This window comes from Aythya marila (genome assembly GCF_965140915.1).
Source record: "Aythya marila genome assembly, chromosome: 1".
Taxonomy (NCBI): Eukaryota; Metazoa; Chordata; class Aves; order Anseriformes; family Anatidae; genus Aythya; species Aythya marila.
The window spans coordinates 71,534,759-71,595,706 of NC_139042.1; the positions used below are offsets into that span (position 1 = coordinate 71,534,759).

Sequence of the window (60,948 nt, forward strand, 5' to 3'; positions counted from 1 at the left end):
TACTCACTCATGTCTCTCTGGGAATGTGGTTTGGAACAGATATGCCTCTTCTTCATGTTAAGAAGTTTATTAACTGAACATCTGAAATAGTTCAGGTTTTGGTGCAAAGGTTTGAAATGAGCCTAAGGTGTCAAAAATGAATTATTTGCTGCCATTTGCTGCATTTTTTTTTTTTTTTAAACTAAAAACCTTAAAAAAAAAAAAAAAAAGGACTTCTTAAAAGTCTCATTTCACAACTGCTGAACAGATCAAAGTATATATCTTCTTTCATTTACTAGCTGTTGTGCTCCCCTCCAGACCATAGAAACTGGCTCTTCTGCTTTGCTTTTCTCCTTTTTTAGCTTCCAGACACACAGTGGATAAATGCTGATGGAGGAAGGATCCTATGCCTTCCCTCACTTTGACAGGTTGTTAGGTGAAATGGTAGAGACCTAAAGATTTTCAACTCAGTTGAAGAGGTTGGTTGAAGAAGAGTTGAAAAGGCACAAATTTTAAGGGGTAAGAATAGAAACCTTTTTTGTACTTTGTTATCCATGTTAAAAACACAAAAGTTAACATTAAAATAAACAAACAAAACCAGATGTCATACAAAAGCTCAATACTGTGTTCCAAATTCTTATTATTAAAGCCTCAAAACCTGGTGCTTTGCACCATGTATCTCTTTCTTCTAATAATGTTTTTTTTTTTGCTATGATTACTGGGACTGTTTTGTATCTATATTTTTCTTACACATAGATTTAGTAAGCTAATCTTGGCTTTAGATTAGTAAATAATGTGTTTAGGTCCACATGTTATTTTACTTTTTAAATGAGTTAATGTAATTATACACCATTTCTACAATTATTTTTGTTTTTGTAATATAAATAAATTTAATACAAATAAATAAATTAGTAAAAATAATATGCAATTAAATAATATACATTTAAATAATAAAAATAATATACAATTATTGTATAATTGCTGTAATGTAATTATACTATGTAATTAAAGAACAGCTTTTATTTCTTACTGCTCCTTTGTTTTGGTATGTATCAGACCCAAGCTTAAGACACGTGTATGCAGAAAAAAAACCTCTCATCTATAGAAATGTACTACATAAAGTAAGGTAAATGATTCTTGACATCTTCAACTAAATTTAGAGGCACGTTGCATTTAAGTGAGAAGAGTGTGACTTAGAATCTCAAATCCAATTATAACAGTAGCAAACCTGGCCACAGGCTTAGTACTTTATTTTTAAAATATAAAAAACTTATTTTCCCGTTGTGTCTTCTGCATATTAGTAAAATGTAAGTTTTATCTGGTTTAAAAGCAGTTTATTCACTGAGTTGATGTCTGCACATTAGTAATTGCAGCACATTGCTTACACCAATAAAATGCTCCCATTGCTGACTTCAGAGAAAACATTCATTACCTAGTAGTAGTATGTTTTCTGGAGTTTTCTCATAATTTAAAGTAATTAAAGATGAAAAGGAAGAAAGCTACGCCTCAGGGATTTTTTTTTTTATTTATTTTTAATAATCATACAGTTTTAACTGTACTCAGAAAAGTAAGAATGATGAGAATTCATCACATTTTCCATTTTAGCACACTCTTACACTGAACTCAGTAATAGATTATAAATGTGTTTCATTGAAACCACATATGTATTTGGGCTGATCAAAATGGCATGTCATATAACTAAAAAAATCCATAAAGCCAATTCACTGAACAGTACATCACCCAGCATTTAGCTGCCTGTTAAAAGGAATGACTGCTAACTCTGTAAAACCAGCGATCTATGCATCTATGTATGTACATATGATCTATGTATGTATTCAGTAGTTAGCAATCATTTGTTTTGTGGTCATCTAAGCACTGTGCTGAGACAGTTCCAGTGAAGATTCATGTGGCTACAGGATATGGGTTTTCCTTTCTCACATTCCCTTAAGTGTTTTATGTTGTATTAGAGCAACTAATGCTTGTAATCATGCTAGGGGCATTTGAGATACTCTTTAATTCCAGCTCTGTTTACACCAATAGAGGAAGAGGGGAAAATCTCATATTTTTCTTTGCACTGCAGGGAAAATTACATTTCTAAGATTTGTGCCACTGAAAAGGAAACGTTAAACTACAAAGGAATAGTGAGACAAGCTGAAAGGATATCACTAAGATAAAGGGAGTGTCCTGAATGCATATGTTCTTGTTAGCAGAAGGGAATGTTGGCATCACAGGTTTCTACTGCAGTGACTAAAATACAAACCTTTGGGTTTTTAATGCTGTTTTGCAGCTAATTTTATGTTTCTGTTTCACATAATAGAGACGGCAACTGTACATAAGGCCTTCTACACTGAATCTGTGATCTTAAAATGTAATGTTTCTTTTGTTGTCAAATATTTTTGTAATGCTTTTCAAAATAGATAGATGAACATGTATATACAATAATACGTTAACCAGAGAAAGTGATTTCTTGGAGAAGATATCTCTTTGCTTTCCAAAAATTGTCAGCTACAGCTAATAGCCATCTGTTGACCATAAAAGCAAACTTGATACATTTTTTTTCTCTGTTTTTTTCTACATCTGTGCAGGTTAATATCTATTACAGTCAAGTCCTACATGTAGAGATTTATCAGAGACCAAAGTATGGGTTTGGGATGTGCTCTACGATAAACTGACTTTGCATTGATGTGGGAATGAGCCTTTTAAAAAAGCATAGCATTATATAGACATGCTTGTTCTCAGCTAATTAGAAAGAAGCAGTGAAAGATTTCAATTAAAAGGCAGTACTGATAGTATTGCCAGTATCTCCATGGCAGATGCTTAGACTAAATTAGATCAATTTAACACTTACTATAGAATATGCACTACTTTTAATATGGGAGAGAAAAAGGAGGGAAATATGGGGAAAAATAATAATAATAATAAAAACAGACCTAATCTTTTCTGAGTGAGGAACTGAGGTATAGAGAGATTATACACATTTTCCAAATCATACCAGAAATAGCTGAAATATCTAGGAATTTATACTGTTCTGAGATTTTCCTTTTAAAGCTTTTGGACTGCGTGGAAAAATTCAAAATACTGATCAGGAGCTGATATTTCATTACACATATGACATAACTTCTTTCTGGGGTAATGGTCAGGTCAGTGATGAATCACAGTAATTGTGATGAATAACAGCTGTGAGACCAAGGTTTGAAACAGATGATTTATCTTTTAGTGTGAAAACAATGTATATGTATCCTGAATATTTCTAGGAAGAAATCTTGCTGTATTATAAAAGATAAGCTATATTTCTTAACCATTATAATTCTTTCAAGAAAACTGGCAAAGCATAACACAGAAAAAATAAAATAAAGTTGTAGATGCTTAAGAGCTTATTACTTATTTCCTTATGTATTGTCATCTGATTGCTAATTTGTCTAAATATTCCTGATCAGATATTGAAGCATTGACAACAGAAATTGTACTATATATACTTGAGGAGTCAAATTAGATAGAGACTCATCGCACCTTAAGGTAAACCCATAGTGTCAATCAGATAAATCACACTTTAAACCAAATTGACTAGATCTTCACTAATTACAATTGAAATTCAGACCCTACAGTTATTAAACATGTAATCCCTGCTCTTCCTGTTTAGATTAAACTTTTAAAAATGGACAGATTTTAAAAAGCAATGTTTTAATGAAGTACTGTTATTTTTTCTCCAGGCTTCCTCTACACAATTCATTTAAGAATGTCCTTCAGAATCTTCAGAATAGAATGTCCTTCTATTTTCCTTCACAGTCAGTGTACAGAAATTGCATCAGGTGCTCAGAAATAGTCCTGCTTTTATAATATCTTTAGACTTCAAGTCTTAAGACTAAGGACTGACTCTGGCAAAGCTTCTATTGTTTTGCAGATGGCTATTAAAATACTGCTTCCTATTTGGATTCCTGAGGATTTTGTAAAGTGCTGTCTCCTGTATCCTTCACCTGATTCTTTCAAACTCACAAAACAGGGTTTGATAAGGAGCCATCTATTGCTACCTTGTGATGCTCTTTGCCCAGCCAAGAAGGACAACATATATGTGCAGATGACATTCTCACTGAAGACAAGCATATTGGTGTCCTTTACACTGCCAAAGCTAGAAGGGGAAAAAATCTATTCACTTGCTATAACTATCATTTTTGGAAAGACTTTTTCACTCTCTCACTGTCATGGCACTCCTCCCCTACCAAACCCTAGCTACCCAAAACCACAATAGTGAAGAGCAGCATTTACCACTCAGTTGAAAGAAAATTGACTTGTTGCCAAGCACGCTGATGATATAAAATCCACCAGAAACAATCAGAGGGAAAAAATCTTATTTGTCCACCAATCGCAAGCAGATTTTTTTTTTTTTTTTTTTTTTTGGTGAAATAACTTCTGCTAATCCCAGTTTAAAAACACTCAAATTCATTGCAACTCCAACAGAATCATTGGCATTTATTTCACCTAGGCAGATTTTGAAAAAAATCATTCTGCATTAGAGAACGATAAGTTTCTATATCACCTGTACAGAACTTTTATATACTGGTCAACATTGATATTGTGCCTGCTCACATTCTTAGCTCCTTATTACTAATCTAGAACTCACTCTTTTACATTCTTATGGTCTTTCAGTCTACTATCAGTGAGAATGCACTGAGCAAGAATCTTAGAATCATTAAGGTTGGAAAAGACCTCCAAGATCATCTGGTCCAACCATCACCCTACCACCAATGTCACCCACTAAACCATGTCCCTAAGTGCCACATCCAACATTTCCTTGAACACCACCAGGGATGGTGATGCCACCACTTCCCTGGGCAACCTGTTCCAATGCTTGACTGTTCTTTCTGAGAAGAAATGTCTCCTGATTTCCTACCTGAACCTCCCCTGGTGCAACTTGAGACCATTCCATCTAGTCCTATCACTAGTTATCTGTGAGAAGAGGCTGACCCCCAGCTCCCCACACCTTCCTTTCAGGCAGTTGTAGAGAGCAATAAGGTCTCCCCTGAGCCTCCTCTTCTCCAGACTAAACAACCCCCATTCCCTCAGCCACTCCTGACAGGACTTGTGTTCCAGACCCTTCACTAGCTTCGTAGTCCTTCTCTGAATGTTCCAGGATGGCCTTGATGTCCTTCTTGTAGTGAGGGGCCCAAAACTGAACACATTACTCGAGATGTGGCCTCACCAGAGCCGACTACAGTGAAACGATCACCTCCCTGGTCCTGCTGGCTGCCCTATTCCTGATACAAGCCAGGATGCTGTTGATCCTCTTGGCCACCTGGGCACACTGCCAGAAATCACACTGAAAGCTGCACTTGCTGGTAATGAAAATTCAGAAGCATTTCAGCAACCAGGCATAGACTTTGAGCAGCTGTCCTATGTGTTCTTTGAAACAATTCCATTATCACCCAAAATACTGAGCTATCTGTGGGCACATAGAAAAAAACAAAAAAAAAAGAAAAAAGAAAAAGAAAAAGGAAAAAAAAAAAAAAAAGGTATTACTTGTGATGAAACCAGATGATGCTAAACATTCAACAGATCAGATTTATTCTAAATTTTAGAAAGTTTTGTAAGAAGAGCCTTCTGAAATTAACACATTTGCCTTGAAAATAATTCAAGATTAGGTGGAGTTTTTCTGTCATTTTGTTTGTTTATTTGTTTGTTTTCAGCTTCCCAATAGAGGATACTTTACTTTCCAGACTAAACATTGATGTTTTGCTTAAGAGTTGCTGGGAAAAAAAAAAAAAAAAAGAGGGTGAGATGGAAGTTGGGTTAAAATCTGTCAGTTGGCAGAAGGCTGTTCTAGCAGAGTTCTGACTTCATCAACAAAGAGGATGTGACTTCCCGGGGGAAAAAAGAAAAAAAAAAAAAAAAAAAAAAGAAAGCAAAAAGAAAAGACAGAGAGAAAGAAAGAGAGAGAGAGAGAGAGAGAAAGAGAAAGAAAGAAAGAAAGAAAGAAAGAAAGAAAGAAAGAAAGAAAGAAAGAAAGAAAGAAAGAAAGAAAGAAAGAAAGAAAGAAAGAAAGAAAGAAAGAAAGAAAGAAAGAAAGAAAGAAAGAAAGGAAGGAAGGAAGGAAGGAAGGAAGGAAGGAAGGAAGGAAGGAAGGAAGGAAGGAAGGAAGGAAGGAAGGAAGGAAGGAAGGAAGGAAGGAAGGAAGGAAGGAAGGAAGGAAGGAAGGAAGGAAGGAAGGAAGGAAGGAAGGAAGAGGATGAAAGTATTTTTTAAAAGGAATAATTTTAACACCTACCTTTGTCAGAGGTTCACACCTGTGGCAATCCATGTACAATTCACTCCTTCAGTCTTGCAAGTAAGGTACACTCAACTCTAATGAAGAGGATCTAATATATGTCTCTCTACTGTGTTATTTCCAACTGTGAAGCTTTGGTAATTTCCATTTAGCATGTGGGAGAGTCCCAGTAAGACATGTTTCTCATTCTGAAGCTTTCCTATTCCATAGCTTCTGTAGATTTGTCAAGGCTGTAACTTCCACTTTGGACTAATTATTTCCAAATTTTTTCCTGCACTCAGTCCAGTGTTACTATGTAACCTCCTTATGTGTTACCAGATCAGCTAACTCTTAAGTTAGAGTTGCTCCTAGGCACTACCTCAGTTTTTAATCCTTTCTAGTACACTTCTTCATGCAAGCAGTACCAACTCTCTTGACGCAAGAGAACTAAGTATTTTCCCAGATGAGTCAGGGTTGTCATCGCTCTATTAAACTGCTCCTGCTTTCAGCTGAGTCATATTCATTTCGCCACTTCCATTTTGCTTTATCTGACAAGTATAAGTGGCTAAACATTTTCTTCCTTTTATGCACCTGTTGCTTAGTTTAACAAAATTTTATTTCTGAAGAATCACCTCAAGTGTTCCAGTGCTGGGAAAAAAAATAATAAGAGGAAGATGGAATAAACATTGTTCAAACAAAATAGAGTTAGCTAGTATTTGTAGCAGGTAACCACCCCACTGAAACTACCAGTACTAGTATCAGATGAAAAGACATTTGTGGCACTGTGCAAAGATCTATCTCCACATCAGGAGTTTAAGATTCACCTCCATTTCTTAGGTATCTAAGATCCCTAAGTCTGTGGTCATTATCTTGGGTTCCCCTCATAGAGAAAACAGAAACAAACTTGTTGTGATTTATGTATGTGTAATAGGGTTAATCTCATCCCATCAAGCAGAGCAAATGAATTATCATCTGGGGATGCTCCTTTAAAGCCCTTTTTGGTGAGACTCTGGATCATAATAATGATAATTTTCAGAGGGTTAACATTAGAGATAAACCTCAACCTATGCATTTGGAATTACTTTTCTATTAAAAACTGGCCAATTTATACCTATTAGGAACTTAGCTTTGGAAAAATAGCCCCATAGTTGAACCAAAGCATCTTTTGCGTGCATCATATGAAGACTATTCATATCTCCATCTTCTCCTGAAATTGCTAGGAACTTATCTTTACTGGGTCATTAATTCTGGTAAGTTCATAATCTTACTGTTTAAGTTAAGGAGAAGAAAATGTTCCTGCATACTCTGACCTGTAACTATTTTTCTGGTGAGAAAGACTACACAGTTACACACCTGAGAATGTGCTGTTGCAGAAGAGGAATTCTTCTCAGAGTATGTGGTGTACAGAGATACTCTTGTTCAACTTTATTTCATTCTTCTGATTGTTTTAGAAAGAAAAGGGGAAAAACAGAGTTGCTGAGAGACTACCCACATTTAGGTGGAAAGGGTACTAATAAATATTTGATACTTAGTGTTTTAAAAAGACTTGAAAGAAGAAAAGGCAAGCAGGATTGGCTTGGGTAATATATCATGAACTTTAGCAACAAAACAATGAATGAATGAGAACAAATCTACATTAAGGAAAAACCTCACTAGAAATTAATGATCAGAATATGATAAACCCAAGCTTACAAAGAACTCCATAAGGCAAAGGAAGAACGTCATTAGTTAACTTCCTCAATATTTTTTTTTTTTTTTTTTCAAAAAAAATCAAGAGTAGCCCAGACTGGAAACCTGAGCACAATGCTCTGTGAGTCAGACTATAGTAGTGAGCAAACAGAAAAGAAACTGAGAAAAAAGAAACTGAGAAACAGAAAAGATACTGAGCTGGAGGATTGTTACCATGGTAATAAACTCCCAGCCAACCCCAAAGTGCTGCTCTGTCTGGATGCATATAAGTCTATGAGGCACAGGGTGATTCATCCCAGGGAACTCAAAGAGCCAGCTGATGCCTTCACAAGATCTCTCTCAATTATCTTTCAATAGTCTTGGGAATCTGGAGAAGTCTCAGCCAAGTAGAAGATGGCAAAGATCATTCCAATTTCAAGGAGGACAAGAAAGAAGACCCTAGTAATAACCAGCCTGTCAGTGTCACTTCCATGCCTGGTAAAATTATGCAGAAGATTATTCTGGAGGTTATTGAGAAACACCCGAATCAATGCAGTCATTGATCACAACTAATGGTTTCACAAGGGGAAAGTCCTGCTTAATGAACTTAATTTCTTTTTATGACAAGGTTACCCATCTAGCTGATTGATTGAAGCCATCTGATGTCATCTTTTTGGATTTCAATAAAGCCTTTGATAATTTTTCTTGGAGTATCCTTCCAGCAGAGAGCATAGAGTCTAGCATAGAGCCTGGTAAACAGGTAATATGATGAGAGAACAAATAGTTGATGGCTTGGGCTCACTGCACCTTCAAAGACAAATTAATTTTGAATTCAATACATGTTTTGTTTTGTTTTTACATTGGAGATATTTAGATGTGCACAAATCAGGTCCATCTGTTGTTATTGTCAATGAAAAACTACACTTTGACAAGAAAACATTTCATTCACCCCATTTGATTCACCCAGAACTCATCCATTGTTCATGAAGTGAGCAGACAGCACCAAAACTAAGGTGTAGATTGCAATAATATGGAGTTTTAGTCTATAGTCCAGAAATGAATCCCATCCTTGATGTCTCATTTAACCTTCACTGTATGAATGAACTTTAAAAAATGACTGTAAGCAAAAGCATTATTTACTCTGGTCCATAAGCCTACCTGCAAATGCAAATCAATGCAAATGCAGCACTGATCTGCTTTTCATCAGTATATAAAATCTGTTAGCAGAACTTCTATTTGGGTATATTTTGATTTAAAACATTAATTCTGGTAAAATAAAATAAAATAAAATAAAATAAAATAAAATAAAATAAAATAAAATAAAATAAAATAAAATAAAATAAAATAAAATAAAATAAAATAAAATAAAATAAAATAAAATAAAATAAAATAAAGTAAAATAAAGTAAAATAAAATAAAAAATAAAGTTAAAGACTGGAATTTATCAATGTCTGTTACTAAAAATCCTCGTCTAAAGTATGTTAAGTTTTCTGCTTTTTAAGCAATTTGGTGTACATTGGAAAAAAGATAAGATAAATTGACACCATATCAAATATTCAGTTTGGCTTTCCTGATGAAACAATCCAACAAAGAATCCTAGTCAGTTCTGCAATGAATATAATAAGGATGTAATTTATTTTTAAATATTAATTGGATTGTACATGAATAAACATGAGTCCCATAAAAGAACCTTTAATTGGTACAAGGTTCTGGTCTACAGTATAGGCTTCCGTTCCACCTGGAGATCTCTTATCTTACCATCATGCCTGCAAAGCTACAACTTTAGATATTTCCATATTTGATTGCTTTGGTATACAGTCTGAAGTAATAGCTCAGAAGCATAAGCTTTGGAGCATGTTGGCTAGATTTCAGCCATACAATCACATTTTACATAAGTATGGTTGAAGCTCTGAGAATGGTGTGCATGAACAGAAATACACAACATAAATAAACCTATGTCTTAGAATTTAATGCCTGGAGTATCCCAAAGAAGCTACTTACAGAAAAACTTGCACCTTTTCCTTTCTGAAATGAAGGTACATTTTGTCCATTTTTAGGGGTTTGTTTGTTTGAGGGGGAATGGGGATGGGGAGGGGGGAGCAGAAAAAAACATACACGAATCAAAGGGAAGTATGCCTAAGAAATAACTGAGTGCAATTAAGAAGCAAAATTAAGCCCTCTAAAAGCCATATGTGGATTTGATGGTGTACGTAGTGGTGTTTTCCAGGCTGAGAAGTAATCAGCCTTCAAGATCCTGTTACTTGGGAAGATTCTCAAAGTGGCCACATGATGGTAGCCTATGATCAGATACAAGCAAGCATCAACTGCTAAATCACATAAGGAAAGGAAATAGAGTGAAAAACTACTTCTTGTAAACAGAAATCAAAGTAAACCTCTGAACCCGTTGGTACCGTAGAGGGAGGAGGTAAACTATATTTTGGTTTCCAAGCAGTGTAATATCCACAAAAAGGCTTTCAAGTGTACCTATTGACTTGCATCTAGATATGGTCTGTGTCTGGAGCTTTGTGACATCATAAACAAATTTACAGCTAGTAAGCTTGTCCTTACACTTCTCTTACATGTGAGGTCATCATATCATATCATATCATATCATATCATATCATATCATATCATATCATATATCATATCATATCATATCATATCATATCCAGCTACAATTTCAATTTTTATTTTAAAGTGCAAAACAGGAGTCAAAAGTTTAAACAAATCTCCTTGCTACAGTCTCAGAATCTCTTGCGCATTATACAAAAAAAAAAAAAAAATAGTTTTGGCTGTATGCCGTAAATAAAGGAAAAGAGGGATTTTTTATTTTTTTTGTATTGGACAGTATTACCCAAATTTATAGGCTGGGGATACCTGTATTTGCTGTTTTGAACTGATTACAGGTAATAGTTTCTCATTTTTGGAAGGATATGAAAATTGCTTTTAAGCTTATCTACTTTGTGTAAAAAAAAAAAAAAAAAAAAAACAGTTTGTGTTCAACAAAAAAAATTCACTGTCCCTGAAGCCATCTTGGGGCCTGGGTAATTATACATGTATAGCACAAATGTGTCCATTTGTAAAATTAAATAATAAAAATAATAAGAAAAATAAATAAAGTTCTAATCCATACCCAAGTTACTAAGCTCATTTTCTTTCTAGGTCTGGTACCTCCAATGAAAGGTGATAAATTTAAAATACATTAAGGCAGAGAAATAAAAATAAAGATTACTGAAAGATTGTCCGATTATCAACTTCTTCCTGATCAGCAATGCTCTTTCTTATGCATGCAGTTCTTTAAATTGTTATGTTTCAAATTTAAGGTTAGAAAGCTAATCATATAAAGCCTCTACAATGATTCTGGTTTTGAAAAGACCACAGATCAGCCCTAAAAGTCTGTGGTATAATGTGCTGGTCTAATCAGGGATGCTTTTACACTACTCCGACATGCAACTCCCCTCCATCTCATAAGCAAACCAAATCAATCTTTAGACTGACACAGCATCTAAGGAGAAATTCACTTTCAAACTGACTGTTTTGGTAAAAACACCCACATCTAGGTCAAACACTGATAATAAACTGCAAATTAAAAACAAACAAGGCCTGGCCTTGAACACTTCCAGAGACAGGACATCCACAGCTTCACTGGGCAACCTGTTCCAGGGCCTCACCTCCCTCAGAGTAAAGAATTTCCTTCTTATATGTTATCTAAACCTACCCTCTTATGGTTTAAAGTCATTACCCTTTGACCTATCACTAAATTCTCTGACAAAAAAATCCCTACCCCGGCTTTCCCTTAGGCCCCCTTAAGGTATTGGAAGACCACTGTAAGGCCTCCCCAGAGCCTTTTCTTCTCCTGGATGAACAACCCCAACTCCCTCAGCCTGTCTTCATAGGAGAGGTGCTACAACTGCTTGATCAGCCTCATGGACTTCCTCTGGACTTCCACGTCCTTCTTGTGCTGGGGTCCCCAGACTTAAATGCAGCACTCCAGGGGTAGTCTCATGAGAGAAGAGTAGAGGGGAAGAATCACCTCCCTCTCCCTGCTGCTGGCCACACTTCTTTTGATGCAGCACACACTGCTGGCTCATGTAGAGCTTCTCATTAACCAACACACCCAGGTCCATCTCCTCAGAGCTCCTCTCAATCCATTCTCCACACAGCCTGTATTTGTGCTTGGCATGCAGGTGCAGGATCTTGCACTTGGTCTTGTTGAATGAACCTCATGAGGTTCACAAAGGCCTAGCTCTCAAGACTGTCAAGGTCTCTCTGGATGGCAACCTTTCCCTCCAGCACGTCAACAACAAAACACAGCTTGGTGTCATCTGCAAACTTGCTGAGGGTACACTCAATCTCACTGTCCATGTCACCAGTGAAGACGTTCAACAGCGCCAGCCCCAGTACTGATCTCTAAGGAACACCACTTGTTACTGATCTCCACATGGACATTGAGCCATTGACAGCAACTTTTTGAGTGCAACCATCCAGCCAACTCCTTACCCACACAGAGGTCTGTCTGTCAAATCCACGTCTCTCCAGTTTAGAGACAAGGATATCATGGGGGACAGTGTCAAGTGCTTTGCACAACTCCAATAGATGATGTCAGTTGCTCTTCCCCTATCCATCAGTGCTGTAACCCCATTGTAGAAGGCCACCAAATTTGCAGGCATGATCTGCCCTTAGTGAAGCCACGTTGGCTGTCACCAGTCACCTCCTTATTTTTCATGTGTCTCAGCATAGTTTCCAGGAGGATCTGCTCCATGATCTTACCTAGCACAGAAGTGAGATTGACACATCTTCAGTTGACCAGGTCTTCCTTTTATTCTTTTTAAAAATAGGAGTTATATTTCCCATCTTCCAGTGAGTGGGAACTTTACCCAGCTGCCAGGACTTCTCAAATATGATGGACAGTGGCTTAGGAACTACATCCACCAGTTCCTTCAGGACCTGTGTATGCATCTCATCAGGTCCCATGGACTGTGAACCTTCAGGTTCCTTAGATGGTCTTAGTTCATTGACTACATCCTACATTGGTTCATCATTCTTCCAGTCCCTGCCTTTGTCTTCTGGGGCCTGGGCTATGTTGCTTGAGCACTTGTCAGTAAAGACTGAGGCAAAAAAAGTCATTGAGTACCTCAGCATTCTCCATATCCCAGGTCTCCTGTTTCCTTCTGGAGAGGGCCCACAATTTTCCTAGTCTTCTTTTTATCAATGATGTATTTATAGAAGCCTTTCTTGTTCCCCTTGGTGTTCCTGTCCAAATTTAATTCTAAGAGGGCTTTGGCTTCCCTAACCTGATCTCTGGATGCTCAAAGTCTCTGTATCTCTTCCAGGCTGTCTCCCAGGCTATGCTTCTGCTCCCTGTAGGCCTTCTTTTTCTGTTTAACTTTGGCTGGAAGCTCCTTGTTCATCCATGCAGGTCTCCTGGTGGTTTTGCATGACTTCCTCTTGTCTGGGATGCACCCCTCCTGAGCTTGAGGGAGGTGATGTTTGAATATTAACCAGCTTTCTTGAGCCCTTCTTCCCTCCAGGGCTTTCTCGCATGATACCCTACCAAGCAGATCCCTAAAGAGGGCAAAGTCTGCTCTCTCAAAGTCCAGAGTAGCAATCTTACTCTGCTCCCTCCTCACTGCCCTCTGAATCCCAAACTGCACCATATCATAGTCCCTGCAGCCAAGGCTGCCCTTGAATTTCCCATTCCCTACCAGCCCCTCCTTGTTGGTGAGAATGAGGTCCAGCACAGCACCTCCCCTCATTGACTCTTTGAAGAAGCAAGTTATCATCACTGTATTCCAGAAACCTCCTGGATTGCCTATGCCCTGCTGTATTGTCCCTCCAACGGATATGGGGGTGGTTGAAGCGCCCCAGGAGGACCAGCACTTGTGCACAGGAGGTTGCTTCTGTCTATCAGCACACTCCCACTATAATGTCCCTTGTCCCTGCCCTCCCTGTAATCCTGACATTTAAACTGTCTGTCAACTCCTCACCCATCTTGAGGAAGAGTTCCATGTATTCTAGCTTCATATTGACACAGAAGGTGATGCCTCCTCCTGCTGTTTCCTGATGGGAAATCATACGTTCCCAGAAGTTAGTTAAAATACGTACACTGAAATTGATAGCACATAGTTTATTCTGTATAGATAATGAGGGTTTAAACTGTTCTAATTCTTCTTTTTTTTTTCATTACTAAGGAAGTTCACATGGCAATAAACTAATTTTTATATCGCCTAGTTTCCTGTATCCTAATTCACTGTAACAGTTACATCATGACCCAACTTCCCCAGTGCAGGAACTTGCCGTTCCAAGTATAATCCTGTTACGAGAGTCTGCAGGATCCAATTTCAAGAATTACAGAAGCTGAGTAGCCACATGAGTCACAGGAATATCTTCAACCTGTAGTAGGACCCTTTCAGTTCCTTTACCAAGTATTAACCAGAACAACTCAGTTCTGAGCAGCTCGGTTATAGTTAGTCTTTTTGTTCTCTCGTTTCCTGTTTCATGAATACAGTAACTGTACTGAGTAAATACATTGTCCCATAATTCACAATATCACCCAGTTTCACATACATTAGCATAATGAAATTTGTCATGATAAACTTTTAGGATAATTGTGGACTTCTATCTGGCACATGTTTATGGGTGTGCTTGACGCAAGTATTTGTGTGAGTACTATAAAAAGCTACACAACTTAGCTTGTCTCAATTCAGTACTGCTATCATTGCACACACTCTGGCATGCATGTGCTTCAGTGCTTCACTGCTTCAGGAAGGTGTTTCTCTTGCTGAAAGGACCTTGGGAATAAGCATCATTAAGTTGGGAAGAAAAAGCAAATTCTGTGTCTTCTTACTGAGACCTGTTGGCTTCCTCATCACGACCTGTCCAGTTTGCTCACTCTACCAGGTTCAAAGAGGTTCTCTTGATTCCTCTGTGAAATGACAACATTAACCATTCCCTATGTGTTTACCATGTGAAACGTTTCATGAAATCAGCTTCAGATCTAGCTCAGGGCAACTGATGAAGGAGAAACAAAATCTAAACCATAACATAAATCCCCACCCCCTCCTTATGACAACATCACCACTGGCAATAAAGCTTTTTTTTTTTTTTTTTTTTTTTTTTTTTTTTTTTTTTTTTTTTTTTTTTTCCCAGAGAAACCATTTTATGTAAGGCAAATGCATCAAATTAAGTGCCCATTTTCTTTGGGGAGTTCACATTGAAATTGATCTGCAGAATGCTCTGTACTTCATGCCTCTAAAGGTAAGGTAGAGCATTTGTTTACCTTTTTCTTTGGATTCTGTTTCCATATTTTCACGGTAATTCTGCATATCTTCTTTTATTTGATCCCACAAGCCTCCAATTAAAAGCCCCTTGACATTTATGCAAACTATTGCTCTTTAGAAGAAAGGGAATAAATAAGTCACATGCTTTCTCTTAACTAAGAAAAAAATAATGACTTCCCTCAGCACTACTTCGTCTGCTGTTAACCACAGTACCTGTATAAACACCATTTATCTAACTGTATTTTATGGTTAATGTACAAGAAGCTAATCAGAAAAAAAAAAAAAAAAAAAAAAAAAAAAAAGAGAGAAAAATAATTAAAAAAAGAAGTATTACAATACAAGTCAACTACCTCATTCCTTGTGGCCACATTATAGTAACTACTGATTATACAATTAGCTCTGTTTCCTTTATTTCTCTGTTTCTATTCTAAATCTTGTGATCTGGTTAGCTGACCAAGCAACTTCTCTAAAGTGCAGCTTTACAATGAATTTTCAACTTTTTACCACATTCATTATCACAGTGAAAGTATTCCAGCAAGGGCAACTTTACAGACAAGCAGACAACGGGGAAACATATTTTAAACTACTTTCTCTCCTTGAGAATGTGCAGATGAGAGAATTGTTCATCTAATGAGAGAAATGTTCACTATTGCATTGGAAATGAATTGGAAACCTAGATGGAACTTGAAAACTGGTTCTTTCCTGAGGTAGGCAGATAGCCCGGCATTCAAAGAAGGTCTCTGAATAACAGGCAGGCCTAACCAATTCTGCCTACTCAGCACAAAGTGGAAATTATAGGTAAGGGTTTTCTAAGCCTTTCCTTGGCTTGTGGGAGAAACACTAGCAACATGGAACATTCCTGTGGTAGATGTATCCATCAAGAAAGTGTTGTGTGGACCCTTGCAGAGGTTTTGAGGGAAGCCATTCCAAGCACTCCCTTCACATACATGCACTCAACATGCAGAAATGTTAATACAAAGGAGAAAGGTGGCAAAATTGGTGCTTTCCCTTGCAGCAGGAGTAGACTACCACTTGATACTTGTATTTTTCTTCCTTACATCATCAGTAAAAAGAGTATGAGTAACTTCCATGCTGGACTGTCATGAGACCACTTGTCTTACAAAGCTGTTACATCTCGTCTGGTACCAACTTGGCATACTGCCACAGGTGCTACATGGGCAGAGATGGTTTGACTGAATTTTCTCTAGTAATGAGATTTTCTCAGTGGCCAAGGGGAGAACACACACTAGTCCCAAGAACCCCAAATAGCTTTTGCTTTACCTGAGCATAATAACATAAAAGCGCATTTCATACTTAATGGTTACTATTCTGTACATTATAGAACAGTGAAATAGAAACAGAAACATATTTCCAATAAGACTTGCCATGTGGACTGAAAGATGTGCCTTTATGTTGGTGATTCCACCTATCTTCTGATATTAGGTCTTTGTTTTTTGTTGTTGTTGTTGTTTGTTTGTTTAGTTTTGTTTTGTTTTTCCATTTTTTGTTGCAAACAATTTATATTTTTTTTTCAAGGAAGATGGAGTGATTTCATGAAAGTTCACCAGATGCCACATCTTGGGGCTAAATTAAATACTAAGGTCCGAACGCTTCGTTGGGTTAGAAACTGGCTGGATAGCTGGGCCCAAAGAGTCGTGGTGAATGGAGCCAAGTCCAGTTGGAGGCCAGTCACTAGTGGCGTCCCCCAGGGCTCAGTGCTGGGGCCGGTCCTCTTTAATATCTTCATCGATGATCTGGACGAGGGCATTGAGTGCACCCTCAGTAAGTTTGCAGATGACACCAAGTTAGGTGCGTGTGTCGATCTGCTTGAGGGTAGGAAAGCTCTGCAGGAGGATCTGGATAGGCTGCACTGATGGGCTGAGGTCAACTGCATGAAGTTTAACAAGGCCAAGTGCCGGGTCCTGCACCTGGGGCGCAATAACCCCAAGCAGAGCTACAGGCTGGGAGAGGAATGGTTGGAGAGCTGCCAGGCAGAGAAGGACCTGGGAGTGATGGTGGATAGTCGGCTGAATATGAGCCAGCAGTGTGCTCAGGTGGCCAAGAAGGCCAACGGCATCCTGGCTTGTATCAGGAACAGTGTGACCAGCAGGGCTAGGGAGGTGATCGTCCCCCTGTACTCAGCTCTGGTGAGGCCGCACCTCGAGTACTGTGTTCAGTTTTGGGCCCCTCGCTACAAGAAGGACATGGAGGTGCTTGAGCAGGTCCAGAGAAGGGCGACGAAGCTGGTGAGGGGCCTGGAGAACAAGTCCTACGAGGAGCGGCTGAGGGAGCTGGGCTTGTTCAGCCTGGAGAAGAGGAGGCTCAGAGGCGACCTTATCACTCTCTATAGGTACCTCAAGGGAGGCTGTAGCGAGGTGGGGGTTGGTTTGTTCTCCCACGTGCCTGGTGACAGGACGAGGGGGAATGGGCTAAAGTTGAGCCAGGGGAGTTTTAGGTTAGATGTTAGGAAGAACTTCTTCATTGAAAGGGTTGTGAGGCATTGGAACAGGCTGCCCAGGGAAGTGGTGGAGTCACCATCCCTGGAAGTCTTCAAAAGACGTTTAGATGTAGAGCTTAGGGATATGGTTTAGTGGGGACTGCTAGCGTTAGGTCAGAGGTTGGACTCGATGATCTTGAGGTCTCTTACAACCTAGAAATTCTGTGATTCTGTGAACCAAATGGAAGGTAAAGCTCTCCCTCTGTCACCAATGACAAAGAAAACATTCCTAGTTTTCTTCTGCATGATCCCACATTGCAGTGTTCAAGAGTGGCTTCACCTGAAGCCTTACATGTTCCATGATAGATTATGTAGGAATTTGTCTACAGCACTGATGGGTTTTAAACTCTTTTCTGCTCTGGCCTTCCTAAATCTTTACATTGCTTTAACTTCTAAGTTTCCCTATACAATTTGACCTTACCAGGCACTAGGGCAGGGTGGCAAAGTCCTTACTTTGTCAGTGATTAATTAAAAGGTAGTACAGAATTAACTGACACCTTAAAAAGCACTGTCCATTACACAACAACTAGAATTTCCTTTCTTGCCATCCTGGAAAGTTTTGATGTCAGTATGAGATTACAAGAGGACAGGCAGTCCCTGAGGGAGCCTTGGTTGACATTCCCTGACTAAGCTTTTCCAAACACACAAGCAGTGCCACCAAGTTGAAGGGCAGGAGAAATTGAGTTTCTCCTTCCTGCTTTCTATTGCTCTTATACTCATGTGTTTGCCCCTTATATACTCCTTACCTTCCTTTAAAAAGGAAGTGTTAATAGGCCAAGATATATTCTATACTTGTATCTAGAAGAAGAAGAATTATATGAAGAAGCAGGCATATTTTGCAGGGATTCAATACACAAATAAAAAGCAAAGACTTTTTTTGTCAGTGCAGGACCAACGATGTATGGATGTAGACAATAATAGACAGAGCATCACACAGGAAAAGGGATATTCTTTACATCTTGGGGAAGATAAATGGACAGAGGGGTCTTTTTGCCATATAGATGAGTTGAGGAGGGTTTGATAGCTGGAGAGAGAGACCAAAGGCTTTTTGAGAGACCTATGAATGTCTCAGCCATGTTGTCAGAACTGATTCTATGCCTCTCTCCTGCTCACAGCTGATTTTATGTTTTACATCCTTTCCTGTGATAGTTTAGTAGCAGTCTATTTTGCTTTCTATAGGGCTTAAGGTATCTCTCTCCTACATCTCATCTTCATATCTACTTCTGAATTTCATCTCCAAGTATAACCTCTCCTCTCCCCACTTTATCAGTTCTTTACCAATAATCCCTTTTATGGATTCTGAACTAAATAGTTCAAGGAAAAATTAAAGGAGCAAGAGTTATTTGTACAGCTGAACTGCACTATATCTCTTCTTCCTACGCTGTTTCATTTTCCATGCCATTGCCTTCTCTTGATGGTGTAAGCTGGTGGCTTCTTGTTTTGATGCTGTGATGGAGAAAGTTCAATCACTTGTTATTGACATAAGTGTTTAATCATGCAAGCAGTACTGTCTCATGATGGCTTGCTAAATATCCATTGTAGCAGACTCTGGATTTGGTGCCTAGATTATTCCCCTTATTGATTATTCAATACAAACTCCAGTCACACACTGCAGTCTTCAGAGATAGAAACATTGCTGATGAATCAAAGAAACCATGGGCCTCTTTTACTCTTTTTTTTTTTAAAAAAAATATCCTTCCCACTGCTGGCTAGTAGAGCTTTTACTGTGAAAATATGCTATTTGTTTTTTTCTGAAAATACAATGAGTAATTATGTTTAAAAGCATAACTGATAAAGAGAATAACCTAAGGGCTTTGGATCCAGAGAGCATTACAGTAGATAAGTAACTAATTTAACGCTTTTTGTGCTAGAAAGCTTCATATATCCAGCATACATAAGTTACAGTAGTTAACAGCAATGGTTTGCTAAGATTTCCAATACTGTAATTGTTTATTTTTATGTAAGTTTCAAAAGTAAAAACAAAATTGCTCTTAAAAATATTAGCCAAGAAAAATCAACATTATTCTACCTTTTATGAATTTGTTTCATTAATATAGCACAAAAGAAATGGAGAAATGGTGAAATCTAATCTGATGTAATTTCAGTCCAAAGAAGAAATAAAATACAAATAAGGAAAACCTTTTTCTGGGTTGAATTCATATAGTTCTTACTCAGCTATATGACCTTTAAAATTGAGTTGTTTTAAAATTTTCATGCAAATATTTTTTTCAGCATAAAATGCTGTTTTGGACTATAACTCAGCAGACCATCATTCTAAATAAACCCATCAATTCTGGTCAAATTTGAAAAATTGCTTGCATTTTGAGAGAGAAAGAGAAAAAGAGAGAGAATTTAAAAATAAAAATATTTTATTATTTTGCACATGTCGCACATTGTTTAACTGACTGATATTTTAATTTCAGTGTTTTCTACCCTGATAAATAAATGAATAAATAAATAAATAGTAATTTTCATATAGGACCAAAAAAAAAAAAAAAGTTGCATCTGCTGCCATCCCTAGGGGACAACCCATTACTCCCAGGCCTCCAGAATTCCCCTGCCCCTGTGGGAATTATATGGAACCTTACAAGTTTACAGGGCTTCTGTTGTATTTTTGCTTCACCCCTACACCTGTCATGTAGTGTGCATTACAATTACAGGAGCAAAATTAGGGTTTCACATCAGGCACATTTTCATGCTGACAAACTGATCAAGTTATCAAGCACTTGAGGTAGAACAAGAGGTTCTCATTTGCTTGTTTTTTTGTTTCTCTTACCCATGAAATCAGCGAATCCTGGAAAAACAGCTCTTATGTTCAAGCAGATGTAAAATCATAGCAGGAGCAATTTTAGGTGTATGTAACTAATGCAGTTTCATCAGATCCCACTGCTCAGATGAGTTCCAAATCCTTTTCACAGGATCCCAAATGCCATAAGTAATTTGGTCAGATGCCCAGCTGTGGTTCTTTCTTACCTCTACCTGGAAACACACCTGAGTCACTACAACGAGGTTAAATGTGAGTAAACTCCGTATAATTATGGCAATGGAGGGTAAAAAAAAATATTTCTTCCTATCTAATCAGTATTGTCTTAACAAAGAAAATCTAAATGTTCCTATGTGATTCCAAATGATTGCATGCAGTGAAACACCAAGTACATGAGAAGTCATGTCTATATCTCAACAATTTCACAGGTCTTCCCTTAAAAAAAGTCACACATACAGTTAACTAAGAGTCACAGTAGTTTCCCATATCACAAAAGAAATTGTCCATGTACCATATGATTATTTAATAGAATTGTCAAAACTTTAGAAAGTGCAATTTAAATTAAGAGTAAATCTGTGGAAGTATAGCAAGATTATCCATCCTCATTTATATTTGCTTATACAGCCCTATTTCTTTTGGGATGTGTGCATATTAATTGTGACACAGTCTTTAATTACATAATTATATCCTTTCCACAGAAGACCTGATTCAGTCTGTGCCTTACAGATGAATATGAAGGTCAATTGTTTAGCTTCCAATCTTCTCAGCACTATTGTCATCTAGCTGGACAGACTGTATATACCTTGATAAAATGACATTTCAGGCTTGCTGATAAAAATTTATCCCAAAACCACATTTATTCCAGTTTTTAAAAAAGTCTCTACCATAGAAAGTGAGAAAGAGAACAGAAGATCTTACTTCTACAGTTTCTCAAATTAAGTGTCATATCAGGGAACAGCCTAGTATCCTGCTGGCTAATCTATGAATAAAATTGAGGAATTGAGACCTGAAGAAGAGGAAACATCTTCTCAAGAAACTCCCAATTCCTCCTCTGCTCAGAAGAGCAAGAAAAACAAAGGGTTATAGGAAAGAAGCTGTACAAGACACAAGCAAACAGAAGCAGGACAGATCTCAACTGATTTACCACTCCTTCCGTGATATATAACAAATAAGTGTAGAAAGACAAGTACATGCAGTGAACGTTGTAAGTCATCAGATTTAAATGCTGTTGTTTAATAAACTTATTTTCCTGTTCAAGTAATTCACAGGTGAGAAAGGCAGAGGAATCAGTAATCACAGACATAAAATCATTTAATCATAGAATGCTTTGGGTTGGAAAGGACGTTAAGGATCATCTAATTCCAACCCCTCTGCCATGAGCAGGGACACCTCCCACCAGAGCCCCATCCAGCCTGGCCTTGAACACCTTCAGGGATGGGACATCCACTGCTTTGATGAGCAAGCTATGCCAGGGCATCATCACCCAATAATTTCTTCCTAATATCTAATCTAAATCTACCCTTTTTTAGCTTAAAACCTTTATCCCATATCACTCCCAGATAAAGAATAGCTTCCAGGCTTTCCTGTAGACCCCTTTAGGTCCTGAAGGTCACCGTAAAGTCTGCCCAGAGTCTTCTTTCTCTCCAGGATGAAAAACCCCAACTCTCTAAGCCTATCTTAATAGGAGAGGTGCTCCAAACCCTTGATCATCTTTGGGGCCCTCCTCTGGACTCATTTTAATAGGTCCATGTCCTTCCTGTGCTGGGGGCCCCAGAACTGAACACAGTACTCCACGTGGGGTCTTATGACAGCAGAGTTGAGGTAATCGCCTTCCTCGAACTGCTGACCATGCTTCTTTTGCTGCAGCTCAGGGTACATTTGGCTTTCTGGGCTGCAGCACACACTGCTGGCTCATGTTCAGCTTTTCAGTCATGAATTTGCACAAGTCCATCTCAATCCGTTCTCCACCCCACCTGAATTTGTGCTTGGCATGCAGGTGCAGGATCTTGCACTTGGCTTAGTTGACTGAACCTCATGTGGTTCACACAGGCCCAGCTCTCAAGACTGTCAAGGTCTCTCTGGATGGCAACCTTTCCTTCCATGTGTTTGTGCCCTGAACGGCTACAAGTTTGTCTTTGTGAGTTTTAGGGTCTCAGACTGTACTATGCAGCATAAGAAAAGGCAGGCACTATGTTTCTCAGTTCACAGAAAGATGCTTTCCTGGACAAATGTTTTTCAGTACCCAGGCACATGCTTCAGTCTCAAAAACAGTCAAAAAGCCTTGGGCTACTACAGAGCCTGTTAACCTGGGCAGTTGTGCATCTCCATAGCTGGGTAGTGTGATAGCTTAGGACTATGCTCACATCACTGAATGCATTTGGAAAGAGGACATTCAGACTCTGCAGCCAGAGAGCAAGAGGAACTGTACACCATCCTAGGACTAGGGCACTAGTACAGGCAGTTGCCATAGTGCTGTTTTGGTACACTCAGGGCATTTGCATGCCAGAACAAACTTTTCCTTGACCATACATTGAATTCATCCCCCCAAAAATATGTACGCATAGAGGACATTAACTTTGTCAAGTAGAAAAGTTGTGGAAGCTGGTGATATTGGTTTGCTGCTCATCCATGGGAGCTGTCTTTAAGTATGACTGAGGCAGAGCTGTGAACAGATGTTATGAAGTCCACAGCACCAGGCATAATCTCCCATGCAGGGCAGTGACCCTTGGCAATAAGCTGGAAACAGTGGTGTTGTTTGAAACAATGGTGCTGACCTGTACCTGAGCCAGAAATTCAACTTGTATCTTCACCTGCCTTTGAGGTTGTGCCCGGTATGGAAGCCTCTGTGAAACACAGGTGACAGCAACGAATTAAAATTATGTAAAGGAAGTGGTGAAGAGCGTGTCACTCTCCTCTTACTTATTTGCCTTCCTGTAACAATACAATGGATGTAGCTGTGCTTTTTCCCTGTTGCCTTACGGAAGTGTGAGGTAAGGGAAATGAGTAAGATGTAGGCGTTTGTTTTTTTTTCACACCCTCTTACGTGAGCAGTTTAAAACAGCTTAATAATGAAATAACACTGTCAAAGCACAGAAAAATATGCCTCTGAGATGAATTTATGACTTCCGTCCTTTCTGTGCCCCTTTACTATAACCGCCACAGGGAAACATCTTTGCAAGGAGGAGGTATGTTTATTTTTTATATTTCTTTGTTGTTAAATTTTATCTCAAAGAAGATAGGCAAAGAAATACTGTATTCTGTCATTGTGTTGTTGTGATATTCTTAGAATAACTCTGTGAGAGGTGGATAAACACTACTTACAAAATGCATGCTTTTGTCTCCAAAGACTGTCTTAGACAACATTTTGATGGCTTATTAGCACATTCTTTTCTGCAATCTGAAAATAGTTATTTAAAAATATTTAAAAATGAAAAGTGACCATATTAACAGCATTATTGGGTTCATCCAGGAAGCAGTATTTTGCTTGTTACAGCAAACCCTGCATTACAGTATTGAAGAGTGCCTATGTCACTTTCTGTATTCTCTTGCAGAAAGCACAGCTTGCCTGGAAATATTCAGATTTTTAAATTCATACAGAAAAATCTCTATACAGAGTAAATTCCTTTGAGTAGTACTGCATTTAAGTACCAACTGAATAGAAGTATTTATGTGTCTTTTCTCTTATTCCAATTTTAATACTGAGGTAGAATATTTCACAATATCCATAATTCTCTGAATATGTCAGAGGAATGTAAGCATAAATTTATCCTTATAGCACATAAAACATGTAAGCAATAATTACATCTCTAATATTCGCCTACAGGCAAAAATAATTCTCTAAATGTCTCAGAGGTAAAGCTGGGAAATAAACTCAGAGGTCTAGTCTTAAGTAAGATGCCCAGCATTAATAAGGTATTCTTTCCCTTCCCATCCCCCTCCCCAAAGGAGAAAAAAAAAAAAAAAAAAAAAAAAAAAAGAAAGAAAAAAAAGTGTTATTTTTGTTTGTTTGTTTATTTTCCAGTAAGAAACCTTCCTTTCCAATGGTTATAAAAGTCATAACATTATCAGACATGAAGACATGATAAGCTACACGGTCATATATTACTTATAACCAGCAGGTTATTGGGCAGATTTTTTCTTGTCTAATCATTCTCTTTTTTGTCTCTAATCAGTCTGAATGAGAATAGTCACTGCAGCAGGATTTCAACCTAGATAATATTTCCAAAATTCTAAAATAAACATTGTCTGGGGACATGTCTCAGGACTGAGCATTTTCAGAAAAAAAAAAAAAAAAGTAATTAAAATTGACTTGTTCTGCAGTATGAAGTCTAGCTGTAGCCTATTTTCATGGAAAATTCTACAATGCAAGAATAAAACAGCTTTGCATGGAAATACTTTGTTTCCTTAATATTTTGGTCAATAATCTGCACAGCAATTACTTGGGATGTAAAAGAAAGTTTTTCCCACCTTTGAGGGAAAAAAAGTACAGTTCTACTGCAACAGTTTTTCTAAAGAGAAGAAATATATGATAATACCACAGGTATAAGAAAGAGAAGGAAAAGATATTTTCAAAAATGATTTTGTGATTTTCATAGAAAAAGAAAAAAGGCAGTGTTTCTGTGTAGTAGTTACATGTGGATTCCAGATAATGTAAAATGCAGAATGAATTATTCCTTCTGGGTTAAAGGCAGAAAACTTTGTTATAGAGGGATGCCTCTAGGCTGGTCATCCTGACCTATCTTTCCAGTGACTGGTGGGAAACAAACAGAGTGAAGGCTTTATTCATCACATGCTAGCTTGAATAAACAGTCTTAAGTATTGTTTCTTTCCAGCCACTTTAAAGGCAGCATAGAATTACCGGCTCCTTTGTGGGCAGAGCTATACAGCACTTGTACAATGTTAAGTAAGATGAACTCCACCCTGCAGTCTGGTGGCATCTTCAGAGTTAGGTTAAAAGTTTAAAGCAAGTTAATTTCTTTTTGTTTGTTTCCAATAGTAAAGTATGATGTTTTAATTCCAAATACGTTATTTGTCCAATTGTGTCCAAGATCTGAGAGCAGTTTATGCATTTTCTATTCAGGAACTTTTGAATAAAAATTAAAAAAGGTCTTGGGCTCAAGACCCAGAAGTGAAATCCAGTCTTTCTTTGTTAGCAATCCTGATTGCCACAAAGAATCCAGAGTCAAATTTATTTTCTTTGACATGTTTCTGCAGATACAACTCCTACAGTTTGTAATATCCACAGAAGTGATGGAGCTAACCTAAGTTGACTCAAAGAAAGTGAAGAAAGAAAGAATGATACATAGAAGCAAATATATAAACAAAGAAAAGAAAACACTGTTTGCTTAAAAGTGTGTTGTAGTGTGTTGGGTGCAAACACAGTAATCACATCAGTTCCACTCAAAAATAAACAGCACCTTGAAGGAAGGTTAGCCATACTTTTGCACACCACAGACGGATGAATAAAGTAGAAATTAAAAATAAATCTCCACAAAACTATAACATAGTATTAGGTCTTCTAGATAGCAGCCTCATTGTATTAGGTGTCCTAGATAGCAGCCTTTGCCTCTGGAAACTTTGAGCCAGGCCATATTTATTATGTGCCTACATTCCGAGTATGTTCAAATGAAAAAAAAAAAATAAATCCCTTCTGTAGAGTAGTCCCAAAAACATTTATACAGCACAGTACCTGCCTGAATCTAGCCAAGAAAAAATATGAGGTACAAGGTATAAGAGTGTATTCTTGAGCACCTTTTCTGAAGAAACACTACTTTTTCTTACATCACTGCCGAGGAAATAAAAGGATCCAGAAGGAAAATACACCTTTTAAATTCCCCCCTTGCTCACCCAAGGGATGCAGTGGAGGCCAAATAAATCATAGAATCATTAGGGTTGGAAATGACCTCCAAGATCATCTGGTCTAACCATCACCCTACTACCAATGTCACCCATTAAACCATGACACTAAGCACCATATCCAACATTTCCAGGGATGGTGACTACACAACTAAAAAAAATAGATTTAGAAGGGATAGAAGAAATTAATGGGGGATCTGGCTTTCTCAGACTGCTAAGTAAAACAATCTAAAAAGTAGCTCTTAACTTTGAAACCCCTTAGGACACTTCTCACCAGCAGCTGAGAGATTCTATAAGTGGAGGCTTGCTCTGTGCTTTCTCTTTCCTTTTACTTTTCTCCCTAAGAATCCACTGATGTCAGTTTTGGTCTGCTCAAATACAGCATTTTGTTTGAAATCAGTGCTGTCAGCTATGTGATCAGTTGCTGTATGGGGAAATAAAGAGAAAGAGGCTTCCAGCTTGGACTGCAATGAAGCTTGGACAGGAGACAGCCAATTGTTCTCATAAGATGATGGCTTCTTAGCATTGTTTGGGAACAAGTGTTTGACATGGGGGCTGTAAGGCTCACTGTGGAGGTACACTGGTAGGTGGTGATGGTGTTTAAGCTCAACAATTCACTGACTTGGAAAGCTGTGATGCAGACCTTCAGTTCATGATGATAGCTACTACATGATTATTATTTCCCATTGAAGATCTTACCTTTTGATAGGGAAGACACAACACATGGAATTTATTCCTCATGTGAATATACAACTAGAACAGCTCTTTAATGTAAGCAAATTATCAACTTACTCTTCATTTTTTTCTTGGTTTTGCATTAATGATATGGATATTTGGGCATATCAAGTCCTGTGCATTCAAAATTCACCATATCCTTGAATCCAAAGTGCCTTAGTCTTGAACAGATTAACAGTGGTTCTAAATTCAAGATTGAAAATATGCCATTCTCTCCTGCAGGAACTAGCTTTGGGAAACAGTCTCAGAGTTAGGTTGTAATCATCTAATTGTTACACAGTGAAAGAAGTGGAAAGCTTATTTTAAATCCTTAGTCCTTTATAAATAAACCAAAAGTCAGTGCTTAACACAGACATGGGATAGAGAACTTCCCTGGCTCATAGCTGTAGAATTTATGTTCCATTGTAGGCTGGACCTTAGATAAACTGAGGATCTAGACAAAGTTCTCAATAGTGACTGTCTTCATTAATAATCTTCACTACATCATGTCCCTGAGCTGATTAAATCATAGTCAAATTTTCAGTATCTGTAACAATGGTAGGTAATCCTCAGACTCAGATAAAATCACTGCTACGTTAAAGTAAACATGTAATTGCAAGACCCAACTAGTATGCAGTTAGTTTTGCTAATCAAGTGCTTAAAAACCACTAAATAGACATGCAGAGCTCTAAAGGGTTTAAGCAGTTACACAATCTCTCCACAGAATTGATGTGGGATATTCTTCCTGTGTTTGCAGACATGAATGACACAGCCATAGAAAATTTTATCTGTGTGATATATAATGTTTCCTTCATGAACTGCACTTGGCATGTGAGCAGGACAGTTCCAGGAGATACCCAATATTTCCTGTACTGGAAGAGCTCACGGTAAGTAGGTCTTCTTGAGTCTTGGGAATTTTGAATTCTGGTCTGACATGTGACATTACTAATATTTAACTGAAGCAATTTGTCATATAAAGGAAAGAAGATTTCATAGGATGCCAGAATTATGTCAAAGATAATTGGGGAAGGCACACGGGATGTAGATTCCAAAATGTGACAATAGAAAATAAGAAAGCTTATTTCCTGGTAAATGGAAGTGGACAAAACATTCAGTCCTACAAGAATATCATTGCTCTGTACAAAATTGGTAAGGATATTTTTTTTTTCAATTTTATTTCATAGAATCATAGAATGGCCTGGGTTGAAAAGAACCTTAAAGATCATCTACTTTCAATCCCCCTGCTCTGGGAAGGGTTACCAACCACTAGAGCTGGCTGCACCCAGCCTGGCCTTGAATGCCTCCAGGGATGGGGCATCCACAACCTCTCTGGGCAACCTGTTCCAGTGCCTTACCACCCTCTGAGTGAGAAACTTTCTCCTAATTTCTAACCTAAATCTTCCCTGTCTTAGTTTAAAACCATTCCCCCTTGTCCTATCACTATCAACACATATAAACAAGTGTTCCCCCTCCTGTTTATAGGCTCCCTTCAAGTACTGGAAGGCCACAATGAGGCCTCCCTGGCTCCTTCTCTTCTCCAAGCTAAACAAGCCTAGTTCACTCAACCTTTCTGCATAGGAGAGGTGCTCCAGACCTCTGATCATCTTGGTGGCCCTCCTCTGGACTCGTTCCAAGAGCTCCGCATCCTTCTTGTGCTGGGGGCCTCAGGCCTTCATACAGTACTCCAGGCGGGGCCTCACAAGACCAGAGTAGAAGGGGACAATCACCTCCCTCTCCCTGCTGGCCACCCCTTTTTTGATGCAGCATAGGACATAGTTGGCCTTCCAGACTGCAAGCATGCACTGACGGCTCACGTGCACCTTCTTTGGGGTCCACATCAGGACCCCAAAGTCTTTCTCCACAAGGCTGCTCTCAAGTTCTTCTTTGCTCAGTCTATATAAATACTGGGATTGCCCCAGCCCAAGTGCAACACCTTGCACTTGGCCTTCTTGGACCTCATTAGGTTCTTATGGGCCCACTTCTCCAGCCTGTCCAGTTCCCTCTGGATGGCATCCCTTCCCTCTATTGTATCAACTGCACCACTCAGCTTGGTGTCATCTGCAAACTTGCTGAGGGTGCACTCAATTTCATCATCATCATGGTAGATGATATCCATCATCCTTCCCTTCTATTTCTAGTATTACACTAAGGGAGTGAAGAAGTCATCCCTGGGGAAAAAAGAAAAAGAAAAAAAAAAAAAAAAAAACTTTTTAAAAATCTGTTCCTCAGAACAGAGAGACAATCTGAAACCCCACAGGTCAGATAATTTTGAACATTTCAGTCAAATATGTGTTCTGTGAAAGAACAAGCTCATCTTTTGGAATTAAGTGGCCATGGATGCCTGAGTGGGACTAACTAGATGTTAGGTCTATACCAGTATCTCATAATTCTGAACTCTGTTCATCCGCAGAATACAAAAGAACCAAGCGCTTTAGTACAATGAGTAAAATATTTTTTCATTTTTTTTAATGCGTTTATAGTTAGAAAAAGAAAAAAAAAAAAGAAGAAGGAAATTGATTCAATTTAATATGAATACACACACACACAAAAAATGTTGCTCAGATTAAATTTCTCAATTCAGTAAAATATCACAACAGGTTTGTTTCATAGAATCATTATGGTTGGAAAAGACCTCCAGGATCATATGGTCCAACCATCACCCTACCACCAATGTCACCCACTAAACCATGTCCCTAAGCACCACATCCAAACTTTACTTATACACCCCCTTGGACAGTGACTCTACCACTTCCCTGAGCAACCCATTCCAATGCCTGACCACTCTTTCTGGGAAGAAATTTCTCCTAATTTCCAACTGGAGTTTGTTTGTTTTAATTTAATTTTACCTACAGTTATTTCTGATATTCCAAGCACCTCAAGTGGAGTGGAAGTTCTGCTTTTGAATATGGGGTGAATCTGGTAATTCTCACAAAGTTACATTACAACTTTTTAGACCACTTATTTGAACAGCCACCTAACCACTTATATTAAAAAAAAAAAAAAAAAAAAAAAAAAAAAAAGAGTAAAAAGACTTGTTTTTTAATCAGTTTTATTCATAGATGCATAATAATTTTATTCTTAATTAAATTATTTCAGAGAAGCTCACCCCTCCATTAAATGTCACTGTGAACTGTAAAGGACTTTCTCATAGTTGTGAAATTAAGTGGCAACCACCTCGTACAAGTCATGTGAAAAGAGACACTTGTTTCAAATATCAAGTTGTCATAGAAAAGAAGGTAAGAAGAATTGATTATAACACTTAACTCTGTTTGCCTGCTTGTATTTCCACACACACTACCATACAACTGATCCCCTGTTCTTCTGTTTGAGTGACCACTCCATTTTTATACAAGGTATCCTTGCACAGGTATAGAAGTGCTATCAGTCCATGCTACATTAAAGAAACTGGGCAAGGATCCCCACACTGAGGGTGAATACATAGAGCATAATCTTCCTCGCCATTACTATTACTACCTCCTTCACCTTGCCCCCACCCCCGAAAAAAAAAAAAAAAAAAAAAAAAAGACCCTAGCTTGGCCTTCTTGGTTTTGCTATGTATGGAAGTTGTCTGACATGAACATAATTCTGCTAAAGGATGTAGTTGGCCAATAAAGTGAATTACATAGTGAATTCAATGTGTAACTGGAATTCTTGGATTGTTGCAAGGGCTCAAAATTGCCAAAAATTTTAACTTTAAATGTAGCTATCTGTTTTAAAGATCAGAAGTGTATGATGTTCCTCATTTGCAGAGCACTAGAGGAAAAAAAGTGAGCAATGCGAAGTAGAAATGTAGATGGTTTAAATAGATAATGCTAACACCAACATTTAACATGCTTATCTTATAGCTTGTGCGACATTCTCCCTCGTGGTTTTGTTTTTGTTGTTGTTGTTTTGTTTTGTTTTGTTTCTTATATGTTTCCTGTTTTACTGTTAACTGGAATTCTGTAATTCTTTTGTATGCAGCTTTTGTGTAAACAAGCATCCTCCCAGATCCAACTGTCTACTTAGATGACCTCAATGTCTGTACCTTATCTGATTCTGAGGTTTAGCTAAAGTAGGTCTGCATCTTATATACAGTTGTGAATTTCACTTCAGCTGTCACAATCAGATATAAATGGGCAGAAATACACATCAGTTCATTGTGGGTTGTGGGAGGGTTTGGGTTTGTTTGTTGTTTTTTTTATTTTATTTTTTTTTTCAAGTTCAGTGTCTTTTTTTTTAACTTAAAGTGGAAAGAACCATCCATGTCTTAATAAAATATGTATACATATATATTGTACATGTTATTAGAACAGAATATCCAGGTTTTCCATACCTTACCTATATGTGGTTGTTACTATGCATTTTAAAAATTGCAAGTATTTATCCATCAAAAATACCGCTTGAAATATTTGTAGAAGCAGTTGAACTCATGGTTCCAACAGTAACAATAAAAAAAAAATAAAAAAATAAAAAAATAAAAAGGAAGACATAACATAACTAATTAAAAGATTAACAGTGTAAAAGTTACATAGACAAAAATTTGGATGAAGAAAGCATTGCCCCAGTTTGTTAGTATTTTTTAAGATACTCTTATGTACAACTGAAACACAGACTTTTCATTTGTGGGCAACCTGAGCCTTTTGTTGTTGTTGTTTAGTTCTTTGATTCACAGTTCTGCAATTAAAAATAAAGTATACATTATTTTAGAGCATTAGTGGTAAGGAAAAATGTTTCCGTGGAAGAACTGTTTAACTTCATGGTCTATAAAAGAAGGCATATGAAGCATGTGGGTTTTGTTGTTGTTGTTTTCTGAAAATCAAACATTCATAATGCGAGACACCTTATTACAAAGAAACAAAAGGAACAATCATAAACATTCAAGTTCTCTGTTGTTGCTAGGTTGATCCTGAGAAAGGCATCAAAGACACATCTAAAATGGTAAGTCTTTATTATCCTATTAATCTAACATTTATGCTGTTTTTATGCTATGTTTATGTAAGAACATCCTCCAATCAAATTGCCTTGGTTTCAGTATACTGTGTATGCTTCTTATTGACAAGTTTCCTTAACATAGTATTAAACTGTTGTTTATAAAATATATTCCCACATATATGAAACTTTATATTATTTCTTTGCAAGTCACAAAATCTTCCATTTTACAGTTCATTGTACTTCCTAGCAAACTCATACTTGTGTATAAATATGGATCATAATTCCACATTTCTGTTGAAGATTAAAAAAAAGTAAAGGAGAACTATGGAGATTTGTACTTTATTAATGGTCTCTGGGAGAGGTCGAGATGAAGGATGCAGGAAAATATCAACTGAAAGATTAAATCAGTATAAAGGAGGAAGAAGAAAAAAAAAAAAACACAGTTTTCAAGAAAGTTCAGTACTCTTCTGAGAAGCATTTCCATATATGTCAAATGTTTCACTTCTATGTAATCTGATTGTTAAACTTTACTTCAGTTTTGAAAACAATTATAGGAAAGGGAATGACAATTCTTCAGAGAAGTTCCTGCTAAAAGACTTACAGATTGAAAATACACTATTGTTTTGTGTTTTCTTCCAAAATTTTGCTCTTTAGCAGAGGTTAAATGCTGCAAATTTCACCCTCCCAGCACCACTGACAAAGATATTCATACAAAATGAATTAAAATGGAACAAACTAATTTCTTAAGGGATGATTTTCTATTTGTTATTTCACTCATCTGTCCATAGATATATGTGCAAAATTTGTAAGTGTCTACATCATTAAATGAAGCAGACACATTGTCATTTAGCAAAGAAAAAGCTCTCAGTCTAGTTTTCTGTTTAGGAAACAAACATCACTGGAAACTCCTACATATTTGACAGCTTTAGTGCAGAAAGAAGATACAGCATCAAAATCAGAGCTACTGACAATGGTTGCTTAGTGAGCAAAAACTGGGGGGAGTGGAGTACACCTGTAGAGTTTGGTAAGAATGAAAATCATTTTTTTGACCTAATTTTTTTCTCAGATATTACTTGTCTGCCTCACTTCTTACTTCACAGATAGAAATATTTTTATATTTCCAAATTTCTTCAATTTGCTAGGATGAAAGGAGCAAAGAACTGGAATATCTCTTAATATAAGGGAGGTTTCCAACCATTCTGTTGTGACGGTTAATTCTTCTTGCAAGAAGACAGTGAATAAAGCACATTTTTTCAGGTCTTCATTGTTAGCTGTTTTCCTTCTTCCATTTCTACTTTTGTCTTCATAAACTTCTTATTTCCCTGTTGCTCCCTGCCACCTTGAATTTTGAAGTACTCTGTAGGACTCAGAACCTCACAAAATGAGGTTCTGAGGCTTGAGGCTTGGTAGTCTCAAGTTACTGGATATGGCCCACATACTGTCTGCCATCCTACTCATTCACATGTTACAAGATCATGAGGAGCTAGGCTAAGGAAGAAGTGACTTCATACTGGTGTTTCACATAGTTGAGCAATCTTTCTTATTCTGTGATACTAAACAACATTTTGATGACTACATGTCTTTCAGGAGGAGAACAACTTACGTCTACTTCATCATATCTGCTACTTCTGGTATCAGAACTGGCAGCAAGTGTCGTATTTTTTCTCTGTGCAGTGTAAGCTTTGTTTCTTGTGCATTTTTTTTTTATTCTGTACCTGAAATAACTCCTCTTTCTCCAATAGAAATGTTCTGGTGTCTTTTAAGGAGGAGGGAGGGGGAAAAAACTGACACTGAATTGTTGCAGGAGTCATGACACCATACATGTAGACATTCCTCAAGTGGGCTCTACATTTCTGATTTCCAACCTTTTTACTTGCTTGATCAATATTGCACAACTCCTTTCAAGACAAGGTCTTATATCAGTTCCCCTTTCCTACTTTCAGATACTGCAATGTAGAGGTGTGGCATGTAAAATTTCCTTGTTTTAAAAATATTTCTCTTTAAGAGGATGAAAAAACTTCCTATGATTTATTAAAAAGTCATAAAAGAGATTACTATAATCCAAATTCTGAACAATGAACTGATGCCATTGTTTTAAATCCACATAATTTTTAGTTAACCTTTCATTACTTTTGTCTTGGAGGGAGAAAATAATAACTCAGGAGTATAATAAAATTATAGTACATTTTGATATTTGCATACTGAGTCTTTTCTTCACCACCCCTTTTTGTCACTGTAGAAATATTTATTTGAAAACAGTACCTGCTAGAGTACTACAGCCAAAAGACCCATTCCATGAGATCGCTCCAATGAATTTCCAGGTATATTTTCCTTCCATTTGTCCAAAATTTTTTGTAAATGAGGATCCATTGCAGTTTCAAAGGTATGACCTAAGTGTCAAAGAAATGTGCATAAGCAAAGAATTTTTTTCTTTTTTCTATTTTTTTTTTTTTTCCTTCTGTTGGTGTACTGAAAGAGGAATTCCATATGAAAATAATTCTTATGGTTTTCCTTTTCCATTCTAAGATATTTGTGATATGTCCACCTGGAGCATTTGACAAATACATAATTTCACCCAGCTCTCCTTATAAACCATATGTTATCACTAGGAGTGCTGAGCCTAAGCTCAGGACAATAATAATGCAAATCTAGGCTGCTGCTCAGTTATGGGGTGAGAATGGACAGAGAAATCTACTTCTGGTAAAAAATACTTGTGTAATAGATGCTGAGACCATGTTAGTATTTGGCAACACTGCTTAAGACGGGAAATTTTCAAGGTTATGGTAAGAAAGTGTAGTAGACAGCTAAAAGATTCTAGCTTACACAGAGTGCTTGAGAGACTCATGAGAGCAAGGAACAGATTGCAAGTAACAAAGGGGAACTGACAGTCTGGAGAGCATTGTGCAAAACTTGCTGCAATTCAGAAAGTATTTGAGTTGGCTACAGACAGGCCTGGAAGCAAGAACATGTCCACAAGGAAACACTGGATCACTGGAAGCCTCTGTTAATCTTTTTAATTTCAGTTCCTTAGTCACATGAACTTTCCAATGCTAAAAAAGATTAGATTTCTGGCTTTTCAGTGGAATAACCCCAAGCACCAGTACAGGCTGGGGGGTCACCTGCTGCAGTGCAGCTCTGCAGAGAGAGACCTGAGAGTCCTGGTGGACAGCAGGCTGTTGCAAGTGCAATATGCCCTCGTGGTCAAGAAGGCCAACGGTACCCTGGGGTGCATTTGGAAGAGTGCTGCAAGCAGGTCAAGGGAGGTGATCCTCCCCTTCTACTCAGCCCTGGTGAGGCCACGCCTGGATTATTGTGTCCAGCTCTGGGCTCCCCAGTACCAGAGGGACATAGAACTACTGGAGCGAGTCCAGAGGAGGGCTACTAAAATGATTAGATGGCTGTAGCACCTATCGTATGAGGACAGGATGAGAGAACTGGGCCTGTTTAGCCCAGGAAAGAGAAGACTGAGGGGAGACCTCATAAATGTGTATAAATATCTGAGGGGAGGGTGTCAAGAGGATGGAGCCAATCTCTTTTCAGTTGTGCCCAGCAACAGGACAAGAGGCAACAGGCACAAACTGAAGCACAGGAGGTTCCAGCTAAGTACAAGAGGGCACTTCTTTACTGTGAGGGTGACAGAGGACTGGCACAGGCTGCCCAGAGAGGTTGTGGGGTCTCCTTGTCTGGAGCTATTCAAAACCCACCTGGATGCAACGTGCTTTAGGTGATCCTGCTCAGCACGGGGGTAGGATTAGATGGTCTTCAGAGGTTCCTTCCAACCTCGGCCATTCTGGGATTCTGGGATTCTGTGAGATGTCCTTTGGTCCTCTTTGGGGAGCTCATCATGAAGGGAATATCTAGACACTACTACTTCAGTCCTCTCACTGACAGAGTCCTACAACAGCTTCTATATAATAAATAACTACCATTTAAATAGTAGGAGGTTCAAAATTGTAACATAGTGACTAATCTAATGCATGAAACACTAATGAAATGTTTTTTTTCTTCTTTTAATAGACAGAACATAAGAATCAATTAATAAAGCATGAAACTGAAGAAATAACTGTTATTGAAGAAGTGGCATAATGGCATGCAAGTGAAGAGAGTTGGATTTTTGTTTTTGTTTTTGTTTTTGTTTTTTTCACATGAACAATTATGTATCTTGTTGGCAATAATTTATAGGTTTTTCATATCGTCCTTCTTCTAAGCAGAGATAACATCATTGCCTGTAGAGGCAGCTCCTCAGGAACCTGTCTTTGAAAAACTCCTTGTATTTGCTTGCATTTTCAAAAAATACTTTCAGTTGTATGATGATGATTTCTTCCTTCTTCTTATGAAGACCATTTTTGCAGTGTTTCAGCAAAAATATTTCAGTAGTGCTGTGGAAGTTATTATACTAATTTTCAATCTAATCCAAAAGAATAAAATAGAAGCAACCACATTTAAGGGTTTTATTCAGAGCCTTCAGTGGTCCACTGCCTAGGAAACAGCTTGATCAAGGCTGTAATCAGGAGTAAAAATTTATCATCTCTATGAAAACCCACTGAAAATAGGCCAAGATTAAACATCTCAAAAATGCTCACTTGTCCACAGAAAATGAATATTGTTAAAGATTTCAGGAGACAATTTTCTCATAAACCCATTTGTTGCCTCCAAACTATGTTGCTAAGTCCTTCAGCACAATATCACCTAGGGGCTGACCCCCACTGTTTACAAACCCAAAGGTTTCCTCCCACCTCTCATCACTTCATATTTGTGGTAGATAAAAGTATAACTTGAATTGTGAATACTAACAGGTATCAGATAGCTGGGAAGGGGAGGAGGGATGGTGTACAATGTCAGAAATTAAACGTTTGAACTTTCAACCAGAAGCCTGACACTTGCAAGCTGAAGTACAGGCTGGCTGTTTTAATAACACCTGGACAAAACAGAAGTAACATATCCTGAACCTCTAACTAGTAAGCAGATATGAGACACAACCTTAGTATGGAAAGCTAATCATGCATTCCACTTTAGCATGTGGATCATTTCAGTTGGGGAAACCAAGGGTTAGAGGTCATTTATAACCATGGGGTGCCCAGTGTCCCATCTCTTATTTCCCCCATGCCTGTACACTTCATTACCATATCCTGTGTCTCCACTTCTAAAGGCCTCTGCTGTCATACAAGGATACCCTTCATCAGTGGTGGTACCTTGGTGGTATCACACAAAGATAAAAGTAAACCTAAATCAGGGTTGCTGGCAGGACACATCCATAGAAGTCTCTGACTTACTGCCAGTCTCCAAACTACGGTGTGAGAGACAGACAGACCTCTGGATCTGAGACCCCATCCTGCCCTGAGCAAGCTGAAGTTGACTCTCATGTCATCCAATGTATATATTACGCTGTTTGCCTTTCTGCTTTCTCTCAGGATTTTAAAGTCCATCACATCATAGTCCTTGCATTTAAGACTGCCCTTGACTCACATCCTTGACCAGTTTTTGTTTAATGAGTTGCAGATCCAGTTGAGAAGATCCTGTAGTTCGCTTGTCCAGCATGTGTATCTAAATATTGTTTCTGGTGATTTCTATAATTCTCCTGTTTTACATGTATCCTGACACATTGCCCTTCCAGCAGGTCTCAGGATAGTTAAAAACATCTTAGGCAGCTGAAATCTCATCCTGGCAGATAAAGTTCACTCAGGGTGACAAAATTCCACTAGTCCACAAGAAGTCCCTTTTGAAAACAATTTTTTTCTGATTCTGTGTTTCTAAACAAGCTTTTATTAACAATTTCTTTCAATTACCTTTAAAAACAGAAACAGAGAAGGAGCCTAATCTTAAACTATCACTTCCTAACAATAAAAGCTTCTGCATCAAAAGTGTTCAACTAAAGGCAAAGTTTATTTTAATTTAAGGGAAATGAAACAGATAAGGTCTACCAGATCCTCTCCATCCTGTTTCATTCACATTCAATCATGGCTATTGGTGACCTTCTTGCATCCACACTGCTTTCACTAGGAAAGCTGATGAGGCTACAAAGCCACTTAACAACCTGGAATTCACTGGAATTCACTTCTAGCATCCTGATGAGAACACAAGAAATCTCTCCATGACACAATGGAGGAGGGAGTAGGGGTGGGGTTAAGGTATCCCTTTCCCATCCCTGAGCAAAGGCCCATACAGTGATCACTACAAAAGGATGGTCAGGCTGTGTAACCTTCTATTCAAGTGATTTGAATATTCACATTTACACACATAAAAGCCCTGCATTCTGGTCTCCTGTTGCTGTTCCTCTGTTCTGTGGAAAACATCATCTCCTGAAAAATAGAGGATCTTTGGTGCAAGGACAAAAAACAGGGTATTTGTAATGTTGCAGTCTATACAAGTCATAATACATCAGCAGTACAAAATGTCTAGGCAGTTCATGTGAGTACCCTTATTGCTGTTGGATCAATGAATTATTATGAGCTTTAGCGACTTTTAGGAAAGGTTATTTTTAATTCTGTTTCTGCAGTGACTTTACTCCTTGTAAAGCTCAAAGGTGAGAATCAATCTCAGTATCTCTGCCCAGTTTTCCTCTGGAAATAGCCTATTGTTTTTCCTCTCCTGGGTTATAATGAGACAGCTCAGTGCTGGTTCCCTAGCCTCCAGAAGATAACAGGCTTTGACAATATCATCAACTGCACTGGCCTTGCTTGGAGATTTTTTTTGTTTTGTTTTTTGTTTACATTTTTTAAAGCCTCAGGTGAGAATTTGCCCTAAATATAGTTAAACAAAGAAATCCCCTGGGTAGAAGAGTTCCTTTGTGGTGGTTACAACACTGTCTTTGTGGGCTGCTTGGATTGTTCTCCTGTAGTGTTTTCTTTTTTTTTTTTTTTTTAATTTTAAAAAAGTATCCAAACCCCAAAACCTCAAAACCTAGACTTCCTCAATGTGTTACGCAGATCCACAATCTGAGAGAGTGCCAGAGAGCATGCCACTCCTCTGCTGTTTGCTACAGGCTTGAAAGCTCTTCAGAGTGGGAGCAGGAAGATCTGTCTGGGATGCACAAGTAACCATGTGGAGTTACAGTCCCCTCACAGCAAAAGTTGACATTAAACCCCATCCTTAAAGTGGTGCAGAATCAACAAATGCAATTTTGATAGAATTGATCCTTTCTCCTCTCCAGCCCAATCTCTGGGCTCAACTCAACTCCTTCCCGTCTTTGCTCCTGAAGTATGAGGTGCCTGGAGATGAGCAGAGCTCCTATTTTGGAGGCGTCTTCTTCAGGAATGGGTGGGAGACAGCTTAGCACTCTGGGACCTATATTGTTGGAGGAGGGAGAAAAAGGGAAGTAAAAGGCTGGGAGAAAGGAGAGTGAAAGGCACATAAACTCTGTCTTCCTTCAATTTCCTGAACCCCATTTGATTCTCCCAGGAATTTCATATGGCTTTAATTTTATTAGCCCAGACACTTTGCCCCCTTCCTTCTCTATAAAATGTAATCACCATTAAAGTCTGTTACCACCATTAAAAAGAGTGATTCTCTTCCAAAGATGAGGACACAATAGAGTGTATTTTGCTTGTTTGTTTGTTTTAAATTCTTTGTAGTTGGAAGTCCTTTCTTCTACCTCTACAGCTCAGTAAGTGTTAAAAAGATATCTGCATGGGCAAGCACGGAATTTCTTTTATCTGGAAGTGCAGTGAATCCTCAGATGACTTTTTCCTCTGAATGACCACACTGGGTTCAGACCTGAAGTCTGAACTTTCATTTTTTTCAACAGGAAAAGTTATTCTCAACAGAAAGAGCTTTTTCTATAACTAAATCTTTTTTTTTTTGACAGAAAAAAAAAACACCTATTCCTATTTGCTCATCATTCCTGTTCACAGTGTTTGTTTGTTTCATAACTATGCTTCAGAAAAACTTTGCCACATTTTTATTCTCTCCTGAAATACAGAGAAGGTGCACTCCCAAGGGACTCATGAATGCATCCTTAAAAAAACACCATTCCCTTAAACCTTTCTGTCTGAAACCATGAAAGACTAAGCCAGGCCTTCTTGATTCCCTTGTGATTACTGTTTCTAGGGATGACTGGAGGTTTTTTTTTAAGTTCTCAATGCTCAAGGTGAGTTGTTCATCTTCTAAATTAATACTGAGTTACTGATGGACATGATCAAATGCATGAACTCAACGACAAGGTGTCACTTAATACATTGTTTTCCAGTCCAGCCTTGTTCTACACTTCTAATACATCATGTGAGCATAAGTGGAGATGGTGTGATTTTCATTTCATTAGAAAAGACTTTTGTAGTCAAAAAGCTGATAATAAGGAGACTTACTGTGCCACACCGTCTCTCTTTTTGAACTGCAGAGAAGAAAGCAGGTCAGAAATCCATTTGGGGGTGATGGTTGGTCTTAGTGACAACTCAGTATCATTGACGTTTACAAGCAGTGTAAGAGCATGAACCTGGAAAACAACAGCACACTTACAGCTCATCAGTGATCAGTCTCACACTGCAGCGGGAATCTAGGCAGTGGAAATACTCATGAGCCCACTGCATTATATCTTCAGCTTTTTCCTTTGGAAATAACTGTATCATAGCTATATACGACTAGCTGATAATACAAACTAATACTGATATGGTTATATCTTTACATATGTCAATAAAGCAGTAGCAGGACAGGAACTGGGGATTTTGACAGAGAATGGTGACTCCTGGAGCAGCCTGGTAGGGTGCTGGGCAGCAGCCCTTTTTTTTTCTAAATAAAATAGGCAAGAAACAGGAGTGGTAAAGGAGCATATAGACAGACTCCTATTAGATTTTAACCACAGTAGAATGCATCTGCCTGTTCTTAAGAAGAAAATATTGTAAATATTTGGGCTAGGATAGAGTTACTTTTCTTTGTAGAGGCTCACTGATGCTGTGTGTTGGATTTTTATTAAAGTAGTGGTGATAGCACATTGATGTTTTAGTTGTTGCTGAGCAGTGCTTATGCTGCCCTGTCAGCAAAGAGGCTGGGGGTGCTCAAGAAGCTGTGAGGGGGCAGAACCAGGTTAACTGACTTCAACTGACGGAAGGGTTATCCCACCCCATATGACGTTGTGCTCAACAATAAAAGCTGGGGGACAAAAAAGGAGGATGTGGTGATGTTTGGAGTAATAGCATTTGTCTTCTCAAGTAACCATTGCATGTGATACACTGATACGCCCTGCTTTCCTGGAAATGGCTGAACATCTGCCTGCAGTGAGAGGTAGTGAATGAATCCCTTGTTTTGTTTCGCTTGTGTAAGCAGCTTTTGCTTTAACTAGTGAACTGTCTTTATCTCAACCCATGAATTCTCACATTTTTTTACCTTTCCAATTCTCTCCTTCATTCCACCTGGAGAGAGTGAGCGAACTGTGTGGTGCTGAGCTGCCTACCAGGGTTAAACCACAATACACATTTTACTGTTTGAAAAAAAAAATATATATATATATATTTTCTAATGATGTTTCAATTTCAATAAGTGGTGAAATTAGATTACTTTATGTGCATCATAAAGCTCCTTATTAAGTAAAGGAGCTCCCTATCCTCAAAGGGAAAGGGGGAGAAAATACAATGAAAAGGGCTGAAGGGTTGAGATAAAGACAGGGAGGTCAATCAAAAATTATCATCACAGGCAAAACAGACTCAGCATAGGGAGAACACATAAATTTATTGCACATTACTAACAAGCATTACTAACAAGCTAGAGAAGCGAGAAACAAAGAACAAACAAAAACCACTCTCCTTCCCTTCATCCACCCTCTCCTACTTCCTCTTCCTGAGTTGTGTAAGGGAACAGGGAATGGGGGCTGTAGTTACGCTTCATCTCTGTGCTTCTTCATGGTCACTCTCTGCCCCTGCTCCACATGGGGTCCCTCCCACGGGATGCCAAACTTCCCAAACCGAGCCTGTGGGGGCTTCCCACAGGCAGCAGCTCTTCAAGCACTGCTCCCACACAGCTCCATGCCACGGGGTCCATCCCCTGGGAGCAAACTGCTCCAGCACGGGTCCCCACGGATGGGCGGCAGCTCCCCCCAGACCCCCTGCTCCTGCGTGGGCTCCTCTCCACGGGCTGCAGCTCCGGCCTGGGGCCTGCTCCTGCGGGGGCTCTCCATGGGCCGCGGCCTCCTCCAGGCCACATCCACCTGCTCCACCGGGGGCTCCTCCACCCATGGGGGGGCTGCAGCGTGGAGATCTGCTCCATGTGGGACCCATGGGCTGCAGGGGGACAGCCTGCTCCACCAGGGGCCTCTCCACAGGCCACAGCAGGACTACTGCTGCTGCCTGCCTGGAGCACCTCCTGATCAACTTCTGCACTGACCTGGGGTTCTGCAGGGCTGGTTCTCACTCCTTGTTCTTCCAGCTGCTGTTGTGCAGCTTTTTTTTTTTTTTTTTTACCCCTTTCTTAAATATGGTTTCACAGAGGTGCAAAACAACATCTTATTGGCTCAGCTCTGGGCAGCAGTGGGTCAGCAGAACTCAGGAGTCAGCAGAAACTGGCCTTTATCTAACATGGGGCAGCCTCTGGATTCTTCTCGCAGAGGCTATCCCATGTAGTCCTCTGCTACCAAAACGTTGCCACACAAGCCCACTAGAAAGAGCGAGACATAAATATCTGTAAAAGAAATTTCTTATGTACTTATTGGATTCCCTAACACAAACGGACTCAATACAACAGGTAATTTAACAATCTAGCTGCTTGTTTGAGTTTAATGAAATTGTGACTTTTACAGTTGCATTAATTTGGTGAGAAACAGGAAGGAAGTGATGAACATTCTATCTTGCAACACTTCCGATGGTAGGACTGTTCTCTAAAACACAAGTGACAAGTGAGACAGCCCTATTTGTAACTGTACAACCATTTCAACTGCAAGTCTTTCCATCTTCTCTGAGCCTCGAGGCTATGATACAAATATAAGTGAGACAAAGAAGTTTTGAAATACAAGGTAGGTTCATCTTATCTTTGTGTGTTGTGTTTTTTTGTTTGTTTGTTTGTTGCTTGTTGTTTTTTGTTTGTTTGTTTGTTTGTTTTGTTTTTGTTTTTTCTTTCTTGTAGTGGTATTTGGTAAGGCTTTAGGAGAGATACTGGAAGCCCAGGGCTGGAGGGATAATATCCCAGGCAAAATCTTAAAAGCTGAAAAAGAAATATGCGGAGCTAAATTGAATGAAGTTTTTTTGCAAGGACCTACTGCCTGCTAAGAAAGTTCCCAGCCATATGGTTTATTCTCTCTCTAGTTTTGGCACTGAATTTGTAGTAACAGTAGATACTCCTACTGGATTCACTTTTATGCACGTACTCAAAAATATCCTTGAAAGTACATAAACTATTCCGAGGCAACATAAGCACCAAACTTACTGATCAATGGGTAATGAGAGCTGACTGATATTGAAAATGGCTTTATGTCCAAGTGGAGGCCAGTGATGAATAGTGTCCCTCAGGGGTCTGTCCTGGGACCGGTACTGTTTAATATCTTTGCCAGTGACATAGACAGTGGGATCAAGTGCACCCTCAGCAAGTTTGCAGATGACACCAAGCTGAGTGGTAGAGCTGATACAACAGAAGGAAGTGATGCCATCCAAAGGGACATGGAGAAGCTTAAGATTTGGGCCCATGTGAACCTCATGAGGTTCAACAAGTCAAAGTGCAAGGTGCTGTACCTGCGTCAGGGCAGTTCCAGACATGAAGTCAGACTGGGAAAAGAACTCATTGAGAGCAGCCCTGCAGAGAAGGACTTGGGCATGCTAGTGGACAAAAAGCTCAACAGGAGCCGGCAGTGCACACTTGCAGCCCAGAAGGCCAACTGCATCCTGGCCTGCATCAACAGGGGAGTGGCCAGCAGGGCAAGGGAGGTGACTGTCCCCCTCTGCTCTGCCCTTGTGAGGCCCTACTCGGGGTACTGTGTCTGTGGGCCCAATCACAAGAAGGATGTTGATCTGTTCGAGCAGATCCAGAGGAGGACCACAAAGATGTTCAGAGGGCTGAAGCACCTCTCCTATGAAGACAGGCTGAGAGAGCTGGGGATGTTCAGCCTACAGAAGAGAAGGCTCCAGGGTGACCTCACTGCAACCTTTCAGTACTTAGAAGGGACTTATAAAAAAGATGGAGAGCGACTCTGCTCAATCAGATAATGACAGGACATGGGGGAATGGTTTTTAACTAAAAGAGGGGAGATTTAGATTAGAGATTAGGAGGAAGTTATTCACTCAGAGAGTAATGTGGCACTTGCACAGGTTGCCCAGAGAAGCTGTGGATGCCCCATCCCTGGAGGTGTTCACAACCATGTTTGATGGGGCCCTGAGCAACCTGATCTAGTGGGTGGCATCCCTGCCCATGGCAGGAGGGTTGGCACTAGATGATATTTGAGGTCCTTTCTAACCCAAGCCATTCTATGATTCTATGATATTGCTGTGACTGATTTTGATATGCAGCTGATTTTGTTTGCAGCTGTTTACTCACATGCTTTAGGTCCACTCATCCTAACCTTTCTATGCACCAGACAGGTGATCTTTAGGCCTTAAGACAGCAGTCATAAGTGTATGCATTTCTAGAGTGATTCCCAAATAAACAGCTTTATAAATCATCACACAGGTTGTTTTTCTGCAGAAAAGAGCAACTTCATTAACTTTGTTACCATTTATTTGAATGTTTCTCTGACTTTGAGAGGTCTATTGAATCTTTTCTTGGTCAGTAATTGAGAGATGGGCAGATGGTGTGGAAGCAGGCAGCATGAGCAGATTAGACCAGACAAATTCAGGGGACAGTGATTCACTCTGGTGTCTTTCACCTTGGGCAAGTTCTGCTGCTTTCTGTCTCCAAGGAAGAAGAGATGCTTGCTTGTCTTGGACTCATCTTCATGACCCAGTGGCTGCTTCTGGTCGCCCAGATGTGTATTGACTGGCAATGCACAGATTGTGAGTAGAACACTTCCATGCAGACATCCTCCCAGACGAGGTGTAGCATGCTTCTCTTTACAGGTAGTTGTCTTCCAGTTACCTGTTGTCTTAGACCTGATAGGTAGTAGCCTTTGCACTCCAAAAAAATGGGTAGCATCAATCCTGCACCTTACTGATCCTATTATGTGATATTTTCAGTGGAGATGCCAGAGCCACCTATCAGAAATTTGACACTGAATCCTTGGAAAATGGAACTGAGTTGGATAAGCAGTACAAATTTCACCGAGTACAAGTGTTCTGTGGCAGCAGACAATGAAAAGGCCATTATAAAGGTAAATTTTCTATATAAAGTTTTAACAGAAATAAATCATTACACTTTGTTCTTTCTCTTTCACATTCTTAAGTAATTGAAAAAAGGTATTCTTGGTTAGAACAAGATAGTCTCTGTTTTAGCATTTTTTTTTCTAGTTTTTATTAAGGCCCATCTTTGTACTGAGATATGTCTGCCCTCTCTGGCCATTCTTGTGAAATTCTTGCCTTGAGATCATTCTTGGGAGATCAGAACCTTGATGAGACTTAAGTGTAAGATTTCCTCTTTCCTGGTTTCAGAGGAACTTCAGTGAGAGGCATCTCATGCTGTACAGATGCTGTATTTAAAGTATGGAGGAGAAACTGAGTTAGATACATGTGTCCTGACTGACTTACCTAAAAATAAGGCATTGGAAATGTAGTGATATACCTGCTCAGGACTGACTGATGTGACACAGAAGCCTGTGAAGGGATAATATTTCTGGAATGGCTCGTGGGAGCTAAGCAGGTTGTCTGGGGTATTTCAAATGCAGTAGGCACCTTTGTATAGGCCAACAGAGCCAAGACCTTAAAAAACGTGTGCCTGAGCAGCCAGCAGCTCTGTAGCTAGACATTCTTGGAAGGCATGCACTCTGGATCACTCTGCAAGTCAGCATGTTCCAGATGCTCATCTTAGCCTGATGCAATTATTAACCTATATAAATAGATAAAAAGGAGAAATACACTGGATTTTTAAACTATAGATCTAACCTTTTGATAACAGGAGGCATGGAACTCAAATCTTGTGTGAATGGATTACTTGAGAAGTGTTCTGACGTTATAGGAAGGTAACTTCTGCTTCTGATTTAGTCTGTTTTCAGAAGTTCTCATGCAGAGAAGATTGCAAGCTAAACCTTTCCCTATTTGGTAATTACTATGCATGTTAACAAGAATAGTTTATCTTTTACCAGCCTCTGCAAACTGCACAGGTACATTAAAGCAAGTCATGAAGTTGTGCCCTTGCACTTATTTTTTCTTGAATACGTGTATTATTCCAGCCTTCACTAAGCTCTCTTCCTCTAGATCCCAAAGTTGCATTAATGTTGAAGCCTATCTGGCCAATATTTCTTGTGATAGAGTAGGTTATCTCTAAATCTCTAGATTATCTCTATCTCTATCTCTAGAGTATGTTATCTTTAAAATGAAGTTGTTTCAGAAAGAGGAACTGTAGCAGAAGCCACTGTTTTTGATGCTGTATTTTGCACTAATAGAGAGTAAGCATGTTATGCTACACAAGTATGTCAATAAGTCAAATACATGCTTACTGGTTCTGCAGGCAGTTCCTAGAAAAGTCTGACTTTGGGGAACTCTTTTAATACTCCATGCAGTTATATCACCAGTATTGCTAATCACAGATCAGAATAGGGTTATATCACCCTCATTTCAGCTATCTAAGCCTGGAAATTGTAGTATTCTAAGCTCTGACAGGTGTGACTAGAGAGGTACAGGCCCTGCCTGAAGACAGTGTATCTCATACATCTCAGATGCTAACATCTGTGCCCTCCTTCACTGCTGCACAGACAAGGCAGCTATATGACTTGTTGAAAATGTCTGCTAGTATTCAGAAAGGTAATGTTACTGGAGATGAACCTCAAGCCATCTCCTTATACAGGCACACATTTGTGGGGTATCTCCCTTTGTCACTGAAAGGAGAGTAAAGCACATTGAAGTCATCTTTTGATTCTTATGAAGGAGCATATACTCCATTTTGAGGAGGTACAGTAGATTTGTTGGAAAGAGGGGAGGAACTTCTGCTCCTGGCACTGTTCAGTCATGAGATTTTCTGGAGGAAAGCGCCAGTGTCTTCACCTTGCACTGTTAAAGGTTCATTACACAAAACTTCTGGGAAGGAGGTTCTTAAACATGGGGAGACATCAGTATCTACTTCACTATTGTAGTGGTCACGCTGCTACAAAGCAAGCACAAGCTTTCTGCAGGAAGCGTTATGTAAACTGTTAGACAAAAAACTGAAAATAAACTACCTGCATGTCATTTTTCAGGCAGTGGACATGACCTGCATATTTGATGGAAATCTAATGTTTCCTCTGCACAACGGGGCAAACTTTTCAGTTACAGCAGTGAACATCAACAGTACATATTCAAGCATATGCACATGTATTCCTCGAGGTAATACACTAGACTTTGAGAGAGGATTTGCCTGCTTCCAATGGCCTGAGGGTTAAATAAATAAATAAATAACAAAAAAAAAAATCTTTCATTACTAAATTCTTTCCTGTAAATGGATAGCTTCCTGTTCACACCCTTATGACAATGTTTCTTAGACAAGTAAAGGAGTTTCCTAGAACTAACTCAATAATTCTTTAGTCCTTAGTTGGCTGCCTTGCTTGGTGCAATCTTTTTAATTCCTAATTCTTTTTTAAATGTTTGTGCTAATATTTTGTTGACTGCATTCGGATGTCTATGCTATTAAAAATCAAGGTGAAACAGGTTTGTGTCTGTAGTTTTTAAATTCTTGAGAATTCTATGATACCTTAAATTTTGTCACAGCATAACTCATGCTGTTATGCCTAACACTTTGTTCAATCCACAATAATGAAAGTTCTGACTGAATCTACCCTTCTTTGTATGAGAGGGATAGTAGATATGAGTGTTAAGAGAATGAGGTACATGATCTGCTCCTTTAAGCAACATGAGTTGACACATATTAAAAAAAAAAAAAAAAAAAAAAAAAACTCCCTACCTCATCAGGCTCAAAGAAATTGTTGTTTCCTTATAAAAGGGAGAATAAGTCATCTTTCCATTTAAACGCCATGTTTAATCTCCTTATTAGGCTTTGCGGGGAGTAGGTGCTAAAGAGCTAATTGAAATGTTTGTGATATGGGGAAGGTTCCTGGTGTTTATTCCAGCTATAAGAAGGTATCCCTGCAGAGAACACCTCAGGTATTTATATATTCACTTCCATGAAGTCTGGAAAATCTTCACAGCTCTGCATTTGACCTTCTCTCCCTCTCTAGAGTTCTCAGTGAAGCCCCTCTTGCTCTTCATTTATCTGACAGAATGCTGAAGAACATCCCTCAAATAAAAATGCTATGGCAGGATCCTAAGGATGATAGGCAGAGATTTCGGTCTGCAGCATTGGACACCAGTGTGTCCTTTTGAATCAGAACAGTTCAAAGCACAGTGGTGGCCACTTTGGGTGTCAGCCTGTTCTATGGCAGTATAGGCTTCCCTGAGCCTCATTCTACCAAATACAACTGTTATCATATATTTGGAGAATATAGCCACATTAAATTTTTCATATCAGTCCAAGTATCTTCCAATGCTGCTACCTAAAATGAATTCCATCATTACTAACCCTAGCACTAATTGGTTGGAGTTGCAGGTATTTAGCATATCTAAACATGCACCAAGATCCTCCATCTTGGAGCAGTCACACAGTTCTTCAACCTAACAGAGATTGCTGTGTTTGCAGGCATAAAGGGGTCAGCCATTGAAAACTTCTCCTGCGTGATTTATGATGTTTCTCTCATGAACTGCACTTGGCAGGCAGGCAGAAATGCTCCAGGAGATACCCAATATTTTCTCTACTGGAAGAATTCAAGGTAAGTAAGCCTGCTTGAATCCTGGGAAGCCTGAATTCTCACTCAACACATTACACTGCCCACTGCCCATCTTTAACTAAAACACTTTGTTATATGCAGAGATGATTATGAGACAGAATGTGAGCTTTACATTAAAGATGAAAATGGCAGACACGTGGGATGTAGATTCCAAAATGTGATGATTAAATACAAAACTGCTTACTTCATGGTGAATGGGTCTAGCAATGTCTCCCAGATCCGATTCTATGATAAGTACATCGAACTGTATACAATTGGTGAGTAAATAATTTATCTCTGGTTTATTTCCATTATTGCATAAGGGTAGTAGAGCATCCATCCCTGAGATGGAGACTGAATTCATTTCAGAATTGTCACTCCACAAAATAGTCTTTTCCTTTCTTTGAAAAGCTTTGATCTTGTCCTCAATTTCTGCAAAAATGTAATTCCAAATTGTACAACAAGAGGAGGTAGAACCATTCAGAAACAACTGTTCAGAGAAGTCTAAACACCCTAACAGAATTCACATTGTTGAGAGTTAGGATTTCCTGGTTTGGAAATCATTTACCTAAAAAACCTGTGAGCATGCAAGCACATTTGATGTTGGTATCAGAGTTTCAAAATTCCAGTTGAAATCTCTACTTATGTCTTTATGTAGCTATAGTGAATTTTTGTTGCCTAGACTGTCAACTGATTTAGTTGATTATTAACCTAAAAGACAATAAGTATTGACTTTATCACTGCATTTACTACAGACCTCCATACCATTTTCTGTTATACTTAAAACTTCTGAAAATGGTCTTATGGCTGGGATCAGTGCTTGGCTACATAATTTTACCCCAGTTTACTCCCCTGTGTAATCATTTTCTTTTGATGGACTTTCTACATGTCAATTCAGACTGCAGTTAACCATTTACAAGCACCATTGGACAGAATGTTTTTTATTTAAGAATAGTATCCATTGAGGCAAGCCCTGAAACGTCCTTTCACATATTATGTTTTTGCAATTATTCTATTCTCACTATACTATACTCACTTCGTTTAATCACCTGTGAAAGTACCCTGTCATGCCTTTAGACCTAGGGTCAAAAGTAAGAGGCTGTAGCTTTTTCAGGAAAATCTATTCCCTAAGCAAAACAGCCATGAGGGAATGCCAGCAAAAAAGCTTCACAGCTGCAGCCTCTCTCAGCTTCTTTAGCAATCTACTCTAATTGTATTTAAGTTTTTCACTAGCAGGGTCCACAGGATGTAGAAGATTGCAATTCACACGTTTCAACTGAAGAGACTTTGCAGGAAAAGCTTCTTTGGGCAATTGCTCCTCCTTCTCATTGCCAGTAGGGATAGCGTGAATGGACAGACACCCTTGACTAAAGAAACCGATATGTATAAAACAGCTCAGGTTTTCATATGCACTTGCATATATGGTGATCTACTTGGAAGCTTCCTGTGCAATTGTTTATACTATTGGCAAAGCCTTTTTGGCAAAGCCCTACTGATCTGGTATTGCCTCCAAAAAATGGACAAAGCTTCATTCTATAAAGAGAAGAAATCAAGCTGTAATATTACTCCTGGGACATGAAACAATAGTGTTCTTTGACCAAACAGCCCAAATAACCAGTTTTGTCTGTATAGACTGGTTCAAGGTAACTGAAACTATTTCTTCTATCATCCTTTTATCACCTTTTTAGTCATCAGTGACTATTTGTCTTTTGCTGTTACAATAACCATCAAGTCCTTGGAGATGATCAAAATTCAAAGGTCTGCAATACTTTTGTCCACACCTCCTAGGGGAGATATATTGTAAAGTTCTAGATTCTTAAAACTGAATTCTTAAATTTGTATGACTATTTTTGGAGGGGGAATAAGCTGCATAGTTCACAACACCAAGCAAGCCATAAGTTCATGTAACAGAAGAATCATGCAAGGAGTCTTAGAGAAAGAAATGATCTTCAGATTTCTTACATTAGGGTTGTCATCATATTGTTCTTCCCTGGTCATGTTCCATGTTTTTTTTTTTGTTTGTTTCTTTTTGTTTTCTGATCCAATGGACAAGATCTAGAGACTTCTGGTCTTTCAATTATTTCTAACAGAGTTCCCAAGAAAAAAATATATATAATTATTTCTTCACAGAGCTGTTACCTGCTATTGCACTCTCTTCTACCAAAGCAAAAGGAGATAACATGATTATTTGAATTCTCTACTGTATCATTTCAGAAAAACTCATGCCTCCTTCAAATGTCACTGTCAACTGTGACAAAAAACAAAATGATTGCATAATTCAGTGGCAACGACCCCAAATAAGTCATTTGCATAAAGACAGGTGTTTTAAATATGAAGTCAAAATAACATATAAGGTAAGAGGAGAGTTTCTTGATCTACATTTAACATTAATACATACGCTTTATTTTCTACTACACTTGGGTAAAAAGAAAATTTCTCTCTCTTATATGGTGTAGCCTTCCTCATATGTAGCACCATATTTCTTTGTGGTTGTGCCTTTCTCAGTTGTGACAGAACTCAAAAAAGTCACTTCTTTCAATGAGACCTGCTAGAACTATCCTGGACTGGATTTTTTCCAGTAGCGACTGTATCTTTTTGAAACAGTAGAGCTGGGCTGTAAGTACTGGATGGAGAAATGGACGTCCAGTTAAGGAATACGAATTGGTGGAGAGGACTGAAATTTCTGTATATTCAAAATGCAAACAGTTTACTAGATATTATAGACAAGAAACACACATTTTGGTCTAACACATGAAGCTGCATAATATTAAGTAAAATGAAAACAAATGAGAGAAAGCAGAAAGGCAGTGTGAAAGGCACAGGTCATTGTGTAGAACCATTTAAGCTACTGAAAGTGAAGTTCGGATCTTGATTTTAAAAGCTTTTTTGCACGGAAAAAAAAAAAAAAAAAAAAAAAAAAAAAAAAAAAAAAAAAAAAAAAACCTGCAAGACAAGTGGCCACAAGTGACCACAAGATGGCAGATAGCGACTATGAAGGAAGAACCTGCTTGTACTACTCCCAGACAGCCACTGAGATGCTAGTTGAAGGAATTCATTGGATTTCTCTTATTTGAACTTTAGTCCAAAGACTACAAATCTTCAGATTTAGGGGCTTGCTACTTCAGAAGTGATTTTTTTCACAATTCCAGCTAGCTGCTGCAAAAAATTATTACTTCTCTGACTCGCTTTGCCTGTGTAGCAAAGAAAGCTTATACCAGTCAGTGTAACTTTAGCATGAAAATCACAGTAAAACAATACATAATTCTTTAAGACTTAATCTGAGACTATTATTATTAGTAGTAGTAGTAGTATTATTACAATATATTAATTAATAATACATTGATTATATTATTGTTGTTATTGTTGTTATTATTGAATAGCATTTGCAATTAAACAGTGAAATTTCTTTTAAAATATAAATACTACATTTAAAATAAAAAATCTCAAATATGTTTTTCTACTATGTGTAACAATGAAGCTATAGTTTTCATTCAGATCAGGTCTGGTTTGTTTGTCTTCAGTCACAAATCTGAAATAAAATTTATTTCTTGATTCTAGTAGTAAGAAAAATAAATACATTTCCAAAGAAAAATTAGCTACTCTATAAAATCGGCGTTGCAGATGAATTACATACCAGAAACTAAACATTAGGTAAATTGTTAGTTCCTCTGAACAAACTGCAAAATAGATAAGAAAGTAACTAAGTAATGGAGAGAAAGGACATGGTAGATTAAAATGACATCTCAACAAAAACCAAGCAATCATAATAATAAAGGTTTTCTCTCAATTTACAGGGTAATTCTGCAGAAGAGGTTGTACATACTTTTACAAAAGTAAGTCTTGCCTTTTCTATTTATCAGCATCACATGTTAGTTTCATAGTTATTTGTGAAAATTAAGTAGTATGTAAATGCTTTAGCATCAGTATCCTATGCTTTATGGGATCATTATTATAAGTTTCTTAGAAGTGTCAAACTGCTAAGTAATTATGATAATTAGGTAATTTATCACACATTTAAAGAGAACTTTATTACTATTCTGCAACTGCTTTGGGAAAAAAAAATCCATTTTACATTATATTGTTCCCTTTGCCCCTCAAATGTTTGGATCAGAACTTGAAGTTACACTTTAGTAACAACAAAGAAAATGTTTGTGGAATGGGGGCTGTTCTTCAGGTACGCAGGACTTTCTTCTAACCAGTGGAGTCTGGACATCCCCTCGCTATCCTGAAAGTACCTCAGAGTAAGCACGTTTCAGGAACTTCTAGTAACACTGAATATTGCAGTATTTTTACACGTTTGAATGGGAATTTATTCTTGTCCTCAAGAGTCATAATCCAAAGACTGATGAATGTGAGTGAGGTGCACAGAGACAGTTTGTTACTCACATCACATATAATAGCTGTAATATTATGAGACAATTCAAGATATTTTTCTGCTTCTGTCAACTTGCCAAGGGAAAGTATCAATAAATCAGGCTATATCATAAGAAATTGTAGGCTACAAGGTCAAAGATTAAAAGCTTCTGAACAGAAGAATTTACAGACTAACAAACTATTTTTGAAAGAAGATACATAGGTACATATCCATTACATATTTAAAAACATGCAAGTTTATTTTTTGCTCTGTAACAGCAGTCTGCTCTAACAAGAAATTCTCTTATAACCTTGTGAAATTTCACTGGTAAATGGAACTTACATATTACAGACATGCAAAAAAGAAAAACTCAGTTTAATTGCTGTTTGTTGTTGTTGTTGTTTAAGGAAATTGAAAGAAGCCACATACTTCAAAGTTACAGTATGGGAAAGAAGTACCTTGTGAAAATCAGAGCAGCTGGCCTTGACTGTTCTGTGAATAACGCCTGGGGGGAGTGGAGTGCAGCTGTTGAGTTTGGTAAGAACAAAAATCTTTGCATTGGTTTACCTCCCCTAGCTATGAACTATCTACCTTGCACAGTACTGCAGTGGTGGTCTTACCCAGCTGGGTAGCAGAGCTCCACCACAACCACTCTCTCACTCCCCATCCTCAAAGGGAAAGGGAGAATAAATAGGAAGGAAAGGGTTCAAGGGTTGAGGTAAGGACAGGGAGATCACTCAACAATTATCATCACGGGCAAAATAGACTCAGCATAGAGAGAACAGAGAAATTTTTTGGTCATTACTAACAAGCTAGAGAAGTGAGGAAAAAAGAAAACAATCAAAAAACACTCTCCTTCCCTTCATCCACCCTCTCCTACTTCCTCTTCCTGAGTTGTGTAAGGGAACAGGGAATGGGGGCTGTAGTTACGCTTCATCTCTGTGCTCCTTCATGGTCACTTCCTGCCCCTGCTCCACATGGGGTCCCTCCCACGGGATGCCAAACTTCCCAAACTGAGCCTGTGGGGGCTTCCCACAGGCAGCAGCTCTTCAAGAATTGCTCCCACATGGCTCCGTACCACTGGGTCCATCCCCCAGGAGCAAACTGCTCCAGCACGGGTCCCCATGGATGGGCGGCAGCTCCCCCCAGACCCCCTGCTCCTGCGTGGGCTCCTCTCCACGGGCTGCAGCTCCGGCCCGGGGTCTGCTCCTGCGGGGGCTCTCCATGGGCCGCGGCCTCCTCCAGGCCACATCCACCTGCTCCACCGGGGGCTCCTCCACCCATGGGGGGGCTGCAGCGTGGAGATCTGCTCCATGTGGGACCCATGGGCTGCAGGGGGACAGCCTGCTCCACCAGGGGCTTCTCCACACACTGCAGGAGATCTGCTGCTGCCTGCCTGGAGCACCTCCTGCCCTCCTGCTGCACTCACCTTCAGGGCTGCAGGGATGCTTCTCTCACATGTTCTCTCACTCCTCTCTCAGCTGCTGTTGCGCAGCATTTTTTTTTTTCCCTTTTCTAAACCTGCTCTCCCAGAGGCCCAACCAGCATTGCTCCCTGGCTCAGCTCTGGGCAGCTGTGGGTCCCTTTGGAGCCAGCAGAAACTGGCTATTATCTAACACAGGGTAGCTTATGGATTCTTTTCACAAATGCCAGCCGGGGTAGCCCCTCACTACCAAAACCTTGCCACGTAAACCCACTACAACTGCAGACACACAAAAATATAAAGGACTGTTAAACATTATTTTTCATTTTACCTTATTAAAAAGAGAGAGAGAATTTGTTCATCTCTTAGCAGTAACATTGGGAATCAATATAAAAGTAATCCATTTGCAAGTGGAGTGCCTACCTGCTTACTGGTAGAGATTAACAAACAGGTTCAACGTTGATATGTCCCAGAAAACTACTGCTAAGGTGCTAAATTTAAGAGATGATTTTTATTCCAGGAGAAACCTTTCAGACTGACATTCAGCAGTCACTCATCAGAGACATGTTTGGCATAGCTGTGCATCTATTGCTTTTCATTAACAAAAATACTTCATGACTTTTGTTCTTTCAGGAAATGAAGACGTTTTTTCTTCTTCAATATGGATTTTATCAGTGGTGGCAGTTGCAATATTCTTAGTGTTTTTTTTCACAGTTTTGTTCTGCAAAAGGTAAACTTAATTTATGCATTTTTTAAATTTTTGGAGGTTCGTGATGCATCTGCAATTCTTAAACAAATAAATAATGTACAGATGCCTTTGAGATATAGTTGCAACTGTTCCACTCACACTGTAGTGGAAGCCAAGCCAAAATGGTGGTCTTGAGGCAGGTAATGTAATTGTGATGCCCAATGTCCTTCTTTGGATGACCCACACAAATATTTCCAGGGTTTCTTCTGTCGATGTGGCAGAGAGCAATTATATACAATCACTTAGATTAGCAGTACAGCTACTGGATATCTGCAATATAGAATAGAATATAGAATAGAATAGAAAATAGAATAGAACAGAACAGAACAGAACAGAACAGAATAGTTCAGATGGAAGGGACCTTCAACAAACATCTAATCTAACTGCCTGAACACTTCAGGGCTAACCAAAAGTTAAAGCATATTATTAAGAGCTTTACCCAACTGTTGAACACTGACATGTATGGGGCATCAACCACCTTGCTATGAAGTCTGTTTCACTACTCTCATGGTAAAGAAATTTTTCCTAATGCCCAGTCTGAACCTCCCTTGATGCGGTTCTTTCTGGCATTCAAGGAAGATCAGCATGTACCTCCCAATTTTCCCTCCTTGGGAAGTTGTAGAGAGCAATGAGATCACCTCTCAGCTTCCTTTTCTCGAAACTGGACGCATTAGGTGTCATCAGCCTGTCCTCATAGGACATGTCCTCCAGCACTGTTACCAGACGTGTTGCCCTCTCCTGGATGCATTCAAGTGTCTCACTATCCTTGTTACACTGTAGAGCCCAGAACTGCACACAGTGTTCAAGGTGAGGCTGCACCAAGTGTAGACTGCCTACCAACATGTAGACAGTCTGCAAAACAAATCTAATTTCTTGAAATGTAGTTATTGCACACAACAGGCTGATCGCACTTAACAGTAAAGATTTTGCAACATTCACTAAAATTGTCCTAGCAAGTGAAATAGATCTTAGACCACAAAAACTAAGCAGGTTGTTTCTTGAAATAAACTATGCCAGGGAAAAAGAAAGAAAAAGGTTAATCTTCTTTATCATACATTTCATATAGAAATATACAGTAATTCAGAGAAGATACTGTTCTTCCAAGTTGTTTAAATGTTTATGTTCACTTTACACTGGTTGCAGTGACTTAAAGAGGAGGACAATAGGAAGTTCTTTTTTCTTTCAAATAAGAAAATAACTATTAGTGAATCTTTTACCAAAAATAAAACTATTAGCGTACAAATTCTTGGTGTTATCCTTATATGTGTTCATTCTGTGCTGTGATGATGTATAGTTTTCATTTCTCTTCTATCCTGGAAAAGTAATATAAGAGTTGGGCACAATGGTTTTGATACATGCTAGATACTTATTTTTTCCTTTTAATTCCATCCCTTTTGATCTCCAGGACTCATTATTGGAAAACAGCATTTCCACCAGTCCCAAAGCCAAAAAATCCATTTAGTGGACAGCATGATATAAATCCAGAGGTAGGCTTTCTTTATATTAAATATATGAAATGCATACTATACTTTACTGAAGGTTGAAAGGTATTATTTAAATGGTAAGGAACTTAACACAAAGAATAACCGTTTCCTCTGCCATATTTTGAGGAATTACGAGAGAAAATTAACAGAGAGTTTGCTAAGGGAAGTCAAATGCAGTGGCCTACCAGACCCGGAGGGTTTCTCCCACTCCAGTCTAACAGATACAGGGATTGATGCTCCCATTGGTAGGTCCAGCCAGCAGCAAGGGCTGTGTATTTTCCCAATACAAGGCACACACATGCACAAACACACACACTGAGATAGCCAGTCACACAGATCAGCACGGGTATCTTAACCAGTACCACATTATCGCTGACACCAATCACATAAACAGGGTCACGGACACCCCAGTCTTACTTTTCATCTCCACCTGTGCAGGGCTGAAGTTTGCCAGTGAGATGTGCACACACCTTCACTCTGCATTCACAATCCTTCACATTCACAAATCCTTCACATCTGATCTTTGTGCCCAGATTCTGGGTCCTCCCACCAAGTCATCATCTTACCTTGTCTTTCTGGGTGTGGATCGTCTACTTACCCACTATCTCAGCTTTAATAAAATTTGTTAGCAAGCTGCAAAAAAAGTGACACAGAAAACAGTACAAAACAGGATTTTGTAAGATGATAGGGCAGACTGTAATTGTCAGACCAGACAAACATACAGCCCAGCAGCTCACTTGCACCCAGATATCCTTTTTCTTGGCCAGCAGGTTCTTATGTGACATTTAATAGTTTCTTATGGTCCGCTCAATTAGCCAAGCTTCAGGCCAATGTTTCTACTTGCATACCTTTACAAAGTTAATCTTTTTGTTCTGATTCTTTAGAAATGATTTGTGGTATACCAATCTGTGATGTGTTGGAGAAAAAGCACATTCTCCCTATCCACTTCCAGGCCAGCTAAAAACCATGTGTCAGCATTACAGAAATGTTGAAATGTCAATTTTTTGACTTTCTAAGGAAAGCTTATTGGCTAAAGAACTAAGAAGTGAATTATTTTTATAAAATATGCAACAGAAGTTGAAATACTGTCAGAATTACACACGAGTTAGTAGAGTTAACTTATCCACATGTACAAAACTAATGAAAGTTTTTATTTTCCTCTCAGCTGATGGAGTGCAAAATGCAGTCAATAACATCTGAAAATGAACAGATTTTAGTTGCTGAATTAGTAAAATAACAAAGAAAAAATGAGGAACCTGAAAGTGTATTTCTCAGGTAACTATATGTCCCTGTGGAAATTCAGGAATAATAATGCATGGGCCTTCTTCACTTACTTCCTTTTCTTGGCAAAAACAGTAGTACAGCCAAGAGAGAAGATTACTTCACATGTAATTTTTTGAAATGCTATTGTATTTTCTTCTAATTTTGGCTGACTTTAACTGTTAGTGTAACTGCCCTTATTGTGTATCTTCCATTTTGTGAATATGATTTAAATATTTCAGTAAAGAAGTTTCAGCAACATTTCAATTTTTTTAAAGAAAAACAATGGTGTTTTTTTTTGTTTTGTTTTGTTTTTCTTATATTACAAAGAATGTGTTCATTGAGGTTAATAAACTTTTTTTTTTTTTTTGAGATTCCTGTCTGCTGAATGATACTGTTCTAGTCAAGAATATGCCTATTCATACTTGAAGTTTCCTCAGATCTCTTAAAATACATATAGGCAACTTGAAAATTAATAATGGGATTAAAAACTGGATGGCATATTGAGTGATGGTCTGTAATCAACAGAAATCTCAGAGAACATGTAACTGTGTTATTTACGTGTTAAGGGCTTGGCCACCATTAATGTGATAGCAGCCCAGAATCTTCTCTGGTATCCCACCTGCTGGTATCCAGCTGTTTTTGTTCTTACTGCTTACTTGCTTTCTCATTACTTTCATTTTTGTTTATCTGCTTCATATTTTAAAATATAGAGTGTGTGACTCAATTAATCTCTGTGTCCTTTTGCTTGAATAGACACCTTTACTACTCAGTATTTTTCAGAGTCAAGGGGTTAGGACAAGGTACCAGGAAAATAGCACAGGCTGCTGAATGCACTGTCTGGCTATGAGCAATGCTTCTACAGGATCAATGCTAAGACTCACTGCTTAGTACTGACAACAGCTTGGACAGTGGTATGAAATGCAGCCTTAGCAAGACATGTATGACAGCAAACTGGGAATACTGCCTGATATACTGAAGGGCAGTCTGCTATGCAGAGCGTCCCTGACAGGCTGATGAAATGGGTTGATGGGGACTTCATGAAGTTCAACTTTTGTTTTGCAAATGCAAAATCCCATACCTGGAACAAACTAAACCCATGAATATTAGAGAATGTCTGACTGGCAGGTTTGCAGAAAAGGCTCTGAGGCAAACACAAATCAGCAATGTATCCTTATGGTAATAAAAACTATCCATATACATGTAGTAGGCTGTACTGAGAGCAATGAACCCAGCAGGTCAAGGGAAGTGATTCTCACTGCTCAGCACTTATGAGCCTGCACATACAGCTCTATGTCCAGATTTCAGCCTCCTTCAGACACTGGCAAACTAAAGCAGTTCAGCAGAGAGGCACCAAGATGACTGGGGAGAGCTGAAGCACACACTGTTTCGAGGGAGGCTGAAGGAATATTTTTTTCAGTATGGTGAATAGAAGCTGAATCCAGCCCTCTGATCGACTTAATGGCCCTCCTCTGGACCCGTTCTAACAGATCAACATCTTTCTTTTGTCAGTGGCCCCAGACCTGGACAAAGGACTCCAAGTGGGGCCTCACAAGGGCAGAGCAGAGGGGGCAATCACCTCCCTTGCCCTGCTGGACACTCCTCTGGTGATGCAGCCCAGGATGCAGTTGGCCTTCTGGGCTGCAAAACTTTAATCTTTAAACATTTAAACTTTTAACTTTATCCTTTAAGTTGCCCCACTGATTTTTATGGCTCATATAGCTCCAGTCACTAGTGGCGTCCCGCAGGGCTCGGTGCTGGGGCCGGTCCTCTTTAATACCTTTATCGATGATCTGGATGAGGGGATTGAGTGCACCCTCAGTAAGTTCGCAGATGACACCAAGTTAGGTGCATGTGTCGATTTGCTCGAGGGTAGGAAGGCTCTGCAGGAGGATCTGGATAGGCTGCACCGATGGGCTGAGGCCAACTGCATGAAGTTCAACAAGGCCAAGTGCCGGGTCCTGCACCTGGGGTGCAATAACCCCAAGCAGAGCTACAGGCTGAGAGATGAGTGCTTGGAAAGCTGCCTGGCGGAGCAGGACCTGGGAGTATTGGTTGATAGTCAGCTGAATATGAGCCAGCAGTGTGCTCAGGTGGCCAAGAAAGCCAACAGCATCCTGGCTTGTATAAGAAGCAGCGTGGCCAGCAGGGCTAGGGGAGTGACTGTCCCCCTGTACTCGGCTCTGGTGAGGCCGCACCTCAAGTACTGTGTTCAGTTTTGGGCCCCTCACTACAAGAAGGACACTGAGGTGCTCGAGCGAGTCCAGAGAAGGGCAACAAAGCTGGTGAGGGGTCTGGAGAACAAGTCTTATGAGGGGTGGCTGAGGGAGCTGGGCTTGTTCAGCCTGGAGAAGAGAAGGCTCAGGGGTGACCCTATCGCTCTCTACAGGTACCTTAAAGGAGGCTGTAGCGAGGTGGGGACTGGTCCATTCTCCCACGTGCCTGGCAACAGTTCGAGGAGGAATGGGCCAAAGTTGTGCCAGGGGAGGTTTAGGTTGGATATTAGGAAAAGCTTCTTTACGGAAAGGGTTGTTAGGCATTGGAATGGGTTGACCAGGGAAGTGGTGGAGTCACCATCCCTGGAGGTCTTTAAAATACGTTTAGATGTAGTGCTTAGTGATATGGTTTAGTGGAGGACTGGTTAGTGTTAGGTTAGAGGTTGGACTCGGTGATCTTGGAGATCTCTTTCAACCTAGATGATTCTGCAATTCTGTGATATATCTCACTGCTCTTTTTGGTCTTGGAGATTCATATTTTTTGGATCTTACTATGATGATACGATAATGACACTCTAAATTAAATAATTGATACTATAAATTTGATTATCAGACTATATATTCCCAGGACTACTTTCTCACACTGAGGCCAATTGTCATGTAATTTTGCTAGATACATTTTATTAAATATTTAAATAAGCTTGATACATGAAAACTGCCATTAGAAATTAGCCCTGATCTGAGATAACCCCTGGACTATGCCC

General features: G+C 38.9%; 2 protein-coding genes across 5 annotated transcripts; both read left to right on the forward strand.

Moving 5' to 3' along the window:
• Nucleotides 1-23,478: 23,478 nt before the first annotated feature.
• On the forward strand, nucleotides 23,479-39,492 carry LOC309879751 (granulocyte-macrophage colony-stimulating factor receptor subunit alpha-like). Of its 2 annotated transcripts, XM_082763922.1 has the most exons (9): nucleotides 23,479-23,611; nucleotides 27,754-27,883; nucleotides 27,976-28,145; nucleotides 30,093-30,232; nucleotides 31,878-31,916; nucleotides 32,796-32,934; nucleotides 33,498-33,585; nucleotides 34,150-34,231; nucleotides 35,928-39,492. In XM_082763922.1, the coding sequence occupies exons 1-9, from the start codon at nucleotides 23,545-23,547 to the stop codon at nucleotides 35,994-35,996; spliced, it is 924 nt and encodes a 307-aa protein (XP_082620048.1). In that variant the 5' UTR covers nucleotides 23,479-23,544; the 3' UTR covers nucleotides 35,997-39,492. The 2 variants fall into 2 exon arrangements, with proteins under 2 accessions (XP_082620048.1, XP_082620049.1); XM_082763923.1 differs by lacking the exon at nucleotides 34,150-34,231.
• Nucleotides 39,493-42,732: 3,240 nt separating this feature from the next.
• Nucleotides 42,733-58,679, forward strand: LOC309884337 (granulocyte-macrophage colony-stimulating factor receptor subunit alpha-like). Of its 3 annotated transcripts, XM_082773199.1 has the most exons (13): nucleotides 42,733-42,843; nucleotides 44,716-44,809; nucleotides 44,990-45,123; nucleotides 47,140-47,266; nucleotides 48,573-48,702; nucleotides 48,802-48,977; nucleotides 50,914-51,053; nucleotides 52,494-52,532; nucleotides 53,461-53,590; nucleotides 55,110-55,206; nucleotides 56,630-56,711; nucleotides 57,874-57,983; nucleotides 58,342-58,679. In XM_082773199.1, exons 2-12 carry the CDS (start codon nucleotides 44,725-44,727, stop codon nucleotides 57,943-57,945), a joined length of 1,212 nt encoding a protein of 403 aa, XP_082629325.1. In that variant the 5' UTR covers nucleotides 42,733-42,843; nucleotides 44,716-44,724; the 3' UTR covers nucleotides 57,946-57,983; nucleotides 58,342-58,679. The 3 variants fall into 3 exon arrangements, with proteins under 3 accessions (XP_082629325.1, XP_082629324.1, XP_082629326.1); XM_082773198.1 differs by lacking the exon at nucleotides 58,342-58,679 and having other exon boundaries at nucleotides 57,874-58,327; XM_082773200.1 differs by lacking the exons at nucleotides 44,716-44,809; nucleotides 58,342-58,679 and having other exon boundaries at nucleotides 42,748-42,843; nucleotides 57,874-58,327.
• Nucleotides 58,680-60,948: the final 2,269 nt, after the last annotated feature.

Excerpts from the sequence above, each read along its gene's own strand:
- LOC309879751 (XM_082763922.1), top strand. The coding sequence starts at position 23,545 with ATGACTTCCGTCCTTTCTGTGCCCCTTTACTATAACCGCCACAGGGAA. Across the intron at positions 32,935-33,497 it reads GAGTACACCTGTAGAGTTTG|GAGGAGAACAACTTACGTCT; the intron begins GTAAGAATGAAA and ends CATGTCTTTCAG. Across the intron at positions 33,586-34,149 it reads GTATTTTTTCTCTGTGCAGT|AAATATTTATTTGAAAACAG; the intron begins GTAAGCTTTGTT and ends TTGTCACTGTAG.
- LOC309884337 (XM_082773199.1), top strand. The coding sequence starts at position 44,725 with ATGCTTGCTTGTCTTGGACTCATCTTCATGACCCAGTGGCTGCTTCTG. Across the intron at positions 48,703-48,801 it reads CTCTACTGGAAGAATTCAAG|AGATGATTATGAGACAGAAT; the intron begins GTAAGTAAGCCT and ends TGTTATATGCAG. Across the intron at positions 53,591-55,109 it reads GAGTGCAGCTGTTGAGTTTG|GAAATGAAGACGTTTTTTCT; the intron begins GTAAGAACAAAA and ends TTGTTCTTTCAG.